This window comes from Ictidomys tridecemlineatus, chromosome 11 (assembly GCF_052094955.1).
Source record: "Ictidomys tridecemlineatus isolate mIctTri1 chromosome 11, mIctTri1.hap1, whole genome shotgun sequence".
NCBI lineage: Eukaryota > Metazoa > Chordata > Mammalia > Rodentia > Sciuridae > Ictidomys > Ictidomys tridecemlineatus.
In genome coordinates, this window is record NC_135487.1 from 28,362,391 (window position 1) to 28,433,369 (window position 70,979).

General features: G+C 47.0%; 2 protein-coding genes and 1 pseudogene across 4 annotated transcripts; 1 reads left to right on the plus strand and 2 right to left on the minus strand.

The window, feature by feature from the left end:
* Positions 1-252: 252 nt before the first annotated feature.
* Positions 253-14,296, plus strand: Ppie (peptidylprolyl isomerase E). Of its 3 annotated transcripts, none has more exons than XM_005317858.5 (10): positions 253-337; positions 1,447-1,545; positions 2,696-2,739; positions 3,452-3,478; positions 4,629-4,710; positions 5,529-5,629; positions 7,685-7,808; positions 10,595-10,780; positions 13,583-13,725; positions 13,890-14,296. In XM_005317858.5, exons 1-10 carry the CDS (start codon positions 307-309, stop codon positions 13,956-13,958), a joined length of 906 nt encoding a protein of 301 aa, XP_005317915.1. In that variant the 5' UTR covers positions 253-306; the 3' UTR covers positions 13,959-14,296. The 3 variants fall into 3 exon arrangements, with proteins under 3 accessions (XP_005317915.1, XP_077882121.1, XP_077882122.1); XM_078025995.1 differs by having other exon boundaries at positions 271-329; XM_078025996.1 differs by lacking the exon at positions 253-337 and adding an exon at positions 504-519.
* A 1,927-nt stretch (positions 14,297-16,223) lies between these two features.
* Positions 16,224-44,145, minus strand: Bmp8b (bone morphogenetic protein 8b). The gene is made up of 7 exons (XM_078025994.1): positions 43,288-44,145; positions 30,663-30,852; positions 30,114-30,262; positions 23,083-23,277; positions 22,554-22,633; positions 21,948-22,058; positions 16,224-19,525 (listed from the first exon to the last, which is right to left on the minus strand). Exons 1-7 carry the CDS (start codon positions 43,616-43,618, stop codon positions 19,376-19,378), a joined length of 1,206 nt encoding a protein of 401 aa, XP_077882120.1. The 5' UTR covers positions 43,619-44,145; the 3' UTR covers positions 16,224-19,375.
* Positions 27,453-29,124, minus strand: LOC120890730 (succinyl-CoA:3-ketoacid coenzyme A transferase 2, mitochondrial-like; annotated as a pseudogene).
* Positions 44,146-70,979: the final 26,834 nt, after the last annotated feature.

Genomic DNA, 70,979 nt, shown 5'->3' on the forward strand with positions numbered 1-70,979 from the left:
TTTCCAAAACGGGGTGGCGGGATGGCCCACGGACCATACTTATTTGTAGTCCTTTGCGGATAATATCCCGCCTGATTTTTTTCCGACAACAGCGTCGCACTTGGAGCACCAGTAACCGGTCAGCTCATCCACTACCGTGCGCCCAACCTAACGCGGGAGGGAACTAGGAGGCCGACGCCGCCGGACCAGCACTCGTGTGGGCGGGGTCTGCAAGAGCCTTGCAGCGAGGTAGGGCGGGCCGAGACGGGGCGGGGCCAGAGGGGACGGGCCTAGCGTCTATTTCCGGCGGAAAAGAGCTGGAGCAAGATGGCCACTACCAAACGCGTGCTGTACGTGGGTGAGCAGGCGCGGGCGCTAGGCGGAGCTTGGGCTAACCAGCCTCGAGTGGGTCCCGGAGTGGGGAGGGACACGTCTCCAGATGGGGAAAGCGGGAGTAGCTGTCGGGCCGGATCTGTGGCGGTATTGCTTTGCCTTGGGCCGTGAGCCCAAGATGTAACAATCACTCCGGCTTCCTTCCTGGTGTGCTAAACTCCTCCAAGGGTCCGGGATAGCAGTAGAGAAATACGGTCTTTCAAATCCTCGCGCGTGTCAATTTTGCATTCACTGCAGAGATGGCTCAACCTCAATCACAAAGGAGTTCCCAGACTAACCAGAAAAAAAAAAAGTGGGAATAACCTCAGTACCATAGATTAGCGCTGTGGTGGGGATGGGCAGTAATGACAGGGCCTCGGCTGCGTGAAGAAATGATCCATTCATCTGGGGGAGAGGAGGGCAGACTTTCCGCATGCGATGACTCCGGAGCTGATGAGCAGGAGTTAGCTGAGTAGCCAAAGCAGAGGCAAAGTTACTTATTACAAGGGAGGTGCAAAAATTGAAGCTCAAAGATGTTAAATAACCCGACCCTTGGAGGCAAGTGGGTTATTTTTCGGGACCCAGCGAATTGGAAAGCAGAGTTACTCAGCTAACTTCTGCTCATCAACTCCGGAGTTACTGCATCCGGAAAGTTTGCCCTCACCTCTCCAGAAACAAGCTGGAGAGGTGGACAGGTTATGGAGAACCTTGTATAAACTGCTAAGAAGTTTGCACTTTAATCTGAGGATGGTGGGAGACCTTTGAAGGACTTTAAGCAGAGAAGTGATGGGCTCAAATTTTCACTTTCCCAAGATCTTTCAAGTTGGCATGGAGGAGTTCATAGAAGATATAGAGGCAGGGAAATCAGTTATGAGGCTTTTGCAGGAATCCTGGAGTTAGATGAGGGTCTAAAGAAGGATGAAGAGAAGAATGTACTTTATTAGTGTGGGTGGGCAGTAGATGAGAGAGGGGTGTTTGTCTAACCAAACAACTGGATGGAAAGACTCCTGCTCTTGCCTAACATGCTAATTTGCCCCACAGTCTTCTGCAAGATATTGAGGACAGCAGCTCAAAAAGCCCTTGGTTTATTTGCAGGTGGACTGGCAGAGGAGGTGGACGACAAAGTTCTTCATGCTGCTTTTATTCCTTTTGGAGACATCACAGATATTCAGATTCCTCTGGATTATGAAACAGGTGAGTCCTTTTGGTTTCTTTTATGTTCAGAATCCTATTGGAAAAAGAACTTTAAAAAAATGTGAAGTCACATCACAACTCTAAATATGTGTTTTCAGGCCAGAAGTGTGGCTCCCCGGTAGAGTACTTGTGGGTTGTCAATATGTTGCAGTCTCCATCTGTTGGTTTTGAGATAATACAAATTTTTCAGTAGACCAATAGGAATGAACTACATTGATATCTGAGTGTTGTTTCAAATTACCTGCCAGGTACATCATCACACCTGCTCCCTTCCTGGCAGCTGTGCTATTAAATGAAACAGCAGGAAAACCTGGCCGTCAAACGGGACTCTAGCTTCTATATACCTGGATGGGTTTTCCTTTAATTGGTATACAGTTACTGTTCAGTTTTCTAATGTATCTTGGTTGTAATTATTTTTTTTCTTCTTGTGTTGAGAATCAAGCCCGGGCCCTTATTCAAGCTAGGAAAGTACCCTACCACAGAGCTACATCCCCACCCCGCCTCCTTTTTTTTTCCCTACCGTGTGCGGATCAAATGTAGGGTCTTATGCATGTTAGGCAAAGGCTCTCCTGCTGTGTTTATCTCTCAGCCTTGTTGTAATTTTTAGGCCTAGCTCTATCATTAATCTTGCATCTGATTGTTAGCAAGGACTTTACACTCTCTGAGCCTTCCTTTGCAAATACTATAAGGTTATATTGATTTTCTGAAGGCCCTCTGGTCTCTGAGTTCTATAATTAATACTGTTTTATTATAGATCAGCATTTGCCTGAGGATAAAGACTCAACATCCTTATCAGATTTTAGGATTCATGCTTTTGGAAGGAATAGTTTATTCTCAAATTTGTATATTTGGGTGCACAGTTAATAGTTTAACTGACCATTTTTCTAGTTGCCTTGCACACAAAGGTTGAAGTTTTTAAGTTTAGCTTTGGTAGAAGAATTGAATGCTCATTTTAACTTTTCCTCTAAAAATTTATTATTGCTTAAAATGTTGTTTAAGAGGAATTAAAGAATGAGATTTCTTCTTTCTAAATAATGATTGGGTAGAATTTCCAGTGTCTGGAGATGGCATATAACTGACTTCATTTTCATTATGACCATTCTGTTTCTTCCCTTTGTGCATGATACTTGTTTTTTCCCCCTTTTTGCAGAAAAGCATCGAGGATTTGCTTTTGTTGAATTTGAATTGGCAGAGGTAAGAACATTCTGTGTTACCTTTGTTTTGTCTTTGGTTTGTGTTATTGTAACTAATAACAAAGGAAGCTGTTCTCCGTAGGATTAGGTTTCTGGGCTTTACACTGATACTTCCAGGGGACTAGAAGTACTGTTTGAAAGAAAGCTTCTCTCACTTAACCCATTTTGTCACATTGTCCCAGATGTGGAACACCTGTAAAAGCTTAAATATAGTATATAATATAATTATATAATAATGTAATTGTATTATAATATTAATGGGCTTAATAATTTATAAGCCCTAGGTTAAAATTTCCAGAATATTTTAATGCACTGTTGAACTAGTCACATAATTAAAAATGTGGGACTTGGTGGGTTAATCAGAGTGTAGACTGTGAATACATCTCAGAGCTTCTGCCAGGCTGAGTCCCTCTTGCTCTGCAGATCTCTCCTACAGCTCTGTTCATTGAGCATTCTTGCCTGGCAGTGCTGGTGATTATTTCTTATGCTTTCAACTGTTTTTCATATTGTGGCTTCTCTAGCTCAAAAGGTGAATTCAGCTCAAAAGTCAGCCAAGAAGTGCTTTTTATTAGACACAGTTTAGATAAGAAGGGTAGACATGACTTTCCTGTGTGGTTTTTTTTTTTTTTTTTTTTTGATACTGACAATGTGTTTAGACTCACAGCAAGCATTTAGGTGCAAGCCTAAACTTATACTTTGTCTCTTCTTGGCAGGATGCTGCAGCAGCTATTGACAACATGGTAAGACTGAAAATTCTCATTCTAACTTAACGTTGCTTTTTTGGTGGTATAAAGAGTCCTTGTTCACATATTGGTTTTTTAAACCTCAAGGTTGTGTGGGGAGGTAAAAATGGTCATCAAGTGAAAATATTCACTGTGAATTGATCACTTGCAAAAATTAGTCCTTATTCAGATATCTTTCACCATTTACAATAATATAAGTTGATCTGTCTCTCACCAACTCCCTCATGCCTAGGATAATAATTGCAAATACAATGCAAATTGATTGCATAGTGAAACTGCATATTTTGTAAAAGAAGATTTCTTGAAGTGTCAGATCAGTTAACGACTGAGAAGAGAAATTCAATCAGAATAATGACAGGGTATGCTATTGATTTAAATGATTTGAGTATCCTGGAAAAGTTCTTGGAAATGATGATGCTTTTCGGTATTTGTGCCCTCCTTGAAATCTTTATACATAATTTTCATGTCAACTAGTAAGTGCAAAGGTATTATATACTGTTGATAGAATTTTGTTGGAAAAAAATACTTCATACTAGTCAGCTCCTGTTACATGTTTGTACCACAAGTCAGTGCATACTTAAGCCTGCATATTAACTGTTAGAAAGATATTTTTATTATTTCTACTTTCATCACACAGACCAGTCAAAAGATTTTTATTTTACTTTTTACCATAAAATTTTCACCACTACCTTAAGTAAATTTACATTAAGTGATCTGTTCCAGAGCCAGATATTTTGGGATAATGAAGTCCTTTATTTCCTGTTCTCTCTTACACATTCACTAAACATATTTCTTAACTGTCAGAGAGAGATGATCCTCACCATTTCAAAGCTGATGTTGGCTTTTGAAGGTGAATTCAGGTTCCAGGAAACTGCATTTATTCTTGTAATTTCAGAGTCCCTTGAACCCAGAATTACTTTTGGCAATACAGGCCTTTCTTTGCTGGTATTCAAAGAAAGGAGGTGTGTGACAGCTCAGGATGAAACTCCCTGCCATTTCCTCCTATGATGACTGCTTTGTTAGATGACACAGCTTACTACTAGAAAGGGACCAGAACCATGAGCATGTGTCAGAAATAAAATAGGAAGCTGTTTGGCTCTCCTTTAATGTGACAGAATTTAAATAGCTGGATTTTCAATCTTTTCAGAATGAATCTGAGCTCTTTGGACGGACAATTCGTGTCAATTTGGCAAAACCAATGAGAATTAAGGAGGGCTCTTCCAGACCAGGTGAGTGGGAACAACTCACAGGTTCCTTGTTATGATCTTCAGTTTGGCCTTAGTTCCTTTTTTATCCTATTTACTTGGAAATAGGTGCTAAATACTGCTTCTTGAAGATAGGAGTAAAAGATGGTTCATGTTGGCGAGAGACAGGTACCACCTTTCTGGGGAAACAGTTCAAGCTTCACAGCAAAGCCAAAGTAATTGCTTCTGGCCTCTTAACCTTCTCAGTTTTCTCTGTACTCCATTCCTGGGATGCTCCATCAAGGACTAGAACCAGCAAAGGCATATCTTTGCCTGTATCATAGCTTTTTTTTTTTTTTTTTTTTAATATATACTTTCAGATGTTGATGGACCCTTATTCTATTCATTTATTTATATGTGGTGCTCAGAATTGACCCCAGTGCCTCACGTATGTTAGATAAGCACTCTACCACTGAGCCACAATCCCAGCCCCAGCATAGATTTTTTTTTTTTTTTTTTTTTTTTTTTACTTAGTCCCACTAAGTGCTGGACCTCAGGGTATTCCTAGTGGTAAATTTCCTTGCCCTTAGGAGTTCTCAAGGAGACTCCTCTGATTAAGAGGGCCACTTAGAATATTCTACCTTCTGACCAAAGTAGCTACTTAACAATTGACTGATAGTTTGAATTTCTTTTTTTTTTTAATATTTATTTTTAGTTCTCGGCGGACACAACATCTTTGTTGGTATGTGGTGCTGAGAATCGAACCCGGGCCGCACGCATGCCAGGCGAGCGCGCTACCGCTTGAGCCACATCTCCAGCCCTAGTTTGAATTTCTTAATATTGGTTTGCTTCTTTCCTTTTAGTTTGGTCAGATGATGACTGGTTGAAGAAATTTTCTGGGAAGACTCTTGAAGAGAATAAAGAGGAAGAAGGGTCAGAGCCTCCCAAAGCAGAAGCCCAGGAGGTGAGAACAAAGACTATGGTTCTGGAGATAGGGCTGGTGCTTTCTACAGGAGACTCTTGTATTTTTAAGTTTTTATGGCAATTTTCAGATATATATGTACAAAAGCAGAGAGTAGATATATTGAACTCAGTACTTTGTCAAAGGCAGCGTTTATTTTTCAGTTGAATCTTGTCATCTGTTTCTAGTGCTGTGCTTCACTGTTTCTTCATGCAAGTCTGCTTCTGTGTAGGAAGCCTTAAAGTTGCCTAAAATGAATTTCCCCTTCTCAACCTTGTCTTCCTGTGTTCAGTCTTGGTTAATTTGCCTCATCCATCTACACATTGCCCAAACCAGAAATTTGGATGCAAAGCAGAATGCCGAAAGTGGTGTCCTCACAGTCAGTGAAATCCCACTAGGTTATCTAGACCCTCTTTTAATATAGAGCCAATACATCATCATAATTGGCCAATTCATTGAAATTTTCCTTGAAGCACTCATCTTAGTCTAGCCTCTTGTCTCATTTGGATAATTATAGTAACTGGCTGCAGACTTGCCCTGCTCCAGTCTTTCATAAGGAGAGCTGGAATGATTTTTCTGAAACACTGATCCAATCATTAACTCTGTTGCTCAGAACTTTTCACTTTTCCCCATCACCTATTTCATGGGACAAAGTGCAAAAGGGGCCTTCCAGGTTCTTGATCCTGCCTGTCTCTCCAATCTCATTTCCCACCTCTCCCAGTGTAGTCTCCTCCCTACCCCCACCATGGTCTTAATAAAGCCATTCTTTATATGTCCATGTATACCTTTACTTTTGCACAGGCTACTTCAGTGCCAATTGCCCTTACTTTTCTAGGCATTAATTTCTGTGAGACTAGGGGCCTTGTAGTATGCATCTTATTAATAAAAATATGAGGTGGAAGGCTGGGGTTGTGGCTCAGTGGTATAGTGCTTGCCTAGCACATGCGAGGTGCTGGGTTTGAGCCTCAGCACCACATGAAAATAAATAAATATAATAAAGGTATTGTGTCCAACTACAACTAAAAAAAATAAAAAAATATATGAGGTAGAGTAATATGATTAGTAGTGTGAATTTGACAGGAACGCTGATTTAGTTTTGCCTTTTAGCTCCCCACTAACCACTTTTGTGAACTGGGGCAAGTTATTCAGTAAATGCTGCAGCTGCTGTTGCTGCTGCTGGACCCTTGCTATTACAATGGCAAATAGCAATGGCAGTATCCTCAGCGCCCACATGATGCCATAGTATATGTTTGTCCAATTGAATCAAAGCAAGGTAATAACATTTTATCTTTCCCCTTGGAACAAGTGTGGTGGTTGTATTAAATGTCTGCTGATCTTCTGCTTACTCTTACCTACTTGGAGTACAAAACGAGCCTCTGAGCACTTAGGCTGAGGCCTCAGTGAGAGGGCCCCTTGCTTGCTTCCGTGTGGCCAACCTGTGACAATGTGGGTCAGGCATGGAGGAGATCTGGAGGTACATGAGTGGGTCTACTAACTGTATGTGCTTGAGCTGGAGGTGGAAAATGATGAGAGCTGTGTATTGTAAGACGAGCTGCAGGGCAGGGGGAGTAAGCTGGTGTGTCTGAGGGAAAGCAGAAGTGTGGATAGATCCCCAATTAGATGGTGAGGAAAGGTTCTGAGCAACAGAGTTACTGATTGGACCACTATTTCAGAAAGATCATTCTAGCTGTCCTTATGAAAGACTAGAGGAGGGCAAGCTCTGCTATTGCTGGATGTCCAGCTGAGTGCTATAGTCATGGCTACTGCCTTCCACAGCCCTGTCCCTCAATGGCATTCCCTGTCAGCACCTTCCACTGGCCTGCTCAAGGAGTTTGTGCCAAGTACGTGTGCAGAAAAATACTTGTTCTTCTATTTGGAGATTACTGAGTTCTTTTTTTTTTTTTTTAATATTTTTTAGTTGTTGATGGATCTTTATTTTATTTATTTGAATGTGTGTGGTGCTGAGAATTGAACCTAGTGCCTCGTGCATGCAAGGCAAGCGCGATACCACTGAGCCACAACCAGTGAGTTCTAACTAACAATTTCTTCTGCACCTAGGGCGAGCCCACTGCAAAAAAGGCCCGGTCAAATCCTCAAGTGTACATGGACATCAAGATTGGAAACAAACCAGCTGGCCGCATCCAGATGCTCTTGCGTTCTGATGTTGTGCCCATGACAGCAGGTGAGCGGGATCCTGCTGTGTTCAGGATGACAGGAAATTGGTGGCTGAGCACTGAGCTTTCCCAGGGTTCTCATTGCCTTAGTTCTTATGCCTTGATGTTTTTTCTGACCTGAATTGATTTGAGGCATGTCAGACCCTGGGAGCTTATAAGTGCTAGTTTACTATTTATGTGTTCATGGTAAAAATTTAAATAAATAAATAAATTGAATCCACCAACACACATATATTTCAATAATAATATATCCAGTCTTGTGCTTTAGTAACAACTAATGCTGTTTTTGAGTAACCTTTCTTATTTGTTAAATACTTTTCTTTATTCTTTTAAGTGTAAATTTTATTAGGTAGTTTAAAAAAAATCAGTTTCAGAAAGCTTGTTTCAAAATATAGCAGTTCTCTAGTGCTGTCTCTATGCCCTGCCCTGACACCAACAATGTTTGTTGCTACTCAGAAGTAGCCAATTTCAACTCTTGTGAATCTCTTTTGGTTTTTACTTCCATCTTGGTAGATAACAGTTTTCTATTTCTACTTTCTAATTTTTTTCATTTTAGACATTATCTTTTGATATTTCTGCTTCAGAAGTTAAGGAATTAGCTTTTAAAATTTTCTTCTGGCCATGCATGGTGGCACATGCCTATAATCCCAGCTACTTGGGAGGCTGTGGCAGGAAGATTATAAATTTAAGGCTAGCCTTGGCCACTTAAATCCCTTTCTTAAATTAAAATTTATAAAAGGGCTGGAGATGTAGTTCAGTGGTAGAGCTCTTTCCTAGCATGCAGAAAGCCCTGGATTCCATCCCCAGTACAATCAATTAATTAATATTATTTATATTAATATGTTATTTATTTTTATTTATATATATATATATATATATATATATATATCCCTTTCCATGCCCCTATAAAATCCCTTTTCATTTTTCCCTATAGCATTCCCACAATTTGAGTTAGATCATAGATTATTTAACAATATAAACATCATACGTTTTATACATATAGGACTTGTTTTGCCTGGAATTGGTAATTGCCTGTGTATTTATTCTTGACTCTCCCAAACTGGAGGCTCTCTAACCAGTTGTTTGCCATCTTGGTGAGGGAGAGAGAGACAGGGCTGAATGCTTCAGCCTTCACTATATAAGTTTTCACTGAAACTTCATTTGTCATGACCTCAGCAACCCTCCTAGGGCTTCTTAGTCCAGAGACCCTTTGCTTTATCTCACTAGAGAGCAGAACTTAAGCTGACTGCCAGGGCAGAGGAAGGATAGCCCCCAGGTACAGAGTTAAGGAGAGGGTCTTGGGGATAACTACTTTCTAAAACAGGATTCAACCAGACTTGCTATTTTTAGAATTACCATCACACTTGTGTCTGGGCTTTTGGAGTGTTAATTGAGTTGTTTTGGGGCTTTTATCAGCTTGAGAGTCAGCTTCATCTACGGACTGCTGTATCAGTTATGACTCATCTATTTGTTTCCCAGGTTTCAGAATTTTTTGTTCTTTTGTCTTTCCTTTTTAAAATTGACTTTTTAGCCATTTTAACTATTTTTAAATGTGCCATTAGCCTTATTCCCACCAGCAATGTGGGTGGCTTCCAATTTCTCCATATCTTCTCCAGCAATTGTGAAGCGGTATCTCATTGTAGTTTTGATTTCTATTTCCCTAATGACTAATGATATTGAGTATCGTTTCGTAAACTTATTGGCCATTTGTGTATCTTCTTTATCTGTTCAACCCTTTGGTCCATTTATTAACTGGATTGTTTGTCTTTTTGTTGTTGAATTATAGAAGTTATTCATCTGGATATTAAACTCTTACCAAATGATTACAAATATTTTCTCTCATTCTATGGGTTGCCTTTTACTTTGTTGGTGGTATTTTTTGATACACATAAATTTTTTATTTTGATGAAATCAAATTTATCTATTTTTCTTTTGTTACCTACATAGTTGGTGTCATGTAAGAAACTATTGCCACATCCAAAGTCATGAGTTTTCTAAGATCTTTTGGGTTTCCTGTTCAAAGATCACATTGCTCCTAGTCTGGGAGGTAGCAGAGCTAAATGCATGTATTCAATTCTCCTCCTCTAAGAGCATGCCCTGTAGTCCTTTAAGAGTCAGTATCACAAAGGTTTATAATGAGTGTCTCTTACTTTGTTTTTGTTTTTGTTGTACTGGGGGTTGAAACCAGGGCCATGTGTGTGCTTAGGTAAGCGAAGCAGAAGCACTCTACCACTGAGCTGCCAGCAGACAAAGTCTTGCTAAGGTACCCAATGTGACTTCAGACTTTTGATCCTCCTGTGTCAGTTTCCTGAGTAGCTGAGATTACAGGGCTGAACCACCTACTGAGACAGCTTCTTTTACTTTAAAGTGAAAATACAGTCAATCCTCCTTATCCACAGGCAACATATCTGTGGATTCAACCAACTACAGATCAGAATTATTTGGGGGGTGGGAAAAATTGCATCTTTGCTGAACATGTTCATACTTGATCATATTATTATTCTCTAGACAATAGAATATAACAACTATTTACATAGCGTTTACATTGTATTAAACATTATAAGTAATATAGAAATGATTTAAAGTATAAAGGAGATTATGCATAGGTTATAAGGGGTTTAAACATCCCCAGATTTTGATATCTGCAAAGGTTCCTGGAAGCAATCCCATGTGGATACCAACTTTACAACTGTGTAAACATTAAACAAATAAAATCCTATTTTTCAGAGGCTTTGTTTTATTGCTTTATTTTATTGTGTTTCCACCTCAGCACTTATTCTTTTCTCAACCTCAGAGAATTTCCGTTGCCTGTGTACCCATGAAAAGGGCTTTGGCTTCAAGGGAAGCAGCTTCCACCGCATCATCCCCCAGTTCATGTGCCAGGGTGGTGATTTCACAAACCACAACGGCACTGGGGGAAAGTCCATCTATGGGAAGAAGTTTGATGATGAGAACTTTATCCTCAAACACACAGGACCAGGTAGGAGCTGATTGGGGTATGGTGACATATGGAGGCTGGGCCAGCACAGAATGGTTGTGTGGGCTGGAAGAATAGGCTGTGGTTCTGGCCATGGGGCAGGGATTCTGAGATACTCAGCTTCTGGGCAGAAAGAAAACGTTCAGACCCACTGGGGTGTCTTTGCTTGCTTACATTCATGAGATGTTCATCCCGCTACCATGCCAACACTCAAATTAGCCTACCTTAGATTTTATAATCTGCTATTGTAAGCTCTTTTTTTTTTAATTGTTGTTCTAATTAGTTTTACGTGACAGTAGAATGCACTTTGACACATCATACATAAATGGAGTATAATTTCTCATTCTTTTGGTTGTACATGATGTAGAATCACACCAGTTGTGTAGTCATATATGTACAAAGGGTAATAATGTCTGGTTCATTCTACTATCCTTCCTACCCTTATGCCCCCTCCCCTGCCTTCACTCCCCTCTACCTAATCCAAACCATTGTAAGCGCTTTATGGCCCCAACCTCTATCTACCTTCCCAACCCCTTTCAGACTTTTCTAGTAAAATCTCAGTGGTTGGTCCCCCTGCAACTAGAGGAAACACAGAATTATACTGAATGATCCCACTTGAAATTTATGACTACAGTTCTAACCAGATCTCCCTAGTTGGTTTCTTGGTCCCCATCAGAGATGACGATTCCATGCCTGCCTTCACTCCTAAGGCTTCCATATCACCCTCCCACCTCATCTGCTGCAGTGAATGTTCTGACTACCCTTCTATTACAGGGGCCAGCCCTGCCACTTGTGGGCTGGAGCCCATCCCTCTGCCCTACTTCTTCAGTAGGGTAGTACTTGGCTTCTTCCAGTGTCCACCTCTACCGTGTATAATACATTTCCTCTGCTCTTCCAGCTCAGTCCATCAACTTAAGCATGTAATATCAATCTTTTTTTTTTTTTTTTTTTTTTTTTAAAAAGATCCTTGGACTCTTTCCCTGCCAGCCATTAACTCATGTCTCTGGTCTATGTTAGCAAAACTTCTGGAAAAAATAGACTCTTAAAAATGTAGACTCACAGGCTTCATTCTTTTCTAGCCTTTCTAGCCAGAATTCTAGCCCCATATTGCCTTTGAAACCACTCTTACTAAAGATGCTAACCACTTGTATCTTGCCAGTAGCCAGTTCTCAGCTCTCAATTGATTTCACCTCCTAGCAGCATATCATACCGTTAACCCTCTGCTCCTTGAATCTTCCTTCCTTCCTTCACTTTGCTGACAGAATTCCTCTCTTGGTTTCCTTTTTACCTAATTGATTTTTTCTGTCTTTGCCATCTCCTTTTTCTCCTGACCCCTAAATATTAAAGTGGTTCAGAGCTCACTCTTTGCTTTTCCATTGAAACTTGTCCCCCCAGGCCTCTTTTTTCTAACTGATAATTTATAGTACACCTCTTCACTGCTGGAATGAAATGTATAGATGATGTATGCTGCCTGTGTACAGAGTTATTTTAAAAATCAATACTATTTCTTAACAGGAAAGAATGTGAAAAGAAAGTGAGTTGTAATAAAAGAATATATATGTTTCTTGGTGGAAATGTGCAAATACAACTATGCCAGATGTGTGCACCTGTACCCAAGTGCAGCAGTTAGAAATGCAGACAGGTGTGTCTACTGGCAACTTAGATATCACAAACAGTATTACTGTTGGCGACGTGATTTTGTGAACTGATAGGAAAGTTGGCTAGATTCCAAATTGAAGAGTAATATTTTGTTGATTTACATAGTAGTTGCATTTCTGAAAGATTCCATGAAAAAACTAAAATGCCTTCAAAACTTTGGGCTTATATGTATAATTGAATTATACAAGTGCATGTAAGCATTTTTCACCTGATATTTGTCAGGACATTTGAAAGACCAAGAGGATATGGGACAATACTTAATTGTTTGGGATAGTTGCAGAATTCCAGGCCCCCACTTACTAAATGCCCATGATATTTCTGACAATCAAAAATATACTCAAATGTTCAAATAGCCCCTGGGGATAGGGCCAACCTCAATGAGAGCTACCACCCTGGGCAATTTCATCCAGTGCCAGAGCTTGCACAGAATACTCGTGAGTTGAGTTTGTCCACATTTGCATCTTGGGACTGATTGCTCCCTGACATCCAGGCTCCTGTCCAGCTGCCTGCCTGGATATCCCACAGGCCCTCAACCTCACAGGCCCAAAACAGCTTCTGCTCTTCTCCCCGACACTTTTCCTTGTCTTCATTGTCCTTGTTTCAGTAAATGATTCCACTATCCATTTGGCTGCCTGATCAGAAACTTAGGACTCATCTGGCTCCTCTCCTGTGTCACTCATAAACCCCAACCATCTGTCTTTAAGTCATCTGTGTGTGGATACACACGTTCTACGTGGCTGCTTTAAGCTGCCATTTTCCACACAAATAGCCCGTTACTGGGCTTCACTGTATCATAGTTGTCATACCACTGTGTCTTTTAAATGACCCTTTTCCACTGGCTATGAGCTTCTACCAGGGCTAGAAGTGTTTTGCTCATCAGTGTTCCCAGGACTTAACAGAGATTGCTTATAAGTAGACATTTAATAAGTAATTGTTAAAAACAAAACAAGAATGACAGACCAGTACGAAATGTTTGAAACAGCCCTTCTTATCCTATTTCACTAGTGAGTGAAAGACAAGAGGACTACATGCATGGGATCTGTGTGTCCCAGAGCCTGGGCCACGTGCAGAAAGCTGTCCAGTGTGCGTGGACAGTTTTAGGGGCTGAGGCAAGGTAGAGGAAGTTGACGTCCTTCTCTCCTCCAGGCCTACTCTCCATGGCCAACTCTGGCCCAAACACCAACGGCTCCCAGTTCTTTCTGACCTGTGACAAGACAGATTGGCTGGATGGCAAGCACGTAGTGTTCGGGGAGATTACTGAAGGTCTGGATGTCTTGCGGCAAATTGAGGTAGGTGGCCAGGAAGGGCCCCCAAACCCCCTGACCCTTGGGGTATAACCTGTGGAGGGCCAGGAAGGAGTAAGCTCAGGTACCAAGGGGTGGCACCCTAAGTCCCTCTTCAGTCTCCTCCCTCACCCCCTGACTAGTCCTCCTTTCCTGTTCTGTCCACAAAGGCCCAGGGCAGCAAAGATGGGAAGCCAAAGCAGAAGGTGATCATCGCCGACTGTGGGGAGTACATGTGAGGCAGTGCTCTCCCCTCCCTGCTGTGCTCTTGCCTGTGTGTCCAGGAAGGAGCTGCTGGCCTCGGGGGTGCCAGCACTGAGGGTGTCCTGCATGAAGCAGATGGTGTTTGTGACCCCAGCCATTCCTTGGAGCAGCTCCCTCATGGCCTGGTTGGGTGCCTCTCGACTGGTTCCCAGCATGGCTGTGGTCCTTGGAGCAAGCAGGTGCAGGTGTGACCCTCCCCACCATCCACAGCTGCGTGGCCACTGGCTTCTCAGGCTTGTGCTGCCCAGGGGCTGTCCTGGGCCCACCTGTGGCTGCTGGATGGTTTCTTTGCTAAAATAAACTGATTCTTATACTGCTGCCTCCAGTGAGTTCCTGGGAATTGTCAGAGATTGTGTCAGTAACTAAGCTGTCTTCCTGAGGCAAGTGGATAGGGCATAGTGCCTTCCCTACAGCTTATGTTTTTTTCCCTTGAGCCAATTCCCTTAGATGCCAGGTTGATGTATCTTCATGCCAGATGTCCCTGTCAGACCATGTCAGGACAATGGAAGTCAAAGGTAAGCAAAAGTTCCTGTCTTCTGCTATTTGTGCTTCTAAACTCATGCTGGCAGTCTGATAGCCAGCAAGTGTGCCACATAACCTCAGTGGCTTATTTATTTATCACTTGTCATTTTCATTTTATACATTTTTTAAATGGTATTTTTAGACTCACAGTGCCTTCTCTGTACTGGGTACTATGCTTCTTTGTTAGAAGATAGGAAATCAGCAAACTACATGGGCCTAATCCAGCCTACTGCCTATTTTTGTGAATAAAGTTTTGTTGAAACACGGCCACATCCATTTGTTTGTACATTGTCTGTGGCTGCTTTCTCAGTATAGCAGCAACAGAGTTGAGAAGTCAGTGACAGTATATGGTCCCTGTATTTGTCAGAACTTTCCAGAGAAACAGAACCAAGTGTGTGTGTGTGTGTGTGTGTGTGTGTGTGTGTGTGTGTGTAAAATGCGAGAAAGATTTATCTTAAGGAACTGGCTTAGGGAATTGTGGGTATTGGGAAAACTGAAATCTGTAGGGCAGGCCAGCAGGCTGGAAAACCAGAAAGAAACATGTTTCAATTCAAGTCCAAAGGCAGTCTGGAGACAGAATTCTTCTGGTGACCTCAGTCTTTTTCTTAAGGCTTTCAGCTGACTGGATGAGGCACACCTTCTTGTAAATGGTAATTAGTGTTGCTCACTCCACTGACTTAAATATTAATCCACCCCCAGATAACCTTCACAGCACCATCTAGGCTGCTGTTGACCAAAAACTGGGTGCTGTGGCCTAGCCAAGTTGACCCTGCTAAGTTCTTTCTACACAGAAGGCACCAGCATTAGGGCAGGCTTTCGAAGCTGGGGACCATAGCCTGATTTCAGGGCTTGCACAAGAACCCAGAGAGGCTGTGGTGCATGAAGAGCTTAGCAAAGCCCGCACAAAGGAGAACAGAGATCAGGACTGTGATCCCAGGATCAGGGATGTGGCTAATGGAGTTTCTTGTCAGACAGTAAGAGCCACCTCCAGACTTTGCTGCATCTGTCATAGTCATGGGAGCCTCACAGTAACCTCTGTGGAAGGAACTGGGAACAGATATTTTAGTGGTAGAAATGGAGCCTCAATTCAGGTGACAGGAAACTAAAAAGCCATGTTTTCAAGAACTATCACAAGGAAATTTTCCCTTCCTGATAAAGTGAGAAAAGCACATCACAAAGCAATTTATGTATACCACAGTATGATCCCAGTTTGGCAAAATTATCAATAATATGTAAGCCTAGATAACTATGTTTTAAGAAAAAGGCCTAGAAATACAGTGACCAAAATACTAATGGTGTATTTATCTTAGTCATAGAACTAGGGTCATTCAATTCATATTTTGGTTTTTGTTTTGTCACATTCTTCCAAAACTACATTATGGGTTTTTTTAATAATGAAAATTTTGTAAGTGGTAAATTGCTCACATAAAGACTCATGTTACTGGTTGAATCCCCAAAAGGATAATTCACCCATTCAAATTGCCATACATGGCACCAGGTGGATGCAGATGTCCCTCAGCCCTTTGTGGTTTCCTTGTGTCTCTGGGAACAAAAGAGCAAAGTTTCAAAACCAGGCCATGGCCAGCCTCACCAAATACTTACCAGCCCTTTAAAGGTGGAGAGTACAGATGCTGCCCTCCAAGGAATGTGTCATGTATAGACTCATTAGGAAAAAGCACAGGTCTAAAATAAATAGATCATCACTTGAAGAACATGTTTTGGTTTAATGGACAGGCACAGAAGTAGCTCCCAATGAGCAAATTTATTTGTAATAATAACAGGCACTGATTTTTAAGCATTTATATGCCACATGTTCCAAATGTTTGTACATATCTTTATCTTAGCCTTGGGAGGAAAGAACCAACATCCTGTTCTACAGAGGAGGAAGCAGAAACCAGATTCAAACCCATTTGGCTCCAAATATTCTGTACTCTCGCTTCTTTGCCTCTTTACCTATTTCTTGGGAAATTTTTAAAAACATGTTATTTTCTTACCTCAGAAGACAATGAACACTTAATCCACTGATGATGTGGCCATCAGGCCAGTATCGTGGGGCAAATCTGAAGACTGCTAGGCATTATTATTTTTGTGCCTTCCTTTCATGTCAACTGTCATTGTTTCTCATTGCTGTCAGTCGCTCTGAACTGACCATCCTATTGAACCTCCTAGTCTGCTGAAACTAGATAAACAGGCCCTGCCCTGAGCAAAGAGGGGAAATGATGGTATCCATACTGTCAGCCAGGCCACCCATTTCAGCTGCCATGCTTGCTCAGCAAATGGATGTCTCCTGGAACAAAATGTATAGGCTGTGTCCATTCACAGTTGTTTTGCTGCATTTCCATTTGATTTCACTTGATGACCATTCAGTGGCAAAATATGCTGGAAATCTGATGGCCAGGTAGGGTAGGCGATTCAGTTGTTCGGTATAAAAAAGGAGGATGGCAACTGCTGTCTATTCCTATTCTACACAGCTTGATTGATAGGTAAAGTATGCTCCATGCCTACAAACTTTTGGGTAAATTTGACAGATCTTCCTGGTATCTAGCTATGGCAGACCATTGATTGGGCACTAAAGATACCAGGATAAAATTTTTTTAAAGTTGATCATCAAAACAACTGATGGATTTAAAGTTTTTAACTGCCTAAAAGACAATACTTGATGTTGAGAAGAAAAAACTGTTGGAGAAGTACTAGAATGGCAAGTAGGTCCTATGTTATATGCCAGCTCTTGATTCATGACAGCCATCTGAATTCCCATCAGGATCAAGAGGCTGCACCTGGGCTTAGTGTGAGACAGGCTTGATAGATAGATTACCCGGGTGAAGGCCCTTTGGAGATCAAAAAGTCCAATTCCTTCACACTACAGAGAGAAACAGGCCCAGATAAAGCAGTATTCACAAGTCTAATCTCCTTATATCCAGGCTGGAACTGAGACTTCAACACTGATGGGGAACTCACTACCTTCCAGACGGTCTGACCTGCCTTTACAAGGGAGGGTGTCTTCTCTACACTCACACAAGAGTGCCCTCCTCAGTCCAGCTGGAGAGGCTACTGTTGTGTAGCACAGCCCCAGGCTTACCAGCCTCACCACTCTGCCAGACCTGCCCTTTCCAAGGCCAGTCCTCAGGGGTGAAGAGCGTGAAACTCCAGAAATGTGCATCCCTGGGTCCACCTCGGCTGGGTGTGTCTATGGATGGGGGCGGGACCAGGATATGCTTTTAATGACAGTTCAGACAGCTGGACTCTGTCTGTTCCAGCAGGTAAATTACAGGCTTGGCAAGTTCAAAATCAAATAAACATTCCAACTCCCAGTGGCTGCTCCAAGGAGAACAGTGACTTCCGGGAACAGTGGAGGCTGAGACAAACCTCCCTACCCAACACAGCCTAATTACCAGATGTGGCCATCAGGCCAGTATCGTGGGGCAAATCTTTATCTTGAGTTGACCCCACATGTCCATTTGTGACCAGTGGTTTGGGTAATTCAGATCCGTAAATGTACAATGCTGAGGGCAGCTCCCTGCTTTTAACTGTCCCCTTGGGACAGGAGCCTTTTCTTTGACTCACAGGCCCCAGAAACAGGACAGGGCTGCTGGATACCCAGGGTGATGCAGACTTTGGTGACCGGTCTGTTTTTAGTACTATTGGACACAAGCAAGTGCTGATAAGGCTCCCCAGTGCTGCACGTACATAGCACAAGCATGGCACAAGATGGCAACCAGGTCTCACTTCACTGCTAACTTTTTTGATAACACCTGGCACTGCTGTCCAGGCCATGCACACCGGCTACTTAGCTCTCTGGGTCCCCTACCCACGCCTGCCACATCTGCTGCCTCCATACGTGGGCAACATGTGCTGGGGCGCACCTCCAGCCTCTGCTTCCCCATGCTTTACACTTCCCAGGAGACCTGTGCTAATCCTTTGGAAATTCTTCCAGAATGAGAATAAAAAATATCAAGATTTATATTGACTATTGGTATATTGCCATGTGGAGGGGAAGGGAGATGATGATATCTATGCTGTGCACTGTCTTCATGGCCACCCAGGGCAACCACCATACTTGCTCAGCATAAAGAATTTTCAACAGACCTGAGTTCTTAGTGGGTTACCATGGTGGAAGAGAGATGGAGCAACTGGAAACCTCCCAAGATTTTCTTATTTCTCCAAAGCAAAATGTTCTTGTATTGATGTCTTCCCCCAAGAGAGGCAGACCCAAGGCAGGAAGATGGAAGAAGATACATGCCATTGTCTCTAACTCTGAATCGTGTTGTTCATTCAGCTTTATCTTGAGTTAACCCCACATGTCCATTTGTGACCAGTGGTTTGGGTAATTCAGATCCATAAATGTACAATGCTAAGGGCAGCTCCCTGCTTTTAACTATTTCCCAGAGATGCCAGTTTTGTATCTGGGAGGAGCAGGCAAGAGGCAGGACCAGACTCTGTATACACATTCCCAAACCCTATAATTGATAGTAAAGAGCACAAGGTGGCTGGTCTAGGGACACCACGTGCCTCTCAGGTCATCCCAATTTGTCCACAATATGGGCCAGTAATGGGCATGGGTAGGTCTGCAGATAAGACCCCAAAGAGCTAATCAGTTCATGCCTTTGAAAGAGGGGGCTACAGGAAACTGATGCTTAAAAACCCAGACCACCAGGGCTGGAGGTAGGACCATTATACCAACCTCAGGCAGGGAAAGGGGAGCAGAGGGGCCTGGAGAGGACCAAAACATGGCATGAAGGAGGGATGTGAGGTTTGAAGGCCTCCCTGCCAATCTTGCCTTAGGTTTGGCTGGGTTTGGGGGTCTTCTGCATTTGGAGAGAGGCCAGATCCAGATGAGGAGGGACAGCAGCAGCAGTACAAGTGGAGAGCCTCAGTGGCAGCCGCAGGCCTTGACCACCATGTTGCGGTGCTTGCGCAGGATGACATTGTTGCTGCTGTCATAGTAGAGCACAGAGGTGGCGCTCAGCTTGGTGGGTGCACAGCATGCCTTGGGGACTGCGTCTGGCTTCATCAAATGCACCTGGCCAGGGAGGAGACACGGGGTGGGATTATGAGCTTAGCAGCCTCCTCCTAGAACCCACCCAAGCCACCCTCTGCTGCCTGCACTGGCCTGTCCTACAGGTCTCAGCCCCCAGCCCCATTCGAAACCACTCTCCACCTGCAGGCAGGCAGTTTTCACCAGGCACATCTGCCCTGCTCACCGCCCTGGACACACAGCTGGACACCTGGCACTGCTGTCCAGGCCCTGCACACCTGTTCCTCAGCTCTCTGGGTCCCCTGCCCATCCCTGCCACATCTGCTACCTCCACAAGTGGGCAACATGTGCTGGGGCGCATCTGCAGCCTCTGCTTCCCCACACTTTACACTTCTACTCTATCCCCATGGGGAACGTCATTAGCTGTGCACAGGTCTGTCCCTACACAGCTGGAGTGTGTGGAGCGTTCATGGAACCAGTGGATGAGACCTAGAGCCTGGGTGTGCTCCCCACTCAACAACAGCGGCCAAGGCAAGGAATGGTCTCTGCCAAGGATGACCTGAGGCCACACGGTGGGCTACGTGATGAGCCTGAGTGAAGCAGGACTGGAACCAGGTGCCAGATCCCTCACCCCCACTAAAGCAGCCTTTGCCCTCCCCAAAAAGCTGAAGGAGCCAGCGGTTTCCAGGATGAGCTGCCAGTTATCCTGGATCCCTCACAGGACTCACACACAAGGGTCCTGGGAGACAGTACTGCCACCTTCGAGGGGAGCCAGAGAGTAAAGGAACCTGCTTCCCTCCTGTGTGTTTGGCTGCTCCAAGGCCTGGGGGGACCCCCTTCTCTTGGCCCTCAGTGAGGCTTGCTCACCTGCCATATCCCGGCCTCCCACAGACCCCCATGGCTCCTTCTCCTGCCCAGGCCCTGGGAGCCCCACCTTGTCCTGGCCATCTCTCCTAAACTGCTGCAGGGGTCTCAGCTGTTCTCACCACTTTCAGTCCCTCCACATGTGGCATCTCTATTCTGAATGTCCCCTTGGACCTCTGTGTACAACTGCAGGTGTGTGATTCACCTGCACATTCAACCTTGTGGGTGGAAGGGGCCTCAGCAGGGCCACTCATTTCCTCCGACCCTGACAACAACTCTGCCCATGTCCAGCCTCTCATCCTGGTCCTGGGAACTCTGAATGGAGCCTCATCCACCCAGTTGCTCAGCCCCACCTGCCTCCCGCCTCCCTCCCCCTGCTCCTAAGTGGGGAGGGCGCTCAGCCCCCACCATTCATGCTACTTGGGAACCCCCTCCCATGACCAAGCTGCCCTCACCTCCCATCAGAGGACAAGACAGCCCCTCATTCCTCTCCCCGCCCCTTCCACCTCCCACTCCCCTGGGCCACCCCAACACTGCCACCACAGAAAGACTTCTAGCCCGAGCCTGCCTCAGTGGCCCTGCCAGCCCAACTCCACCACCCTCGCCCTCCCTGCCCTCCAACCCCTGCTTCCTGCTGGCCCTGAACCCACCCAGCTCCATCTCAGGGCCCTCTTCCTCCAGCTCCTGACAGGGCTACTGCCCCAGTGCAGAGTGGCCCAGTCCAGGCTCCCTCCACCCAAAGCCCAGCGATCCCTGTCTCCCTAGAACACATCTCCTTTGTCGCTGGTTTGCATCTGTGCTCTCCACAGCCTCCCAGGGTGCTCACGTTTGCTGAGCCACTGTGGGCCTGCAGAGGCACAGGCTGAGGACATGTGGGCAGGGGACAAGTCCTGCAGAACCACTGCCCCATGCAATAGGAAGCTCAAGGAGGCACCATCAAGTTCATTACTCTCTAAGGTGTCACCTCTGAACAACCTCCTACTAGGAAAACAGTCCAGGGGATTCTGGGACCAGCATCTAGGCAAAAGTTGCAGTCACCAGAGTCAACACACACATCACACTGGCGATAAGCAACAGCAACTACGCTTATGGGAGAACCTTCTTCCATGACCAGAAGGTGCCCAGTCCCTGAGGCACCACAAGCCCAAGACCTGAGAAAACCCAAAAGGCCAGAAAAGAGCTGGTAGGGGCCCCAGGGGAGCCACGCCCACAAGTGCAGAGACACACCTGGCCAGGGGCCCCACCAGGCAGGGGGTGCCCACGCCCAGGTCACGCACACGTGTGCACCTGTGTCAGGGAAGCTAGACCCACCAGGGTTCACAGGACTCAGAGGAGTGGAGCCTGCACCAGGCTGGGCAGCCACACACAGGTCTGTCTGGGTGCCACACACGCACACGCAGGGCACAGAGTGTGTCTGGGTGCATGCTGACTAGCGTGCACATGCTCGGGTGCCCGTGAGTCTCCCTGTAGGCTGTGGCCATGTGAGAGCCTGGACCTGTGACGGAGTCCCTGCAGGTGAAGCTCCTGTCAGCAGCTGCTTGCACCACCCTCCTGGCTGATGAGCCCCCTGTCCCCCAACCTTGACCAGGACCATGGCACTGACCAGGGATTGCAGGATGGCATGGTTGGTGGCGTTCATGCAGGAGTCCAGCGGGAAGGAGCACTCTCCTTCACAGTAATAGGCCGAGTAGCCTCGGGGGGCGATGACCCAGTCCTGGGGGGAATGGGAGAAGGTGAGCCCATCCCCGTGCCCCCTGACCAGCCCCTCAGCCCAGCACCTACCACAGGACCACCCAGGGCTGCCCCTTACAGTCCCTAAGCCTCAGGACCCAGCCCCACCCTCGGGACCCCTGGCAGTCTCCACCTGAGGCTTGAATCCATCTGGCGACCCTCAGTACACAGGATTGGGCCTCAGGCTCTGTCTTGTCACATGCCACCCTCCCTCTGCTTTGTCCTCCCTGGCCTGCCCCCCACCAGCTGCAGTACATGCTACTCTGCCCACCCCAGCCTCAAAAAAGAAAAAAAAGAAAAGAAAGAAAAAGAAAAGAAAATTTCACTATAAAAGTGAAAACTTTAGGAAACAGCAAACCCAGAGGAAAGAATTATGTGAAGAGAAACCAAAGTCACATGTGATGTCCCTTCCTGCCTGAAGGGACACTTGGGGTCTGCAGGTGGGGCTGCCAGTGAGGAGAGCAGAGTCCGAAATTACCAGCCAGCCGAGGTCCTGGAAGCTGACATAGAGCTCGTGCCGACCGCACACCTGCCGCCCGTGGGAGCCGTGAGCGTCATCTGCAGGGACAGACAGTGCAAGGTCTTTTCTGGGGTTCCTGCTCTGGGCAGGTCCCCTGGGGTGCTCCCAAGGTGGGGGACACACTGGTGGGCACATTTAGCAAATAAAGGAGCCACAAGAAACTAAACCACTGGGCCTCGCGGAGCTCATCCCTGGATCCCCGCTGGTGCCATGACCCAGCTCATCAGCCTTCAAGGGCTCCCCATCACTACAGAGTGACCCGTGTCCAGCTGCACCTCCTTGTCTTTCAGCCTGGGACCCCCTCCAAGGAGCTTCCCAGCAGCACCCTCGACACTGCCGCTTCTCCTGCTTCCCTGGGCAGGCACCTCTCGCCCCAGCCCAACCTCCCACCACACTCGTTCCACAGTCAAGCCCAGGGCTCAGTCCACACCAGCCAAGGTCCTGCCCATGAAGGAGGCCTCAGACCCGGGCCCCGCCTGGCCCTCACCAAAGATCCCTGGGAGTTTGTTGGGGTACGGCAGCTCGTTGGTCTTCTTCGGCTGCCTCCTCTTCAGTGGCCTGACTGCCCGAGGGGCACGGATGGGACTCGGGCTGGCGCTGAAGAAGGTGACCATGAAAGGCTGTCTGGAGCGTGGTGCCCGTTGCCCCAGCAGGCCAGCCAGGCCAGGATCCACACTGTGCCCTGAGAGAGAGGAGAGAGGGTCACTCATGGGAAGGGGTCCACCATGGACCCAGTAGAGACTCTGCTCCTCAGCAGGAGCTGCAGGCTGAGAACCCAAGGGGACCCACTAAGCCTCAGTTTCCTCACCTGAAACCGGAGTCCTAAGTCCACCCCAGGTCCCTGGAGGGCAAGCCTGGGGAGGCAGGTTGGGGGGGCCTCAGAGACCCCAGCCTCCAGCTGACAGTGACATGGACAGTGAAGCATCTGCCAGGCTTGCAAGTCTTTCCCACTCGTTGCCTCACTCAACTTTATGGTGTCCCTGTGTTTCACACTTGACAGAAGACACACCAGGGTCACTAGGGATGACCGGAGTCCACTGTTGGTGACACTCAGAACCAGAGCACCCTCCTTAGTGGCAGGACCAGAGGCCGTGTGCTGTCTTGCACGCGCACACTCTGCGAAGCGAAGTATGATTCGTGACACCACCTGCTCGTGGCGGCCTCCACCTGGACACAGCAGGGCTCAGTCTGCCCAGCGCAGCCCAAGAGCAGGGCAGTCACTGCTCCCTGCTGTGCATGTGCCAGGCACTGGGCTCAGGAGGGCAGAGACCAAGTCCCAGAGAACAAAACCCAGAGCCAGGGCTCAGCCATGTCAACTTCATTGCAGGGCCCAAGTTCACGTTCACGGGGCCAGGCTGGTGGTTACAAGACCTGTGCCTCAGCCCTAGGACCAGTGGAGCCTCTAAGACGGGATTTCACCCCTCAGTGCTACCAGCTGAGGATGCCATGAAAAGCCCGTTCACCCTGGAGGTGCCAGCAGAACCACCCTGTGCTGGACGCCCTGCACGTGGCCTCTGCTCTTTTCTTTTTCCTTTTTTTCTTTCTTTCTTTTTTTTTTTCTTACTGTGAGCAGGGGTAATAACCACAGTAGAGAAACTCTTGAGAGAAAACCCCTCCCCAACTCCCACCGCTCACTGTCCTTTTCCCTGGCTGTTTTCATGAGGCACACTCCACACAGTTGTCAACACAGCAAAGAGGTCTATTTTCCAGCTTTCTAAGGTAAACCTTCTCCCAGTTGTTGACATACGTCTCCACTACAAACCTGTCAAATGATAAAGCCTCTTTGAGCGGATCCACCCTAATCTCCTTAGGTATTAGCTCATCCTGAGGTTCTTGTTCTGGCTTTCGGTATGAAGAGCATGATGGGGACCTCTTCCCTCTGCACCCTCATGAAGCTTCTCACACTGAGCCACAGAAATGCGATAGCTGCTCATTTTAAACAGCACCCATTCCCATTGCTCAGTTCACATGAGTCCATTTCACCTCCGGGTCTAAGCACCAACACACACATATCCATCCACACACACTCATTACGTGTGCATAGAAACACACACACACACACACGATACATTTATATGCACATTGTACAAACAGGCTTATTTATTCCACCTGGAGCCACTGGGTTCTCCATTCCACACCACAGGTCAAGGACACTGGCTGCCCCACCCAAGGTCAGTCCTTCAGCTGCTAGGCCTCAGACCAGGTGTCCACTGGCCACTCGAGGAAACTCAGAGACCAACCTTTGACCTATGACATCACCTGCCACAAACAAATGAACTGGGCCTGTGAGGCTCCTTCTCAGGAATGTGGATGAGATATGTTGAGGCAGGGGCTGTGACCTGCAAGTGCTGGGCACGCACTTGGCCCAGAGAGAAGCCCTGAGGGGCATGTGGGTTATGGTGGGGAAGCAGCTATGTGGAGGCAGAGCCACAGGTGCAGAAGAAAAGCCAAGGGAGGTCACCACAGGGACAGGTGGAGTGACAATGAGCAGGGAGGGTGGCGACAGTCACACATGGGCACTAGAGTAGTCCCCACAGACTGGTTGATAGTGGCCTCAGACCTAGGGCAGGATTCAGCCTCCTCAGGAACCCTGGGCCCTGGCTACCCCATGACCAGGAGGGCTGTCCATGCTCCAGGCTGTGTTCAAGGGTCTCAAGTGGTCTGTAGGCACAGATCAGAAGCCACATGAAAACAGTTACACAGCAGACCTGCACAGGCTCCTTAAGGGTGGTCTTAGTAGGGTTTGGGGACTTCTGGGGGCTCCCATAGCCAAGTGATCTGAATTGAGGGCCCTTGGATGCAGCCAACCCAAGGTTTGTACTTTACAGGAACAAAAACTAAGGCCCAGAGGGGCCAAAGCAGGCAGCGGCTCCCCCCTCTGCAGAGGCCTGGCTGGAGTAGGGACAGCAGGGCAAAGAGACTGACACTGGTCATCTCTCAGTGCTCTGCATCTGGCAGGTCTGGGGGAGGTCACCTCTTCCCAGGACAAAGTCTCCCTTACCCACCATCTCTGCTCTTCATCTGCCCCATCCTTGGGTAGGGCCCTGGCTCCCACTGGCTGCAGAGAAGGCCCAGGCAGGCCTGGCAGTGACCCCAGGATGCCCAGCGCTGGGCAAACCCCATCCCAGAAAGGCAGAGGTGGGGGCTTCAGGAGACTCTGGGGCCAAGGGCTGTGCTGTTGACCTGAGCATGTGAAGGTGCTGGTGGGTATGCCACTCCTTTATTCTTGCTGTGGGGTACACTGTGGCCTTCCCCCATGGACCTGTATGGAACACCATGAGTCCCCAACCTCACCTCGTGTCTAAGCCCGCCCATTAGGGCCAGATGGGCTGGCAGCTCACCTGGCCTATCCTGACCCCTGGCAGCGCTTAAGCCCTTGGGCATACCAAACTGTCCTAGGCCAAATTCTGCCCCATATCTCCTCCCTAAGGCTTCTTTCTGTTCTGATGCCAGCTTGCTCTTCCTGCAGCCTCTGCCCCACCACAGCCTGAGTGGAAGTGACCCTGGAGCCACATGAAGGAGAATTCAGGGGCCTGTTGAATCCCAGGAGTGTCCCAGGCCTGCTTCCATCCCTTAGGTCAGCTCTCTCCTCACTCTCCTGGCAGCTCTCCCATGAGCCTGCCTTCCCTGCACTGCAGCTGGAGACTTCTCCTGACCCCCAGGGCAGATCAGGTCCCCCAGAAGCACCAGGAGGGACCACACAGTGCACTCATGGATATGTCATCCACCCCCACCTGGCTGTGGTCCCTGCCACTTCCCTCACACCCCAGGCAATTCCCACCCCAATCACATGCAGGATCTGTCACTTCCTTGGAGTGAAGTTCAATGGGGTCCTCAGAAATGACACCAGCTGCAGCTGGAACTGCTGCTAGGAGCAAGGTCTCTGGGCTGTGAGGCCTCTGGAGCTGCACTCGCTAAGTGCACACTGCCACGCACGTGTGTGCGCTCTCTCTCTCTCTCTCTCTCTCTCTCTCTCTCTCTCACTCGCTAAGTGCACACTGCCTTCCAGACTAGGCCTTCACAGCACGCACGTGTGTGCTCTCTCTCTCTCTCTCTCGCTCTCTCTCTCTTTGTCACACACACAACACACACACATAAATCTATACATTTGTTTTCACTTTAGATTGTGAGACTATGCATTCAGGATGACATATCCAGAGCCCCTGTTGGGCTCTCAGGGACTATTTCACCCAAGGTCAGTTTGGGCCTCCAGGACAGAATCTGTGTGGATCGCATGGGACACTGCAATTTAACTGGCAAGAACCTGCCCAGGCCATGGGTGGGGTTTCTAGAACTCGCCCTGTGATAAACCGCAGCCTTTGGCAACACGGGGACTGTTTATTTATACAGGCTCCTTCCAGGTAGACTGCCAGCACCCACTGCCCCCATCTCAGTCTCTCCCACTCACAGGTCCCCTACCCTGGAGTCAGCCCTGCCTTCCTCCTATAAAGACATCCATGTCCTACCAGGAGGAGTGTGCATGGATGAGGGGGGACGCGAGAAACAAAACTAGGAACAGAATGCAGGACCTTGGAGGAAAAGTCGGAGGGGCTAAAGGAAAGGCTCTCATGAGGGCAACATCACTTCTGCTCACAAAGTCGCACTTAGGTTTGTGTGTTTTTCAAGTAAATAAAATGACACCTTACAACTGGGTGTGGTGCACACGCCTGTTATCCACACTACTGGGATGCTGAGGGAGGAGGGCTGCATGTTCCAAGGTTTTGTCTCAAAAAAATGAAAAAAAAATGAAAAGGGGGGCACTGGAATGAAATCCTGTGTGAAAGAGTACCGTGTGGCAGAGAGCTCTGCAGCACTCGCAGGACACACGAGTGAGCTTAGCTGTTTCCTTTTGTTTTTAATGAAAGTCACATCGCTCTTGAGAGAATAGTCTACCTGGCAGCAGAAGGCCTGAGAAGCCTCTGCAGGGAGCCAAGCGCTGTGCAGCGCCCTCAGGCGGCTACCTTCTCCCTCCCTAGTAAATTCCTGGAGGTGAGCTCTGGCCAGCACACATTTGGCTGGGGGTGTCAAGTAGCCACCTGCTCCATGGGCTTGAGGTTCGGAGACACAGCGAAGGTGCAGCTTGTGCTGATCTTGACCTCGTCCACTGTGGAGCCATTCCCAGAGCTCCATCAGTGTCAGCCTCCTGTTTCCAAGCACGTCAAACACAGCCTTCTCAGTGATGATGCGGTCCACGGAGCGCGGCAATGTGCACTTTCCCACGATTTGAGGGTCTTTGCCTTGGTGCAGTGCTCCATGGTGACCACTACTTTGATCTTGTCACCAGATACCAAATCCATGGCACTGCCCACTCCTTTCACCTTCTTTCCTGGTATCATCCAGTTGGCCAGGTCAAGGTATTTAGAAACCTGCATGTCCCCTGTGAATCATGGCAGAGGAGTCATCGCTGGGAACAAAGTGACAGTCTGCTTGCCTGCGCTGATGACAGGATCCAATCATCTTTCGATAAGAATGGGCCCAAGCCCAGGATTCCTTTGTCACTGTGCAGATAAACTGTCATGTCAGGGCTGATGAAGTTGCTGGCCAAGAGAGGGATTCAGATGCTCAGATTGGCATATCAGAGGTCCTTAGATTCAAGAGCCAAGCATTTGATCCTGAGCATCCTTAATTCTTCTCCCAGCAGGGCTTTCCCATCTTCTTCCCTCCTCAGGACTAAAAGCTCTTTTTTTTTTCCCCTCTTATTTCGGCCCCTTTATCACTCCATCATATATATGGTGGGAACGTGAATGGGAGAAAAGTCCCCACGTCCACGATTTCTTCCACTTCCACAACCGTGACATCTGCAGCCTTGCACTTGGGCACGTTGAAGGTCCTGGCGCTTTCCTTGAAGATCACGTTGCCCACACTGTCCACCCCTTCACCAAGGCCAAGTCCTCCCTGAGGAGTGCTCCAGGAGGTAGTGCTGGCCCCGGAACTCTCTCACCTCTCGCGGCTGGTTCGGGATGGCCAGGCTGCCGTGGGGTAGTACCTGATGCTGGCCACCTTCCTGCACTAGCTTGTGGTAGTCCGTGGGCGTGGAGGCGCTCGGCCAGGATGCCCTGTGGCGTCAGCCCCAGGTCCAGCTCGCCCTCCAGGTACCGCTATTCCCACAGCCTGTTTTTGCCCAGGTGGGAGCAGACCACGCTGCGGATCTGCTTGGTGGCTAGGAAGAGGCCCAGGCAGAAATCGTCCACACCCACGTTGCTGCTCACCACTTCAGGTCCTTCCCGCCGGTCCTCAGCAGCGCGGCCATTAGGTTCTCGGGGTTCCTGCAGAGTCCGAACACCCCAGCCCCCAGCATCATCGCCTAATTGCGGATGTCCTTCACCGTCTCCACCGCGTCCACGTAGAACTAGGCGCCGGACCGAGGGCTGGTGGCGAAGCGGCGGGCGCAACCCTGGGACAGCGATGGCTCTGAGAGACTGGCAGAGACGTGGAGCCGCAGCCCCGCCACCGTCAGTGGGGCTCTGAGGTCAGAACAGGTCGGCTGCACCAGGAGAGTGTTCCTCTGGCCGCAGGGAGGGCGCTGCATCCCGCGCCTGTGGCGCGCTCCACTATCCCTACTTCCCCGCCTGCTCCCCACCGAAACCCAAACCCTGCCAAGCTTCCCGAGACTCAGGAGCTAGGGCACTGCAGGGTGACCTGACTGGGATGGTGTTTGAAGGTGATAGCCACCCGTCACAGCTCTCAGTGGTGCCAGGCGCGCACAATGGTTTATTTCCGCTGACACCCTGCTGTGAGTGCACCCACACTTGTGGCGAGTTAAGCTCCCCCTCCTTGAGCGGGGAATCTCAGAGCGTCCTTTTCAAAAAACTTTTGTCAGAACCTGTTATCACCCATTGCTGCTAAACTACCCCTAGAAACCCCAAACGCCTTGCCCAGCTGTTTACCCGGCTCACAGTGACCCTTGCCCACCCTCGGTCTCCTTCATAGATCTCCTTCCTGCCCTCTGTTCCTCCATGTGGCCCTCTCACTGAACCTCAGACAGACCAATCTTGTGCTCCCTTGGCCTTTCCATCCACTGCCTGGTATAAAGGCATGCTCCCCAAATTCCTGTATGTGAAGGAGAGAGGGAACCTCGTTTTGTGGATAAGGAAACTGAGTCTTGGGAAGGTAAGTAACCTGCTGATGTCACTGACTCACGCAGCTGGGATTCCAACCACAGTCCCTCACTCAGCCTGAGGATGAAGCCACCTCCCCCTACTGTCCTTGGAGCACAGGAACTGCCCGTGTGGAGGGCCTCTTGCAGGGGGAACTGCCCCTTCCTGGGGAAGGACACTTGGACTCTCAGCACCCCAGATGTTCCTCAGAAGAGGGGGAGGAAAAGCAGCTCTGGCTGAGGGCATCCTTGTGTCCAGGACCTCACTCTCTCTACCCACTGGAGTCTTTACAGTGGGCACAGCAGAGAAAGGCCAGGCGCCCAAGAACCAGTGAGGCCACTTTGGACGTTCTAGAGGCCTCAGCTGGCACAGCCTCCTGGAGTCCCAGGGGAGCTCACCCAGCCCAAACCCTGAGCCTCACCATCCTCAGTTTCCACATAGAGACGGAGTCCCAGGTCCTTGTTACGGTTCAGCAACCAGCGGTCACTGGCTGCTGTGACATCCAGCACCAGCCAGCCCTCGTCCCCAGCTTGAAGCGTCTGAAGATCCAAAAAGAACAAGTCAGACTCCCTGTGGACACGAAAGAACAATTAACTGATGGCTGAGGGCCGGTCCAGCTGCCTCTGTGGGTCTCGTGCCACCTGGGGACCACTACTGGAATATCTGTCCTGCCCTGGCTCTGAGCTCTGTCTGTGCCTTGTTTCACTAATAATCAACTCAAAACATGGTACTGTGCAGGTGGGGAAACTGAGACTCAGTGGCTCAGTGACCCGTCCAGGGGCCCACAGTCAGGATGGCAGGGCAGGAACTGTCTGGCCCAGCATCTTTCCCATCTCTGAGGCTCTTCTCCCAGGAAGCTCCCCTTTCTTTCTCTGGGAAATGCCCCTTCCCCCCAGGTGGGGCAGGACACACTGCCAGAGCCTTGACTAGGAGCCCATGAGATGGGAGGTGCCTGGGCCGAGGGAGGCACCTGTTGGAGTGCTCCTGGACCACCTCGAACATGCTGATGTGGAGCGTCGTGTTGAGGGGGTGGGTGCTGGGCAGCTTATAAATCCGGAACTCTGCAGCTGTGACAGCCTCCCCTGCTGGGATCTGGGTCAGATCAAAGCGGAACTCCTTCCAGTGGGGCTCCTGGTGGCCCAGGGTGCGGTCACGTTCCACTGGAAAACAAAGTGGGAGCCAGGTGGTCACTAATAGCTGGGTTGGCATGGACTCTGAAGTAGGGTAAGGCCAGTTTTCTCCTCCACAGACAGGCTTGTTCCAGGCTTTTCTGGGGGAGGTGTAGACAGGGCTTCATGAGGTCATGTAGAAAGGACTTCCACAAGTGCTCTACAAGCCAAAAGCCAGAACCCCACTTGTACCTGTCTCCTACAAGGCCCTTTCCTGACCCTGGAACCCACAGATGAGAGAGCAGAAGGCCCTCTTCTGGAAGCTCCTAGGTTAAAAGGGAGATGGACATGAAATCCAAAGCAGGAAAAGGTCACGGGGGAGTGGAGAGCTCAGATATTCATGATGGCTGAGCTGGACCGTGAGGCTTGAGTGCAAATTTGCCTCAGTGTCCAGGGAGAGGGCCCTGTAGAGGACAGGCCAGTAGAGCAAGGCCCAGGGTAAAATGACCTGAGGGCAGGGAGGGACACCACTGCCAGAAACTACCAAGGATGAAACTACCAAGTGCCTTTTGTGGGGCTAAGAAGGAAGAAGAGGGACAGAGAAAGGAACAAGGAGCACCAAGGTAGGATGACTCCTGGGGAGTCCTAATCAAGTTCTGGGAAGTGGGATCTAAGCAGCCTCCATAAGGAGGTGATGAGTGGGAAGCCATCTCAGTGGGTGGTGAGGTGGCAGGGTGTGCTCTAGGCAGAGAGGAGTGGTGTGTACTGGTGAGGGGGACTGGGGACCTCCCACAGATTCACACTCTGGAAGCAGCAGTGGGTCTAGCTGGGCCCACCTGTGGGAGGGGTGGAGCCTTGGGCTACTCATGTCAGTAGGTGGCAGCGTGGTCCAAGAGGCAGACTGGAGGACCGTGTGCAGGCAAGGGTGAAGGGTGAAAGACAGGCAGGAGGTGAGAGCCGAGGTGGGGCCAGTGGTGGGACTGGCGCAGCTGTCTGGGCAAAGGCCACGGCTGTGGAACAAATCCACATTTGCCCAGAGACTCTGAACTGCCCAGGATGGTATATTTAGGGCAGTCTCACTTTAGCTCCCTGTCACTTTCAAACACCAAAAATCTGTGTTTCCGGAAAGCAGGGTGGGAGTTGCCCAGTGCCTTCTCTAAAACCCAACACTGAGATTTTAATTATATGTATCTGAGTCTTTTTAAAAACTCTCTCTGGCTACTGGGCTCAGTGACCACAGGTCAGGTTTTAAAAAGCACCAGGCTAGGCTGCCAGGCGGATGTGGAGAGCACTTCCTCTCCTTGTGGTCCCCACATATCGCCCCTGGTCCAGAGATATGCCCACAGCTGTCCTGGGCGGGGCCAGGTGACAGGCATGTTTGCGTAGGTAGGAGCAGTTGGGAAGTTTCACCCCCAGGGAGGAGAAGAAATGGACCATGCTGTGTCCCATAGCACATCAGGGTGTCTTTTGAAGTTTTACTTCTCCCTCAGAATAGGACTTCAAAAAAATTTTTTTTCTAAATAGATGTAATTGTTTGCTCATTGATTCACATATGACAGTGCTCGGGGTACTAGAACTACTTCAGTGAACAAGACAGATATCTCATGTAGTTACAATCTAATGGGAGAGATGGAATATAATCAAAAACAAGTAAAATAAGGGATACTGTTTCTTTGGTATGTGGTATGAAGGAAGCAGAGGGTGAATTGGGTATGATGGTTCATGCCTGTAATCCCAGCAACTCAGGAGACTGAGACAGGAGGATCACAAGTTCAATTTAGCAAGCTCCTAAGGATCACAGCTTCAGCAATTTAGCAAGGTCCTAAGCAACTTAGTGAGACCCTGTCTCAAAAGAAAAAGGGGATGGGGATGTGGCTTAGTGATTAAGCACCCCTGGGTTCAATTTCTGGTATCAAAAAAAAAAAGGCAAAGGGACTGGGTGCTTTTCATAGGGTTTTCAAGATGGACTTTGAGAAAGAAGTAAGATCAGGCACGAGCATTCTCATATGATGCTGAAAGCATTCATTCATATGAATTTACCCTTTGATGAAAGAATCCCAAAGACAGATTAGCAAAACGATGAAAAGCCATATGCAAAAGCCAATTCACTGGGTACAGGAAATGTCAAAGCTATGTCTGGTTCCACAGTCACCTCTCAATGTTTATTGAGAGAATTACAAAAGTGGCCTAAATTTTTTGAACAGTGAACCAGCTTCTGTTTGGAGAAGCAGTAAATGGATTTAGTTTCTGAACCACCTTAATGTGGCTACCAGAATAATAAACAATCATGAATCACCAACATGTGCCAACGGAACCCTCAGCCTCCTCCTCCAGCCTCTGCTCAAACCACCTCCGGATCCCACGCTTCTGGGAAAGGCCCACTGAGGGCAGCAGGCAGCCTCCCTGGCCACAGCACTGTCCACATTCTGCCTGTCCACTCCAGGGCCCTGTGCCCACCACTCATAGGATGGACCGCCCGATGCCAAACCTGGTGTCCATCAGCCTGACACCAATAAAGCATTGGTTATGTTTGTTTCTTGGACAAAATTAGACTCACCCAGGTGACCTGTCTTGTTTCTCACCAAGAGTCAGATCAAAAGACACCCTCCTCCTCCAGCTCAGTGAGGCTGTCAGGAGGACAATTTTCTGACCAGCCCATCAGCCTCCCCTCCAATCCTTCCCAGCCTTGGAGGCCCACAGGGGGAGTCTAGGCTCAGCTGTGTACCCCAGGCCCTCCCTGAGCTGGCCCCACTATCTGCCTGTCTGTCTGTCATGGCCTCTGGTGCCCCCTACCTGCAGGCACCTTCCCCCAGAGGTTCCTTGGAGGCCTCCCTCCCTTGAGTTGCTCCCTTCCACCATGTCTAAAGGCTACTTTCCCCTCACTGAGGAGCCTGCTCTGACCACCCACAGACCCCATAATTGATCTGCCCTCTTTCCCCTGGCTCAGCTGCCTGGCAGAAGGATGGGCTCACTGAGGGCAAGGGCTGAACATGGACATGGGAGCCTCCCAGCAGCCTGCTCATTGAGGCCCCTGAGTTCCAAGGACCCAGAAAGGGGGGTACCTGTCTGTTCTTCCCTAGGACTTCTTGTCCCCAGGACAGTGGCTCAGTGTCCAGCACTCACAGCCCCTTAGGCTGGGGCACAGATGCCAGTCTGGGGGTGGCTACCAGGTTTCAGCATGTCCCTGTCTGAGGGCCCCAGAGGCGGACAGGCTAGGCCTGTCTGGCTAGTCCTGCTGGTAACAAAGGCTGCGGGAGCCCCACTTCAGATCTAAGAAAAGACCCTGGTTTCCACAGCCCCTTGAGGCCCATGGAAGAGCTGTGGGATTGATGACCTGTTGATCTTGCCTCCTGAAGGGGTTTCTCCCTCCAGAAACCTCAGCTCTGGGGAGAGGAGGCCCAGGTTCTTTCTGGGGTATTTTCAGCCAGGTCTCATTACTGACTTCTTCAAGAGCTGTTTCCATAAATGACTCTGTACACATAATTACTGATCCAGTCCTCAGATGGCTTCAGACCCCAAATTAAAAGGGAACACCCGCACAGGCCACCACATCAAGCCTGCCAAGGTCAAAAATAGTTCCCAAGAGATGGGAGCAAGAAGGACGCATGGTTCCTCCAGTTGAAACCCAGGAAAGACCTGGACTGTGGGAATTTTCCAGAAAGACATGGTCACAGTGACACATCCCCTCTTGCCTGTGAAGGAGAGGCTTCCATGAGGAGGTGGGCTGGGTGTTCCTCCCACCCTGTGACTCACCCCTGGGGGAACCCTCACCAGTGGGTAGGAGGCAGGCATATTCTTTGGTCAGAGCTGGGAAGGCCTGCAGGGCAACCCTGGAGAGAAGGGGAAACTGAGGCCCAGAAGGGGCCGAGATTTTGTGGAGGTCCCAGGAGAGGTTCGGGTCCCATAATGTGAACTTTCAGACTTGGAGCCAATGTGAAGTGAATGGCCCTGGAGTTGACAGGTGGCAATACTGGGATGGGGGAGGTCTTACATGTCAACTAGGTCCCTAGAATGCCTACTGAAGGCACCATCCTGCAGGCAGGGCCCAGTGGAACTTGGGGTCCCAGGGGAGGGCTCAGAGAGATGCTGCACCCATTGTTGGCACCACAAAGGCAGGGAGGGCTGGCCCCACTTGTGCCCCATCCTGGCCCAGACTCCTTCCCTGGCTCTGGGTGCTCCCCCCTTCCTGCTGCACCCCTGTTTCCTTCAGCTTTGCCAGTCTGCCTGAGCACCTGCCATGCAAGAGCTGGGGCACATGGTGGGGTGGGGGTGCCATGGAGAGTTAGATTTGGCCACTGTCTTCAGGTTGTTCCAAGTTTCCCAAGGATGAGGAGAAAATACTAGATGTGCAGATGGGCAGAGAGAGAGACTAGGACCCTAAGCGATGCATACATAATGAAGGATGAGCTCTCCATTCACCTAAGTTACTTTGGGGAAAAGGGATCAGAGAATACTTTTCTAGAAACATATTTAAGAGTGGTAGAAGAATTTTGACAGGCATAATTGGAGAAGTATCATCTATACAAAGGCATAGAAGTGGGAAATAAGTGTGGATTTTCCTTTTTTAAGCATTGAATTATGTGTCAGGCACCATGCTAGGTATTTAGAGATGCCATTTCTGTTCATGCTTACCCAAGTGTATTATCTGTGGCTGTACAAAAAAATTACTAAAAATGTAGCAGTTCAAAATAATAACTTCATTTCCTAGGGTCAAGAATCTAGGGCTGGGGATGTGGCTCAAGCGGTAGCGCGCTCACCTGGCATGCGCAGGGCGCTGGATTCAATCCTCAGCACCACATACAAATAAAATAAAGATGTTATGTCCACCAAAAACTGAAAAATAAATATTAAAAAAATTCTCTCTCTCTCTCTCTCTCTCTCTCTCTCTCTCTCTCTCTTAAAAAATATTTTAAAAAAAGAATCTAGGCATTTATCTAGGTAGGTCTAGGTGAGGGTCTCTCATGGGGTTGCAGTCTCTGAAGACTTGACTGCACTGACAAATCCACTTCTGAATTCACTCATGTGGCTCTTGGTAGTAAGTTTTGAGTTCCTTATCATGTGTGTATCTCCACAGAGCTGCTCACCAGATGACCTCCCCTAGAACCTGAGAGAGATGGAAGCCACAGTCTTTTCATAACCTAATCTTGGCAGTAACATATCATCTCTGTTGGTCACATAGAGCAATGGTGGCACAATGTTGGAGGAGACTAAACAACCGTATGCATACCAGGAGGGAGGACTCATGAAAAACCACGATGGAGACTAGCTACCACAACAATGCCATGAGAGGAATTGTTCACCCCATTTTATAGGTAAGAACACTGAAGATCAGGAAAGTTAAATATTTTATACAAAGCCACAGCTAGAAGCATCCAAGATATCATTTGAACCTAGGTGTATCTGGACTTCTATGTATTCTATGTATTTTTCTTTTCATTAGGGCTTTGCCACATTGGTCAAGGGAAACAGTGGTTCTGTTAGACTAAAATACTGAACTTGGAATGCCAGAATGGGGGAACTTGAATTCTATTCAAGAAAGGCACACAGTTTCAAGAAGGATCCTGAATAGAAAAAGCCATGATTGGATTCTCACTGGAGGGACTGCAGTTCCCAGAGCATGCCAAGACCTTCTTCACCTCTATGCCTCCCCTCTTTCTGAACACCTTATCCTCTCACCTCCTTTTAACTAAATTCTGCCTGTCTTTCAAGATCCACCACAAATATTACCTGCTCCCAAGCTTTCTCTGTACCACAGCCAGGAATCCATGCTTTCTCCTCCTTCTTTGGCCTCTTTTGCATTGTTGAACCCATATTTGTCCAATAGGTGAATGGCTATTTCTTCCATTCTGTGATAATTTATATTGAGTTGTCTCTGGGCCTGTCTTTCCCAGTAAAATGAGCAGACCAGGGACCTGGGCTGTGCTTTGTATTAGGTCCCAAGATAACCAAGAAGGAGAATGGCACACAGTATGCTCCTAGCAGTACTTACTAAGGAATGACCAGATTGCTCTTAAAACCCTGGACCATTCAGTCTTCTCTATACCCAGGTCTGTAGTCTTTAGCTTCTCTAGCACCCTTCCTGCATACAGAGACCTGGTCTGCTCAGGGGACAGAGCCAGAAGTTAAAGGAAATGACTGCATTTTACACTTGGTCTCATCACTAACCAAATAGCCTTAGTCTAGACATGTACTACCAAAGTTGACATTTATTGAGCATTTATTTACCAGGCACTCTTTTCAGCATTTTACAGATGAACTCATTTAATACTCCTAAGCGTTCTGTGAGATTGATCTCCTATTTCATAAATAGGAAACCTGAGGTTCAAAGCATGAAATAACAACAACATTTTTTTTTATTATTTTTTTGGCAAAAGGAATTGAACCCAGGGTTGCTTAATCACTGAAGTACATCCCCAGCCCATTTTTAATTTTTTTTTTTAATTTTGAGGTAGGGCTTAAGTTGCTGACTGGCCTCAAACTTGTAATCCTCCTGCCTCAGCCTCCCAAGTTGCTGGGATTACAGGCATATGCTACCACTCCTGGCTAGACAAAATTCTTTTTGACAGGATGTTAGGTTGGATTTCCTGGGATACAGATTGAGTTGGGAAGTTACTGGGGAGTGCTCTCTGTAGGGAACAGAGGAGCAGGTTTGGACAGAGTCAAATAATGATGCAATCACAACAAAGGCCTCAGCCGGTTTCGACTGCACAGGGAGTTCTGGGGCCAGAGACCCTTCAAAGTTGCCCCTTCTTGATGCAAGCATCAGATATATATATATATATATACAGTCCCACAGACAAGTCATTGGATGTGGGGTGCCTAATTTGGGGCCAATCAATGTCTAGAGTACTCAGCTGTGAGCTGTCAGCAGTCCATGCTACAGGCAGCTGGGACAATGAATGACACAATGCTGAAGAGCCGATCAGCTCGCCACAGTGTCCACTACAAATAGAAGTAATGCAATGGGGATCTGACCCAGGCCACCTGATCCTGAAGCAACGCGTTTTACCACTCTACTATGGGCTTCTAAGGAACTGATTGGAGGTGGGAGGCTAAAGAAACACAGCAGGCTCCTCCCTCTTAGTACTGGCTGCCAGTTATTGAGCAGTGCCAGGCACCTGCTAAGTTTTTGTGTACCCTAGCCTAGTCACTGCACTACAATAGAGGTATTATTATCCTGACTTTAAAGGTGAGGAAACTGAGATACCAAGACTTTAACCTGCTCAGCATCTTGCAGCTCTCAAGTGGAAGACCCAGAATGAAAACCTGGTGTGTGGCACTCTGGAGTAATTTGCTACTCTGTTGTTCTGCTCCTGAAGAACTGGGCACCAGGCCAGAGGCCAGGGTCTTTAAGACAGCATCCTCCTCTGTCTACTGGGGGCAATATCAGTCATTTATTTTCAGAGATGAGAAGTGCTGAAGAGATGGCATGAGAGGTCACTAAATTCCACAAGGCTATACCATCCTGAAGGCCAAACAGGGTTAAGGGGAACAGGGACCCACCTTCAACTCAGAGAAAGAAATAATTTGGGGCTGGGGATGTGGCTCAAGCGGTAGCGCGCTCGCCTGGCATGCGTGCGGCCCGGGTTCGATCCTCAGCACCACATACCAACAAAGATGTTGTGTCCGCCGAGAACTAAATAAAATAAATATTAAAAATTCTCTCTCTCTCTCTCTCTCTCTCTCTCTCTCTCTCTCTACTCTCTCACTTTCTCTTTGAAAAAAAAAAAAGAAATAATTTGGGGCATACAATCCCTCTAACAGTCACCTTTTATGAGGATAAGAGATTTATTAGTAAGTGAAAGATAAAGTAGCAAAACAGTTGGTATTTGTGTCCCACATAATAAAAAGTATGAATGAAAATATTAGTATCTGTGTTGGAAAACTATCAGGGCTGTCTGGGAGCAGGAGTTACAACAAAGGATTAAAACACTGGATTTCTGAGGTACAGGGGAGATTAATGAGGGCTTCCACATCATATGCTTCTGAATATGTGGCCTGAACTGTCTATGAGGAAATTCTGTACTTAATTTACATGATCTGAGTTATCTAGAAGAAATATGCATTCATAAACCCAAAAACAGCCAGACACGGTGGCATATAGCTGCAATCCCAGCAACTTGGGAGGTTGAAGCAGGAGGATCACAAGTTCCAGGTCAGCCCCAGCAACTTAGGCAAGGCTCAGCAACTGAAGGAGACCATGTCTTAAAATTTTAAAAATCTAAAAACAAATAAATAAATAAGGGCTGGGGAACTTAACTCAGTGACAAAGTGACCCTGGTTTAATCCCCAGTACCAAAACAATCAAACAAAAAAAAAGAAACAAACAAACAAAAGGGAAAAAATAACAAAGAGATTTTTAAACAAGAGTCTCAGTTCACATCACATGTTCACATTCAACACAGTCCATTTGAGCAGCACTCACTGCATCTAATGATGGGCCAGGCCTAAGGCTGTGCAGAGACAGCTGCTGTGTAGGGGCTGAACACAGGATGTGGAAGCAGAGAGATGACCTGTATGTGGCCTTCAGAAAATCACCTAATCTCCTCTTTTTAAAACCAAGATGTGACAGCAATTGTAAAATACAAATGATGGAACAGATATAGAGTTTCTGGACATGTGCACATCACTGGGTAGCATCTCACACAAGCCCTGACAGCCCCAGGAAATCTGTAGCTCCATTTTACAGAGGAAGAAACAGAGGCTTGGACAGGTGGACAGGAAAGCCCAGATCACATTGACAGTAGGTTTTGGAGACAGGATGAAATTCTGTGTGACTTCTAGGTCAGAATATCTCCATCCAGTGCTGTCTGCCCTATCATTGCTCAGCCCCTCTTTTTTTCAGATGGGAAATGGGAAGGGTCAGTCTAGCACACCTGAGAATTATCTACATGGTGCATGCAATTATTGTCTCTCCTACTAGAAGGTCAGCATCATTGTTTGGATTCTGTTCACTGTTATACCCCTAGCAATTAGAACGGGGCCTGACATTTCATAGGTACTAATAACTCTATGTCAAATGAATGGGAAAATGAAAGAATTCCCTAATAAAGGATGAAAGGAAGAGACCTGAAACCCATGAGGAGAAGCATCATCCTTCAAGGTCACAGGACCAAAAGAGTAGAGCAGGACACACCCAGGTCCCTAATTTTTCACTTAGTCCTGGTTCTGCCAAATCCAACAGCCTCAGTTCATCACCCCCGCCCTGTCCCTGGCTGCTAGGACCACAGGAATAAGTTAGTCTGGTTCAGGAAAGGGTCAGGGCAAAAGCACAGATGGCACCATCGAACCTGCCTAGACTGCTGCCTGTTAGTGCTGTTTGTTCCTCAGTTTCACAGGCACCTGCCTCTCCACTGACACCGGGTGGGGAAGGATTCAAGAAGAATGTGCAGAGTTGGTCCTTTCTCTCTCCTTCCCTCCCTCCTCCTTCAGGAGAGGCCAGGCAGACCTGAGGGGCACAGGAGTAGGACGGAGCTGTGAGAAGGTTCCTCTGACACAGAGCCCAGGATCAGGGATGGGAGGCATCTCATTAATCCAACATCACCCCTGCAGACTGGATGAGATGCAAAGGTACAGATAATGGATGCAGACATGCAGGAAGTAAGGGGAGGCCAGGTGGTGGTACAAGAACCTCAGGGCTGTGCCTTGCCTGAGCATAGGGAGACCAGGGACAGAATCCCTCTGCTCCACACAGTAATGGTCCCATTTCTTCATCCTGATCCAGAGGAGCTAAGGGTCTACAGGTTGAGCTGGACAGACAAGTGGGGCCAGGGCCGCCAGCTCTGACCACAGCCCTGACACCCAATGCAGGTCCTGGAAATCATGTTGGGCTTCCCAAGGCACTTGCTCCCCAAGGGGCCTGAGCTTTGGCAGGAGGCCCTCATAAGACCTCAGCTCTGTGTCCCACAGACTGCCATCAACAGTCAGGGACCTGGAGGGACAGGCCTCACTTCCTGGGGACTGATGAAGCTGACAGGAGAGGTGAAACAAGGTGGGAGCTGGATCAGCACTACAGCAACTCTGCTATTAGACCCCACAGTGGTTCTGGGGCCCAATCTTTGGGGTTGGGCCTGGGCCTCTAACACGGAAGAGATCCTGGTTCGTGTCTAATCCCCACCTACATCCTTGGTAATTACCAGTTAAAACTACTCTGGCTGAGAGAGTTCTAGAGTGCAGTGAGTGCATCAGAATAAAGAAGGCCCTTCTGAGGGTGCCGCCCACAGCCAGGGCTGCACAAAGACCTGCTTGTTAATCCCACAGCCTCAGAGGCCCAGATCCCAATGAGACATGCAGAGAAGATGGAGGAAGAAGATGGGATTTGGAATCCACAGCCATGGACAGCATCCTGAACTCTCTGTGTGGCCCTGGGCTGGCTATTTAACCTCTCTGAATCCAGAAAATGGGGCTGGCAGAATAGTCTCACATGTTGTTGTCTGGACTAAATGAGGAATTGAAGGCTGTGAAAGTTCAAATGGTCATTTTTCTTCTAATCACAGATATAAACATCTTTTGGTTGCCTTTCAGAATCCATTTCTGGTTTCCTTGTGTTCGAGACACATGGAGATGATCCTGTCACATCCACACAAAGGCTAGGTCACGGCTGGAAGGGACCAAGGTCAGCAATGGTTAGGCCCAAGTTTACCCTCCAAGGGGAGCTGGGCCAATGCTGATTCTGCCCCTATGTCAACCAATCACATAACTACCCTGAGGACAGACTGCTAGGATCTGAGACTCAAAGCGGGCAAGAGACTTTCCCAAGGTCAGTCACAGAGGGGTGGGCCCCACTTCATTTACAGCAACTGCTCCCATCAGAGCTGTGAGTGTCTTGATCCAGGGGATGCTGGGGAAAGCAGGACATGGGCTGGACAGTGACTCATTCTGATGGGCGGCTCCCCTAGGGATGTTCTTAGGCAATTCCATCCACAGCTCTTCTTGGTTCTGAGCCCCGGGTCAGCCTGTCCTGAAGATGGAACTCCAGTCCCAGTTCCACATATGGCCTCCTCTGTCCCACCTCCCCACCCTCTAAGCAGGAAGGTGGCATCTGTTCCATAGGCCAGAATCCTATGCCTGGCCCTGGGCTCCCAGTGCTGGTTTACAGCTATCTCCTGCTGTTTGCTCCCCACTTCAGCCTACCACCAGCTCTGAATGTGGGGAGCAGAGGCTGGGCTATTTCTTCTTTCTGCCTTTATGTAGGAAACAAATGGCTGAGGACCCCACAAATCCTGCTGCTGCCAGGTTCCCTGTGTTCCTCTCCCTAAGCCCCTCAGAAAGTTCTCTCCACTCTAAAAACCTAATGTAACTACAGAAGTCACCTCCCTGAGCACTGGATAGAGAACCTGACAATCTAGGCCTGTCTTGGCTGGGCCACACAGAAGCCATTTATCCTAGGGGTACCTTTGCCTCTTTGGGCCCCTCTGTCCTCACCTGGGTGGTGGGGATGGAGACCATGGCTGTTCACAGGACTGCTGGGAGGAGTGACGCTCTGTGTGGAGGGGGCTGGCAGCCATGGCAAGGGTCCTGTCCCTTGATATCACCCCATCACATGGTCCCCAGACCCAGCCTGCTGCCTGTTACAGCCCAAGCCCCTGCCTGTCACTATCTACAGAAGGGAGGCAAAGTGGATGGAGGATATGACCAATAGTAAATATTCATGACTCTGCATTCAAGAGTAGTAGTGAAAGTGTCTTTGAGATCTTTGGGAGAACTCAGACTCAGTTTAGAGAAATTTCTACAGACAGAAAGAGCCAAGCTTTTTCTGGGAGAGAGAAGAGGATCTAAGCTGTCCCTTGGGTCATTCACAGGCCTGGACACTCACTCCCTGCCAGGCCACAGCCCAGGTGCAGGAAGCTGTCTGTCCACTCCTTCCCCAGCCCCTCCCTGACAGCACACTCCACCCACAGGCTCAGTGCTGCACAGGGAAGAATCTGCTATGTGAGGACTCAGGCTTGTGGGTCAGCTCTGGTCACTTTGATGATGACCACAGGCTTTCACGCTGAACTTTGTCCCTCTCCTCAGTACTGCCCTTATCATACTGATAGCATCACAGGCTCTGTTTACTCACCAGTCTTCTCAGGACCCAACTGTCTTCCTGGTGCCACCCAGGTGGTCCCAACATCACCAGATTCCTAAACCTGGGTGTGGTTGGAGACAGGGTGAATGCATCCCCCTGAAAGTCCACATCCTGCCTGCTCCTGTCCACCTCACAGCTCAGACAACCCCAAGACATCCCTTAGATTTTTCATTCCCTGACCACTGTAGTCCCTACTCCCCTGCAGGACCTGTCTACTGCTCCCTGACTTTTCGTCCCAGCCCTGGGCCGGCAGGCACTGCTCAATGATGCGCATACACCCCTGCAAACCCATTCACTCTCCCAGGGGCCTGCCTGGGGGCGCTGTCACCTTCCAGACAGCCCGATACCCACTCCCTTCCTGGAGGGCATAAGGTCACCCCGAATTCCCGACGCCATCCTTCGCTGACTGCACTCACCCATATTGACGAAGCTCATGACCAGATCGGCGCGGCCCAGGTGCCGCTCCGGGGATCCACCGTCCTCGTCGTCGTCGCCAGCCATGGAGTGGTAGAGGTCCAGCATGAAGAGCGGCGCCGACGCGGGCAGCCGGGCAGCAGCGGGTGGCGCGCGGGGCCGGGGCCGCCCAGGAAGCCCCAGCACCGCCAGGATCTCACGCTGCATGTCTCGGCGCTCACGAGCGCCCAGCCGACGCTGAGGACAGCTGTGTGGAGGGCGCGGGCCGGGGCTGCCTCCCAGAGCGCACAGCGCCAGACCCAGGAGCCAGAGCGGTCCCCGATGCGTGGCCATGGCAGGCGAGTTAGGGACGCTCAGTCGGAGCGCATCCGCTCAGCAGACCGACGGGCTAACGCCCCGACGGCTAGCAGGGAGCTAAAATCTGCCAGCCGCAAGGCGCGGCCAGAGTCGCCTGAGGCCAAATTCCCCAAATCCCCTCCGCGCGGCACCTGTCCGGGCTCCGGAATGTGGGGACGCGGCCACCAAAGTTAAGGGGCAGAGGCTACAGTAGAGGCTGGGGACTGCCTACTAATCCGTCCGTCGCCGCCGGGCCAGCCAGTCCCGCTGATGCCGAGGTCCGCGCCGCAGGCAGGGGCGGCGGACAAACTCGGTGGCGAATCCGGAGGCGTGGACCTGTGAGTAGTCTCCTCGAGTCTTGGCGGTCTGCACCCGCTGGTTGGGCAGCCACCGCCCTTGAGCCCCGCCCCATAACCAGTTCTGACCAATGGAGGGGAGGGGGCGGGGCCAAGGCGTGGAACCGACGCCAGACCTGGGCCCTGGGCTGTGGCTGGAGTAGACCACGATGGCATCCCCGAGGTGCAGCCCTGGAATTGGGGTTGGAACTGGGTATGGATGGTGGATGGGCTGTGCGAGGGATCCTTAGATTGAGCTTTAGTGTCATCGGGGTTGTCCTGGGCACCCTACCCAGCCTCTGGCGCGCAGCTTGGAAAACCCAGGGTCTCAGCGCTGTGCCTGGAAAGCAGGAACCTGTCGCCCGCGGGGCGTATCCTTCAGTGTTCAGCTGGGGCTGAGTCCTGGTCTGGCCAGCAGTGTGACCCGCAGGCCCACTTAGTACGCTGAGAAATGCCACTAGGACCAACTCGTGCCCTCAGGGGCCTCTGGAGAGCCCGGTCAGGTGCCAACCATTCCGCGGGAATGGGGCACGTTCCCCTGCCAGCAACAGCCGGGCGCAGGGTCCCAGCCACCGCAGTTCTTCGCCGCCTCCGGGCGCCTTCCGGGAGGTCCACTTGCTTGCACTGCTGTGGACGTCTCCTGCTCCTACACCTGCTCAGCCACTTTTCCCGTCCTTCCCCCTGGCTAGCAATAGTGATGCTGTGCGCCCTGCGAACTTAGCTGCGAGCTGCAGTTGAGCACCAGTTTCCGTCTCCAGCCCCGTCTTTGGGACACTCCTAAGCCACTGCGAGCCACTTTTGTGCACCTTTTCAATTGTCACGGCCCCCAGGGGCTTTCCTTCCGGAAACACCCGAATTGACCCAGTGGCTTTCTGCACACTTGACGTTCCCAAAGGCTCCCTCACCGCATTGATTGAGGATGATTGAGGGGAGGAAGTGGCACCCAGACTGAGATAGGAGGGCTGAACGGAACTGGCCCCCGAAGAACAGGAAAGTTCGGGGAGGAAAGTGCTGCAACAGAGAAATAGCTGTGTTAAGACCTGGAGTTGGAGTGAGCATCATAATGGCAGCTCACAGCCGGAGCAGTGTTGCAGCCTGTAATCCCAGCGACTCTGGAAGCTGATGCTGGAGGATCAAATTCCGGGCCAGCCTCAACAATTTAGCGATACCCTGTCTCAAAAATTAATTAATTAATTAATTAATTAAAACTAAAAACTAAAAAGGACCAGGGATGTAATTCGGTAATAAGTGTCCCTGAATTTAATCCCTAGTACACAAAATAACGACGATGGTGAATATGATGATAAGGATGACAGTGGCTGGTGACAGCACTTGGAACATGCCAGGCATGTGTGTCCCGAACCAATTATACAATTTTCACATGTTATGGGGAACAACCTCTTTATAACAGACAAGGAAATGCAGAGGTTAAGGAACTTTTCCCAGGGCACACGACAGGGGAGCTGGGTTGGAGCAGGTAGGCATCTGTGAGTTAGTTGTTCAGTGGAACCTTGAGAGTTCAAGAGTTGAGAGCAAATTGCTAAGCCAGAAGGGCTACCAAGGAATGAACCACAAAGGGCCTCGCAGGGGGCTACATGAGAGCCTTGGGCACCTAGCAGTTACAGTGTCTTCCAAGTAGATTCAGGATTAAATGTCCACCCAGGCATGGTGGTGCTCACCTGCAATCCCAGCCACTTGGGAGACTGAGACAGGAGGATTGAAAGTTTGAGAGCAGCCTCAACAACTTCTAAAGACCTTATCTCAAATAAAAAAAGATCTGGGGGTATAGCTCAGTGGTAGAGCACCTCTGGGTACAATCCCCAGTAACATACAAACACACACACACACACACACACACACACACACACACACAAACAAACAAACAAAAAGACACAGATTAAATCTCCAAATAAAGGTATGCTGCCCTCTCAAACCACATTTTGATGTGATCACTTCAAAATATCAAACACAAGGAGATTCTTAATTTAATAATTTGCTGATGCCTTAAATACATGCCTAGCCCTTTACCCAATCCACAGCTATAAGACCCATAAAGAAACTGAACTTTAACCTATGGATAATGCAGATAGCTGTGGAAACTGCCTGATGTGAGGCCAGAGCTAGGATGCAGAGAGGAATGCGGATTGCTGGGAGGGAGACTGGAGTCAGGGTCTGAAGTTGGAGGCAGGTACAGTAATGGGGGAGAGAAGGGATTGGCAGTGAGCCTTTAATGATGATGGGATGGAGAGGCAGAGGAAAGAGTTGTTTAGGAGGCTGAATCCACAGAGTTTAGGGACATAGGGAGAGGGCAGGGATTGTCCAGGTCAGGGGCTGAGTCTCCTGCCCACAGCCCCTTCACTGTCCTCTTTGCACCTTGTGCATCCCCCTACACTCCCCTGAATCCACACCACAGCATTCAGAGCCTTCAGTCTAACTGGTAATTCCCGGATTAAGTTTTGTGCAATGCTGGGCTCCCGGTTAGACTGCAAGCAGCCCAATATTGAGCTGATTCTTAGGGCAGAAACTATGTGTCTCAATTTAGGATGAGTGGAGATAGCTGTGCACTCTCAACAACAACTTTACATTTCTATAAACCTAAACAACAGGTTTAGGTTTTAGCCACACAAAATAACTTGGCCCACAGTTTAATTCAATAACACCTAAGGCAGGCTGCCCTGCGCTGGGCTGTGAACCAGAGAGGTAGCAGACAAGACTCTGCTCTTGATCCATTTCTACTCTGACAAGAGTGACCACTGGTGAATTTTGTCATTTTCCAAGGCAGAATGAAACATGTGCTCCCAGAGGAGCAAAGTGCCTGGAAGGGCAGAATAGGAGGAGTTGGAAAGTGGGGGCTCCTCAATGTGAGTGGAACCCCAGAACAGCAGACCTGGTAGGGAGCTGAGGTGAGGAGAGTTTCCTAGAGAAAGTAGTGTCAAAACAAGGGCTTTCCTCAGCCTCCTGGTGGCTATGACCTGGTGGCTATGACTTAAACTCTCTCAGGCCGTTTCCCATCCACAAAAGGGCACTTGAGAACAGAGGATTGCGAAGGGTGTTAAATGAGAATATATACAGTGCTTGGCACAATCACTGTCTTAAAGCTAGTACTTAATAAACATTAGCTATTGTTATTATTAAAATATTATCACACCATTCAAAGCACTAAAAAAACCTTTTCCTGATTACAAAGATAATTTATAGTAGAAATTTTGGGAATGGGTACTAGGAATTGAAACCAGGGCCTCACTTATGCATAACATGAATTATTGTGGAAACTTTTGAAAATGTAAACAAGGGCTGGGGATGTGGCTCAAGCAGTAGCGCGCTCGCCTGGCATGCGTGCGGCCCGGGTTCGATCCTCCAGCACCACATACAAAAACAAAGATGTTGTGTCCGCCAATAACTAATAAATAAATAAATATTTAAAAAAAAAAAAAAGAAAGAAAATGTAAACAAAAAATGACCATCTCAAAAGGTTTTTAAAAAGTCACCAAAGTGCATGTCCCAGAGATAACCACTTAATACCAAATTTTTTTTATCTTATACACTTCTGAATATGTGTGTTATTGTTACAAATTTTTAGTATATTTAATATGTATAAATATATTTGGTATATATTTGAGTGTGAGAGTGTGTGTGTGTGTGTGTGTGTGTGTGTCCACACGCGTGCACATGCACAGTACTGGGGATCCAACCCAGGACCTTGTACATGCTAGGCAATGCTCTATCACTGAGCTACATCCCTATTGTTGCTTTTTTATTTTTTCTTTTTGTTACTAAAGATTGAACCCAGGGTTGCTTTACCACTGAGCTACATGCCCAGCTCTTTTTTATTTTATATTTTGAGATCAAGTCTCGCTAAGTTGCTGAGGGTGGCTTTGAAGGTGTGCCCCATTGCATCCAGCTCTAAAATAAACAAATAAAAATATAATCACACTTAATTTTTTCAATTCATGATATACTGCAACATTTCACCATAGCATTAATTTTTTCACACATTTATTTTTACTGACTTCATGGTATTTTTTCACCATATAGCTATCACAGTTCTTTAAATCAAGTCTGTGTTATTAGATAATACATTCATATTTTTATATTATGTGTAATGCTGATTTTTTTTCAGAACAAATTTCTAGAGATGGACTATTTGAATCAACAAGCATATGAGCTTTTTAAAATTTTTGATACATTCTGTCTATTATGCCCAAATAGTATGAAGATGTCCATTATTTTCATTCTTGACAACACTAGGTATTGTTGCTAATTATATAAACAAATAAATCTCTGAAAATGTCATAGGGAAAAGCATCTCTCTGCTGTTGTAATTTGCCCATGGGAACTTACTAATGGCTCTCTGCCTTTTGAAGCACTCCCCTCTCTTGGCTTTGAGGACACCTGTTCTCCTGCTTCTACTTCTCCCTACCCCCCAGGTCTGTCCACAGTCCCTCTTGGACTTTCCACCTGGTAACAAGCTTGTCCCTCTGAGAACTAAGTACCATCACCCAATCATGCCCGACTTCAAGTACATTTGCAGAACAGACCTGTCTCCTGCTGCCAGAAGATATATCCAAAGACTGAGCAGATACAGCCAAAGCCAGAACCCAGGGAGCCCAGGGAGGCACCGACCTTCTGATGGCAGTTCAGTCATGAGTCTACCTTCTAACACCTCTTGAGTCCTTGGAGCCTTTCCATGCCCCCGCCCCCCCACACTGGTGTGGTTCAGGAAGCATCCCCTCCACCCTGGTGACTGCAACAGCTTCCAACCAGTCTCCTTGTTGCCACGCTCATGACCCACCTGCCCTCACTCATCCCCCAGAATGCATTTCTAGATAAAAATCTGTGTAGATTGCTTACAGTAGAATTTCCCACACTGAAGTTTCTGAGAGGTTCCTCTGAGAGGGGTTTGGTAAACACTGTCCTCTTCATGTCCCCCTTGGGAGAGCCCTGATGTGGCTAGCACTTGGCCAGCTCTGAGAGTCCTGCAGTAAAAGAAGCATGTTTACCTTTACCTCAGCATCTTTCAAAAGCAACTGACCATGATTTTTTCATTTTCTAAGGACTGGGAACCAAGCAAGCATTATGTGACCAAGTGCCCATAAATACATGGTGACCTGGCCTCCACCACCGGTCCCAGCTGCCAGCCACTCTCCACAATCTTATCTGGCCACCAGCCTTGCACACCTTTCCACGGTCACATGGGACTAACTGTGGTTCCCTTTTTATCCCACTGTTGACACTCCTGTACACCTGAACCTGTGGCTTCCTGGACTGTGAATGGCCAGGGGCCCTCTGTCTGTCCAGTGTCACCTCTCTGATGCAGCTGAAGCAACACCTCCTTGTCCTGACACCCTCTCTACCTGTGTGAGCAGACCCATCTCCCCTGCCTCGCTCACCCAACTTACTGTATCAACTGAAGGGCATTTCTTTATTCACCTGTGCTCCTGCACTGGGCTGTGAGCTTCTTGAGGCAGGGACTGTCATTTTAATTTACCTCTGTGTCCCAACCTCATGTTTAGGGGTTTAACAAGTATCTGTGAAACCCAATAGTCTCTATTCCTCTAAAAATGGGATAGACCCAACCTTTTCAAGGGTTAGATCTCACAACCTTCATAAGGCTTTCCATTAAGAAGTGTTCCTTCCTTCTTCAGGGATGAAGAACAGAAGCACAAAGCCACCCCAGAAGGGTTCGATCTCTAGCTCTGTGAATGGCCCTCTGGCCACAATGCAGACCTGTGAGTTTTCATTACTGAAACCGTGAGGTTAAATTAGTCCTGCCAGGCCAGTATAGTTAGAATATGAAAAGAAATGGCAACTTAAAAGAGCAGAGAGAACAGTTCTCCATAAGAAAGGTCTACAGGAATGGAGATTATCCAGGGTTATCACCAGCAGAGTTAAGGTTGAATTCTGTGATGTCCTTGATCTTAGCACAGATCATAGCTGAATTCCTATGCCATGACTCTGCCAGATCCAGAAGCTGCCATGGGGTAGGTATCCAGTAACAGATGACCACTGAGTGCTCCACTTCCCAGCTTCCCAGTCTTCCCAGCTGGGTGCATGCAGGATGCTGGGAAAATCCAGTTCATCATGTTCCCAGGCTGTACTTACACATCATAAAGAAACAAATAAACATAATGACATAGTATGGCCCTGGGTTCAATTCCCAACACCAAAAAAAAAAAAAAAAAAAAAAAAAACCCACCATAATCCTATCTTCATGTGGAGTCTCCAGCCAATGGGTCAGGGCACCTCCTATTAATAAATTAAATATTCCAATTAAAAATATTGTCAGATGTATTGATGAAAAAAAATAGCAAAACAGAAAAAATGTTATCTCTAATATCTATAAAGACAAGTTGAAAGTAAGTGCATGAAAAAAAATATTTATCATGTAAGTATAAGAGCATGAAGGTTATCGAAGTTCTCTCTTCAAATCAGGTAAAATAGACACCAGCATAATGAACATTAGCAGAGGAGATGATAAGAATGTCACCTCATAAAAATTGGTGGGCACAGTGGCTCCAGCAGCTTGGGAGGCGGAGGCAGGAGAATTGCAAGTTCAAGGCAAGCCTCAGCAACTTAGCAAGGTCCCATACAAGTTAGTGAAACCCTGTCTCAAAATAAAAAAATTTAAAAAGACAGGTGATGTGATCCAGTGGTAAAGCACTCATGAGTTCAATTCCTGGTATAAAAAAATAAATGAATGAATGAATGAATAAATAGATAAATAAATAAGTAAATATAACCTCATCAAAATCCATTCCATAGTACTAAAATAAGAGGACATTATGTACCTCAGCAGGGCAAGCTCAGGTTCCAACTTCACTAAATATTGGTGTTGTCTGATTCAAAAGTGTTTAGAAAGTTCTCATTTATTTGGGAGTCAGTGGAAATGGGCATCTTTGAAAGTTCCCACCTAAAATTAAATTCATCCTCTGACCCAAATGAGAGAATGGGGAAGGGCTGGAGTGGAGGAAACCTCTCAGAATGAAGTTTACATGTTGCCAAATCTGAACCAGACCAATTTTGATGGATCCTCTGTGACTCGTGCAGATCCCAGCAATAGTTTGCATAAACACACAGAGCAAGGAGCCTCCTCTCTGTCAAGTAGACATGGAGGCTGTCAGGTTTTCTCCCCTAGATGGTGAACACAAAGCAGAAGGCACTCTTACCTATGGAACCACAGTGTTACCTCCTCAGAACCCATTCCACAGTACTGAAACAGGAGGACATTATATACCTCAGCTAAGTCAAAGTCCCAAGCACCAGTAGCCAGTACTTGGCCAGCCATGGCTCCATCTTATATACAATTGACCAAGGGCTGCAAAGCATCTGCAAACTGGTCCCAAAACAGCAGGGCGTCCTTGAACTTGTGCTGCCCGAGGAAACCACACAAACTCCACTGTTTTCAGGGATCCATTTTAATGAATGGCCCCTCGAAAGAAACATATTGTTTGTTGTTTATATATAGAGAGAGGTAATTCCATGTTGGAATAGTTAGAAATACAGATAAAAGTGACCAAGAAGACCCTAAAAGCACACAAAAAAAAAACAAGATTAAAAAAAAATGTAGCTCAATTGGACTTTTAGACTTCATCAAAAGTAAGAACTTTTAGGTATCACACATGTCATCAACAGAGTAAAAGTGATCCACAAACTGGAAGAAAACTTGTCACAAATCATGTATCTAATAAATGATTAACACTCAAGATGTTTAAAAACTACAACTCAGCAACAATAAAGCAAACATCCCAATTTAAAAGTGGGCCAAAGACATGAATAAACATTTCCCCCAAAGAATATATCTAGATGGACAATGAGCACAAGATGATCAATAGCACTGATCATTAGGGAAATGCAAACCAAAACTGCCATCATTAGCCATCCCTAGAATGGCTATTATTTTAAAAAGAAAAAAAAAACAGAAAATAACATGTATTAGTAAGAATATGGAGAAATTGGAACCCTTGTACACTGCTGGAACAACTGTCAGGTGGTGTAGCCAAAAGGTAGAAATGACCCAAACATCCATTGACAGGATAAACAAAATGTGGCATATACACACAACGGAATATTATTCCGCCTTGGAAATGAATGAGATCTGACACATGCTACAATATGTATAAGCCTTGAAGATACCATACCAAGTAAAAGAAGCCAGACACAAAAAGACAAATGTTACATGAATCCACTCATATGAGTTACCTAGAGGAGTCTAATTCATAGGGGAAGAAACTAGTACAATGACTGCCAGGGACTGAGAAGAGAGAAGAGGGGAATTACTGTTTCGTGGGTATGGAGTTTCAGTTTGGGGAAATGAGAGAGTTCTAGAAATGGTGATGATTGTAAAACAACATGAATATATTTAATGTCACTGAACTATAACCTGAAAATGACTATATTGGTAATTTTACATTATAGTACCGTTAAAAAACATTGACCAAGAATAATGCTTAGACATTTGTACTCAAGTCATACTCTAGAATGGACCAAGCAAAGTGCAGGACAGGTATAGAGGCCTCTAGCATCTTATAATCATTCCAATGGCTATGCACATGGACTCACCCCTAAATTATGTGTTAAACCTTTTGACAGATTGTGCAGAAAAGGACCATGGTTAAGGGCAAGTAATCCTCAAGTCAACAGCACCGGCTGTAGTCCAACAGAGAGAAGTTCTTTTCAAAGCTCCACATCAGCCACATGTCAAGTCACCTCTGTCAACCTCTGACTCCTCATGTGTACAGGGGGTCATAATTGTATCTTCCCAGAGAGCTGCAGTAATGGGGTTTCAGCTGCCACTCCTTCACCTCTAGACCCATGGCATGCCATCCTGCGCCCATCTCAGGGCAAGACTCAGAGTGCATCCTGCACAAAGGCTCGATTGATGAATGAGGAAGAGAATGGTCTAGAGTAATAGGCAGGCTCTCCAGAGACAGGGGTGGGCCAGCACCATGGCCCCAGGGGTCCTGTGAATCTCCAGCTCCACCACTCTATGGGGCTCAGCCTCTCCTCCGTCCTGGGAAACAGTATGGAAGGCACCTGCCTCACAGGGTGACTGGGCAGCTGGCTGTTAATAATAACAGCCCATCTACAATAGAGCTCTCCCTCCTCCAGAACTTTTGTTTGGTGCTTTGCATAACTCCACACCAGAGTCCAGGAGAGAGGCACTCTCCCCATCCTGCAGGTGACTTAGTCATAATGAGCCTTGCCCAGGAGATGGCAGCTGATGCTATGTGCAGGACAATGTGGATCACGTGGAACCTCGGTGTCTGTGGGGTTCACAGGCTTAGCTCAGAATCCACACGGGCTGCACCCCGCCACCCTGCCTAAATTCCTGGCCTCTTTCTCTGCCCTCTGGTGGACACCAGCAGCCTAGCACCTGGAGGGAGATGACAACTAAGCATTGACTCCAAGGGACTTGGGGACTCTGTGGGACCTCTGCCATGGTTCCTAACCCTCTGAGCCCTAATTTCCATCTGTTAAATGGCAACTAAAAATATCTACCTCTTTAGGCTGTTGTGAGGGTGCAAAGCACTCCCTGTGCTTGAACAAGTGTGGGTACAACTTCATCAGTCTACAGAAGGCAGAGCCTACAATTGGGATGACAAATCCTGTCATCAGAGAAGAATGTAATGACAACAAGTTTAGAAGACATGTTTGTTATTGGAAACCAAAGTTGTTTACTTAAGCTGTAAATGGGCTCATGGTCCCTGGGATAATTAACCCACTTGTGGATAAATAAACTCACTAGGCTTATGTATTTTCTTTTCAAATAACCAAGATTAAAGTATTTTTCCTTCTTCAGTTGTTCCCTTTCTTGGTTTCTGACTTTACTATTTCCTTCCTTCCCATTTTGGATGGTTTTTTATGCTTTTTTTCCCACTATCTTAAATTGAATGCTTATCTTATTTATTTTTTGTGGTACTGGGGATGGAGCCCCCAGCCTCACCTATGCTAAGCAAGCACTCTACCACTCAGCTACATTCCCAGCCCTTCCCTTATTTATTTTTAACAATTTTATTGAGGTATAATTTATATGCCCTACAATTCATGTGTTTAACTATAAAATGCAATGATAACATTAATATCATCACAATATTTTAGAATAACTCAATAACACCCAAAAGAACATCATAACCATCCGCAGTTTATCACCATTCCCACTCCCAGCCCCAGGCAATGACTAGTCTACTTTTCTGTATATATTTGCCTTTTCTGGACATTTCAAAAAAAATGAAATCATACGTAGTGTTTTGAGTCTAGCTTATTTTACTTGACATATATTTTTGAGATTCATCTATGTGGTAGCATGCAGCAATATTTTGTTCTCTTTTGACATAGAATACAAAAATCTTGATTTCCCAGCCATGTTTTCCATCTTTAATGAGAAGCAGATTTTTGCAGGATATGCATCTTAAGATGTGTCCTTACATCACCTGCACTCTTCAAATTTGCAAAGCGACTTTCTCACAGCCTCTACATACACAGAAAGCAGTCCTAGGACTCTAGACTATGTGATATCTCCTTTATACTTAAGCATAATCCCCAATAAAGCCTTGTTTTGATGGTATTACTTGCTTCTTCATGATTTCTGCTCTGAAACAGCAAAAGAACCCAAGGCTGAGCTGGCAAGATCAGGAACACTTCTATTGCCAAGTAGTATTCCACTGTATGGCTGAATAGACCACATTTTGCTTCTCTGTTCTCCAACTGACTTGTGAATATTTGTGTTATTTCCCCCTTTTAGACTATTTTCAATTCTTGCTATTGAGTCTTTGTGTATATGTATGTTTTCATTTTCTTGGGGGCTTTTTTAAAAATTGTTTCCTGATAAATGTATTTAAAGTTAGAAATTCACCTCTAAGTGCTGCTTTAGCTGTATCCCACAAACTTTGATATGTGGTTTGTCAGTATTTTACAGGGCTGAATATTTCTCAAATTTATGACTTCTTTTTTCCTCCAAATGTTATTTTTTCCACCAAACATTACCTACCAATATGATAGTTTTCAAACATGTAAGCCACTGTTTTGCTATTATAATTTGTAACTTTTCTAAATCATGGTTGGGAAACAGAGCATAGTGCTAATTCTTTAGAATTTGTTCAGAATTCTTTAGAATTCTTTTATGACCTTAAACTATGTCCTCTATTTTTGTAAATACTCCATTCGTGTTCCTTGGGAACTCTTTGAAATAAATGGTTTCTCAAGAAGATTCTAATGTAAACACAATATGAAATCCTGTTCTTCCCCACATTCCTCACACAAATGCTGCCAAGGATCTTCTGGCAAGTTTCAGTCTGCACCTAAAGGCCCATGAACATTGCCCATAACTCTGATGTCCCTCATTCCCTTCATCTCCTCTTCACTAGTGACCTCCTTTTCCTCTTCAGTGAACCCCATGTGGTTCTTACCATCATCCTGTGTCTTATCAAAGCCCAAGACGGCTGTAGACCACAAACTCATATCCTCCCAGCTTCTTGCTCCACCAGTGAAAACACTCCTCTCCCTGCACCTCCTCAAGACTGCCAATCCACTAAACCATCAAATTTCTATTTCTGCCTTAATTTTTCTCTTTTTAAAATTACTCTTAATTGACACATAGTAGCAGATTATGCTTAGTGAAGCTAGCCAATCCCTAAAAAACAAATACCAAATGTCTTCTTTGATATAATGAGAGCAACTAAGAACAGAGCAGGGAGGAAGAGCAGGAAGAAAAGATTAACATTAAACAGAGACATGAGGTGGGAGGGAAAGGGAGAAAAAAGGGAAATTACATGGAAATGGAGGGAGACCCTCGTTGTTATACAAAATTACATATAAGAGGTTGTGAGGGGAATGGGATAATAAACAAGGAGGGAAATGAATTACAGTAGATGGGGTAGAGAGAGAAGATGGGAGGGGAGCGGAGGGGGGATAGTAGAGGATAGGAAAGGTAGCAGAATACAACAGTCACTAATATGGCAGTATGTAAAAATGTGGATGTGTAACCGATGTGATTCTGCAATCTGTATTTGGGGTAAAAATGGGAGTTCATAACCCACTTGATTCTAATGTATGAAATATGATATGTCAAGAGCTTTGTAATGTTGTGAACAACCAATAAAAAAATAAAAATAATAAAAATAAATTGACACATAGCAATTGTACAGATGTATGGGATATACTGTGACATTTCAATATATGTACACAATTGTTGTAATGATTAGATGAGGATAACTTGAAAATCAATTACCTTAGGCATTTATCATTTCTTTGTGATGAGAACATTAAAAATCCTCTCTACTACTAGCCACTTTGAAATATTTAATTATTGTTGTCATCATAATTATCCTACTGTGCCAGAGAACATCAAAGGTTATACTTCCTGGGCTGGGCTTGTAGCTCAGTGGTAGAGCACTTGCCTCGTGTGTGTGAGGCTCTGGGTTCAATCCTCAGCACCACATAAAAAATAAATATATATTTTTTAAAGTTATGCTTCCTATCCAACTGCACCCTGGCTATCTTACTCCATTCCTCCCACCCCAACACTTTTCCTGGGATTTTGTAACCCCTATTCTATTCTCTGCCTCTATGAAATCAACATTTTAGCTTCCACGTATAATGGAGAAATTGTAATATCCGTCTGTCTGTGCCTGACTTACTTCACTTAATGTTCTTCTATTTCTGTGAAGAATGTCAGTAGTATTTTGATAGGAATTGCCTTGAATTTGTGGATTGCTTTGGGTAGTATGGACGTTTTTTTCTTTTCTTCTTTTTTCTTTCTTTTTTCCTTTCTTTCATTCTTTCTTTTTGCATTTTCTTCAATTTCTTTCATCAGTGCTTGGTAATTGTAGAGATCATTCACTTCCCTAGTTAAATTTAGTCCTAGATATTCTATTTATTTATTTTTCTAATTATCATGAACTAGATTGTTTCTTTGGTTTCTTTCTCAGCAATTTCATCATTGATAACATAGTCATAGATTGATAACATAGTTTAGGCATAAAAGCTCCTCAGCTGGTGTGCAACCCTTTGCCTGTATAAACTGCATCAGGGAGAGTGGACCAGGTATAAAAAAAAAAGTTACTGATTTTTTTTTTAGAACTTAACTTTTTTAATATTTATTTTTTTTAGTTGTAGTTTGACACAATTCCTTTTTTAAAAAATTTACTTATTTATATGTGTTGCTGAGAATCGAATCCAGGCCTCACACGCGGGAGGCAAGAGCTCTACCACTGAGACACAACCCCAGCCAAAAGTTACTGAATATTGTTTGTTGGTTTTATGCTCTACAATCTTACCAAATTCACTTATCAGTTTGTGGTTTGTTTGTATGGCACAGTCTCTAGGTTCTTCTATATTTAAAATCAGGGCTGGCCTTGGACTTGCAAACCTCCTGCCTCAGCTTCCCAAGTAGCTGGGATTACAGGCTTGCACCATTATACTCAGCTTATAATTTATATATATTTTTAAGCATATCAAGATTTTATTATTAGTCAACATTAATTCCATGTTACCCACATATTTACCATTTCTTTTTTTTCCCCAGTCCCTTCTGCAATCTTGAACTTCTATCTGGGATTATTTCCTTCTGTCTGAAAAATACCCCATCTTATTAACTGCAATATAGTGCGGTTGGAAATTACTATCTTTTTAATTTTTTGTCTGCTGAAAAAGCCTTATGCCATCTTCATTTGGGAAGGATATTTTTGCTGAGCATAGCATTTTAGACAGGCAGTGACTTGGGGCTTTCATTGTCTCCTCGCATTGTTTCTGTTGAGAAGTTGGCTGTCAGTCTAATTAATCTTCCTTTGAAGGTAAGTTGTTCTTTTCTCTGATTGCTTTTAAGATTTTGTTTCTGGTTTTCAGTTATTCTGTCCTGATTGTGCATAGCTGTACTTGTGAATTAGACCTCCTTACAGAATTTCTGTCTCTGCTGGGCGAGGCAGTGGGCCCTGAGCATCCCTGCATATCCTTGCCGAGTGTGCTAAACTTCAAGACTGGTTTGTTGGGTGCTATAAAAGTCCCTGATACTGAGCAGGTCCTGTAGCTAGTCACATAGGCAAATAAGTAGATCTAGGCACCAAGAGCATGACTTCTATGCAGCTGCTCATCCCCCAGGAGAGAGGTCTGGCTTGTTCACTGCTTTCTAAAAAGATGCTGGTTCTTAGCTCCTCAGCTGGTGTGCAACCCTTTGCCTGTATAAACTGCATGGAGGAGAGTGGACCATGGAATATCTTTCCATGGGGGATGAGGGTTGCTTTCTGGCCCACCTATAGTCCTCTGCAATTATTGACAATTACACCGCCCCTTGGATCATGTTTCCCCTATTAGGTCCCTGGATGAAGACAGCAGTCCTACCTGGAAAATACACTAACTCCTAGTTTCATGTATCAGTAAAGCCCTCTTCTTATCAACAGAGACCTTGCTCTAGAGACAACAGTCAGAAACCTATTCTATACTTGCTACCTCAGCCAATGAGATGGTACCAACTCCTGCATGGCTCTGATGGACAAGACTCTGGCTTTATTTTACATTCTGAATAAACAGTGAGGAACTTATATGGTTACCACCACATGTTATATTTAGATTGATAACATAGTTCAGGCATAAAAGTTCATCATATGCCATAAGAAAAGAAGCTACGGGCTGGGGTTGTAGCTCAGTGGTAAAGTGCTTGCCTAGCATATGTGAGGCACTGGGTTTGATTCTCAGCACCACATACAAATAAAATAAAGGTAAAAAAGAAAAGAAAAGAAGCTACAAAGTGATCTGAAACAACCCTACTATTCCCCTCTGGAACAGAATTCAGTGGACTGAGTCAAGTATCCTGGGTACATACATAAGATCAATACTGCAGGTTGACCTCATACTGCTGCTTGGGATTCTATTCATAATCCATCCCTAACCAAGTATTGCATGAGAAAAAAATGGAGGGGTATGTTCCCAGACCCAGTCAGTGTGTCTACTCTGAGTGTCTGATAGGGTGGCAAATTCACATGAATTTTTGAATTCACTTAAAAATCTGTAGGGCTGAGGTGTGCATCATGGGGAAAGGCCATCCACCCAGGGGCATTGAGAGTTGCATGTGCTCCACCTGACACTTGGTGGTTTCTGCAACTTGTCAGTGAGTGACTGAGTAGGTCATGGAGACCACAGGTGACTGAATGCATCTAGTCACTCTTCAGAGCAGGTGACTGGTTTGTTGGGTGCTATAAAAAGTTCTGGGCCCTTGGCTCACTTTTAGCTGTAGCACAACTGCTTCTGTGCACTGGCTTCATCTAGGCCCACTGCCACACCCCTGTGAGGCTGGAGGCTGTGCTGATGCTCCTGCTGTTTGTTGCATGGTGAGTAATAACCGGTTTTGCTCTGACCCATTGAGCTTGTTGTTACTTTCAACATTTATGGATCATGACAGGGTTGTTATTTGCCTTTTTTTTTTTTTTTTGGAATTGGGGGTTGAACCCATGGGTTCTTATCCACTGAGTCACATGCCCAGCCCTTTTTCCACTTTTTATTTCATTTCAAGATAGCATCTTGTTAAGTGGCTTAAGGCCTTGCTAAATTGCTGAGACTGGCCTAGAACTTGCAATCCTCCTGCCTCAGTCTTCCAAATCACTGGGATTAAAGGTGTGTGCTAGTATACCCAGATTATTTACCAGTTTTTTTTTTTTTTATGAGGATAGAATTTTTCCTTGATAGTCCTTACTCTCTATTTTGTACTTTCCATCTCTTTGTCTCTCTGGGATTACAGGTACACACCACCCTGACCAGCTTATTTTTCTTCTAGTGGTTAACCTAGAAATTATGTAAGGTTAATTTTGATTGGTACAATCTTTCTGGCACAAGAGCTTTATAATCCTATTATTCCCCTTTTATGCCATTTTTATTGTGCCATTATAATTTGTGTGTGTGTGTGTGTGTGTGTGTGTGTGTGTTACTGAGAACTGAACCCAGTACTTGATAATTGCCATTCTAACTGGAGTGAGATTAAATCTCAGTGTAGTTTTATTTTGCGTTTATCTGATTGCTAATATGTTTTCAATTTCAGGGATTGTGATGGTGTGAAGCTGAGGTGCATTGTTTGTGAAGATCTATCTCCTTCTCATTCATCCTAGAGTTTAGGACAGTTGCCAGGGGACCTTCCTTGATAGCCCCTGATTCCAAACCCTGTCCACTAACCCCACAAATTTGTGAAGGTATTGCTCAGCTTCTCAGCTGCCCTTTCACGAATTGCCCTCAGGGTCAAGTAGCTCCAACTATAAGGCTCACCTCCCTGAGCCTGTCCTTCCTGAGCAACGATCTTGACCCACTTGGTAATTCTTCACGGACTCGTTGGCACTCTGCCACCTTTATGTTAGATACCTATCACCGGGTAACAAATCACTACCAGATTTATCAGCTTAAATAATGCACATTTATGATCTTGCTTGGAGTCTGAGAGAGTCTAGGAATGGCTGAGCTGGGTGTTCATAATCCATCCCTAACCGAGTTTTGCATGAGAAAAAAAAATGAGTAGGTATGTTCAGGGTCTCGTGAGGACCAACCAAGACGTCAGACAGGGCTGCAGTCATCTGAAGGCTCCACTGGGGCTGAAGGGATGGCTTCCAGGTTGTCACACTCACGCCTGGGAAGCTTCTCTTGTAGATCTCCTCTCCTCTGGGGCTGCTTGAGTGTCCTCATGACAGGGCAGCTGGCTTCTCACTCTAGGAGAAGGAGCCAGGAGGAAACCACACGTCTCTAATGACCCAGTCGCTCAGTCATTTTCACTTTATTGTGTTTGTTAGAAGAAAGTCACAAAGTCCAGTTCATACCCAAAGGAAAGGGACTCTTTACTTCTGCCTTCAGAACAGAAGGTTGTAACTCCACATGGCACTGATGACAGAACGGGACCCTGCGTCCCACCTGTAGGCACCTTCCATCTAGTAGCTACTCTGGGCCAAGCCCTTTGGGGTATGACTGCTGCATTCTCATAGCATTCCACTTGGCAGAGAAGGAAACAGGCCTAGGCAGGGCTCTGGGCTCAGGCCTAGCTGGGGAAGACCAGTGAAGTTGCCTTTGATGAGCTTGCCGGTGGGCCAGGCCCCAGGGCTAGAGTGGAGGGAGGCTGAGATCTGGGTGTAGTCAGAATTCAGGGAACAGAAAGGCATAGGTGACTGAGGCTGCAGAGGTGGGCAGGCCCTTGAGGACCAGGCTGAGGGCTTGGACTGGTCTAGCGAAGTGGGCAAGGTAGGTGACTTATGGGAGGGACAGAGGGGTTGAAGAGAAGGTGCTGAAACTTGAAAAGGGAAATGGTGAAGCCCGACCTGGGCAGGGGAGATGTGAGTTGAGTGAGAACCAGCAGGGCTGAGTGACTGCTGGGAGGGAGGCTTATCAATGCTAATGAGTAACCCTTACGGGACAAGTTATTTACATTTATTATTGTACTTAATCCTCAAAGCACTGAATATTATTATCATCTCCATTTAACTGGGGAATGGGACATTTGGCAGAGGTCACAGGGAGTCCCCAAGTCCTGGGAGTCTCACTCAGTGTTCAGTTTTAATCCCCTTTGGGTGCTAGGCTGCTGGTGTCCACCAGGGGGCAGAAAGAGGCCAGGAATTCAAGCAGGCCCCATGTTTTCCTGAACTTCTCTTAGCCTTTCTTTGTGGTGATTTTAATGATCAAGAGGGCCCACCCTCTAGCTCTCACTTTGCCCCTAGGGTAAACTGAGGCCGGGGGAAGGACAATAACTGCCCCACATGGTAAAATCAACCAAGGGCAGAGGTGGGGCCAGAGCCCAGGCCCCGAACCTACCAGCAGCTTTGGACTCAGCTTCCCCCTCAGCACTGGGGGAAGTGCGCAGGGGGCAGCGGGTGTGGATTCTGAGCTCAGCCTGTGAACCCCACAGACACTGAGGCTCCACGTGATCCACATTGTCCTGCACTTAGCATCAGCTGCCATCTCCTGGGCGAGGCTCATTATGACTAAGTCACCTGCAGGATGGGGAGAGTGCCTCTCTCCTGGACTCTGGTGTGGAGTTATGCAAACACCAAAGAGAAGTTCTGGAGGAGGGAGAGCTCTATTGTAGATGGGCTGTTATTATTAACAGCCAGCTGCTCAGTCACCCTGTGAGGCAGGTGCCTTCCATACTGTTTCCCAGGACGGAGGAGAGGCTCTGAGCCCACAGAGTGGTGGAGCTGGAGATTCACAGAACCCCTGGGGCCATGGTGCAGGCCCACCCCTGTCTCAGGAGGGCCTCCCTGTTACTCTAGACCATTCTCTTCCTCATTGATCAAATGAGCCTTTGTGCAAGATGCACTCTGAGCCTGGGCTTGTGGTGGGCATGGAGCGCCACTCCTGGGTCACAAGGTGAGTGAGGGGAAGTGGAACAAGCAGAAACAGGCTGGCATAGGCCTAGGGCCTACAGAATCTCTGGATCTGGGCACTGAGCAGAGAGCCCAGGGTACCGAAGGCCAAGCCTGGTAGGGCTTGTGCCACCCCTGCCTGTCCAGTCCCTGCCTTCCACACAGAGTGACACACTGGAGGCCACAGCATCCCCTGGAGGGCATCCAATCCTTAGGAAAGCCTTGAGGCACTTCCCAGGGATGGGACTCAACCAGGGTCAAGTGCAGGGCTTGAGGGCTCTGCTGGGAAGAAGGTTCCCACCAATATAGTGCAGGGAGCTCCTTCTAGGGCATCCCTCCCAGGTCTTTGCCCTGCTGTCTAAGATTAGTTTGGGCCAGTGAAGAGGGGACAAGTCAGGACTGACCTTTTGTCTGGCTCTGGTAATATCCAGGTCCAATAGTGGGGTTTGAACTAGGGATCATGGGTCCAAAGTCATGTTTTAGGATTACCCTCATAGGCACTGCCCCTGAATAACAGTGCAGGGTGGGTTTGCAAACACAGATGAGGTGCAAGTGGGGTTGACATCCAGCTCCACACCCTGCCCTCCTGGGCATAACTGGGGGCCTGGAGTGGGGCTGTGGGACACAGCTGCTCCTTCAGAGTCACTATGGGTACCATATAGGCCAGCAGTAGCCCCAGTGGCACCAGTCCCTAAAGCATAGGGTAGGGGTAAGCCTGGATGCTGGCCTGGAGCCCCCGGGGCAGCCTTCTTTGAATTTAAGAGTTGCAGTGAGTTGGTGTCTTGACCAGATCTGTACCTTGGGGTCTCGCTCAGATGGAGGGAAGGGGTTGGAGAGAGGCTCCCCCTCAGGAGGCTGGACCATTCCTCTGTGGAGCTTCTGGTGTTCTGTTCTAGATACGCCCACCAAGAGCACCCCAACACCCCAGAAGCTCATCCCACTTTTTATTCTCCCAGGTCCCCAGTCCAGCTTTACTGTCCCGAATGCCACCATTAATTAAGTCTGAATTCCTCTGCAGGGCCTTTGCTTATTCACCACAGACCCTCATCTGTCGTCTGCACCTCAGACACACCATTGCTACAAGGTAGATGCTCTGCCAGGGGGGACTCCCAGCCCCAGAGCTGTGAAGCCACAGCCCCTGAAGCCCTAGGGGAGAGTGGCAATGGCGGAAGCTCAGAGAGCTCCACAGAGTTCCCAGGTGACAATCAGCCTAGAATCCATGCAGCGTAGGATGATGGCAGGCCTCCCTCTGAGATGCCCACTCAGAACAGCCAGGAAGGTGTTCCAGTCTGGGCACGACCTCAAGGACTCTCCCCAGCCTTCTGAGGCCATGTAAGGACCTGACCTGGCCAGGCCTGGAGGTCACAGTCCTCAGCTGAGGAGATGCAGGGACAAGAAGAGGCGGCCAGCATGGCGGGAGGACTCCTTTGTACCATTTTCTCAACTGTGGTGCTGGGCTGCCTGCCAGGTGCCAGGGTGCGGCTCTGTCCTCCCGCCCCAAAAGTAGCTTTGCCGCCAAGCCCTGTACCTGGCTCAGCAGCTCCTTCCCGCGCTTCCTCTGCCAGGCCCGGCAAAGTGAGAGGCAGGACCTGTGGGGCAGGCAGAGTAGGCCAGGCTCCCAGCCTACCCAGCCCATGACTCTGGCCGGCCCGGAGCCTAGACAGAAGGGATGCACTCGGGATTCCTCCTGGTATTTAGCATCTAAAACTGCATTCTTCCAGGACAATAGATTAAAAATTACAAATTCTTAACTCAAAAAAATGTGATAAAAATCAAGCAGCAATATTGGATGTGGATTCTGTCTAGATTTGAGTTCCAGCTCTACCACTTACGAGCAGTAGGACGTGCACAAGTCATTTAACCTCTGTGTTGTTTCTTTGAAAAAAAAGTGATGATTTTCATTTTTATTTTATTTTATTGGTACTGGGGATTGGACCAAGGGGCACTTTGCCACCAAGCCACATTTCCAGTCCTTTTTATTGTTATTTTTTAAGACAGTGGTTCACTGCATTGCTTAGGGCCTCACTAAATTGCTGAGGCTGACTTTGAACTTAAGGTCCTCCTGCCTCAGCCTCCTGAGCCGCTAGGATTATAGGCGTGCACCACCACACTTGGCTAGGGATGATATTTGTACCTATCTCAGGACTATCATGCGGATTTAAGGAGCTCTCAGAACAAAGTCATAGGACATGTTGAGAGCTGTGGTTCATTGAGACAGTAATAGTGACATCAACGAGAAGAATGCTAACCAAGACTCGAGGTTACACAGAACAGAAACTCACTCAGCCAAGCCCAAAAGAGAATTGAATAACAAGTCTTCAGAGATGTCACATGGAACCCAAGCATAGTGAAAAAATAGGCCTCAAAGAGGAACGAGAATCGGGATCTTAAAAGCCATTGAGCTGTGCTCGCCTGTAATCCCAACAGCTCGGGAGGCTGAGGCAGGAGAATCACAAGTTCAAAGCCAGCCTCAGCAACTTAGCAAGACCTCATCTCAAAATAATAACAAATAAAAAGGGGCTGGGGATGTGGCTCAGTGGTTAAGCACCCCTGGGTTTAATCACTGGTACCCAAAATAAATAAATAAATAACTTTTTTTTTTAAAGAGAGAGTGAGAGAGGAGAGAGAGAGAAATTTTTAATATTTATTTTTTAGTTCTCGGTGGACACAACATCTTTTGTTGGTATGTGGTGCTGAGGATCGAACCGGGGTCGCACGCATGCCAGGCGAGCGCGCTACCGCTTGAGCCACATCCCCAGCCCAATAAATAAATAACTTTAAAAAGCCATTGAGCAGCCAGGAAGCTTCTCTCCCTCTCTGGGACTTGCCATCACCTATGCTCCCTCTCTATGCACTTCTGCTTTATTCTCTCAGCAGATTGACTTTCGTCACTTCTAGGAAACCTTGTTGAAACATGGCCGACTTTCCATGCTAGGATAGGTGACTAGCAGAGTGGATTGTGCTATGATCTGTGTCCACCAAGGTTTGTACGCTGAGAGCTTGGTCCAGAGAGGCAGTATCGGGGTGATGGTGGTACCTTGAGCCAAGTAATTAGGTCATTGGAACCACTGGCCTTGTAAGTAATTAGCGTAGCTCTCATGGGACCCTGGTTAGTTTTTCTGGGAGGAGTGTTATAAAAGAATAACTCTGGCTGGGGGTGATGGCGCACACCTGTAATCCCAGCAGCTAGAGAGGCTGAGGCAGGAGGATGGAGAGTTCAAAGCGAGCTTCAGCAAAAGTAAGGTGCTTAGCAATTCAGTGAGACCCTGTCTCTAAATAAAATACAAAATAGGGCTGGGAATGTGGCTCAGTGGTTGAGTGCCCCTGAGTTCCATCCCTGGTACCTCTCCCCCCAACCACCCCCCAAAAAAGAATGATTCTGGCCTTTCCTGGCTCTCTGGCTTTCTGTCTCACCATGTGATCTGGCTTTCACCGGAGCAAAACAGAAGCCAGTGCCATGCTCTTGGACTTCCAGAACTGGGAGCTAAATTAACCTCTTTTCTTTAGAATGTTCCCAGCCTCAAGTATTTGTTACAGCCATGTAAAACAGACTAATACAGACTGGTATCTCTGAATCTTAGCAGCGAAATCACAGAAGGAAGAACCTATTGATTAATTTGGGCATTGCACCAAGAGCCCATCAACTATGACTGGGACGCCAGAGGAACAGTATGGGTCAGGCAAGCTCTCTAAGGGCATCTATCCCAATGGTGCTCTAGCTTTTTGGGAAAGGGTTGGTACTGGGGATTGAACCCAGGGGTGCTCTACCACTGAGGGATATCCTAGTTCTTTTTTTTTTTTTTGAGACAGGGCCCTGCTAAGTTTCAGAGGCTGGCCTCAAACTTGCCATCCTCCTGCCTCAACCTCCCAAGTCACTGGAATTACAGGCATGTGCCACTGCACCCATCTCCAATGGTGCTCTGAAGCAGGAGTCAAGAGACTTTCACACTAACTAGTCCTAGTGTTGCCATGAGAAATTCCCTTTCTGCTTCTGTTCATGCACTGATTTCTACAGTTCTTTATTGCAGCACTTAAGCGGTGGTATTATAATTATTTATGTGGTACCTATTCATCACCAAACTGTGATTTTTTCATCCATCCTTTTGATGTAGTCATTATATCTAGAGCACCAGGCTTGCATTAGAAGTGGAGATGACCAACTCCAGGCTTGTTGCCCTCCCAGAGGCTCAGTCTGGCTTGGCAGATGGTCATGTGAAATGGATCAATCTCACCACCTGGTTCCTCCCAAGTGCAGGTGCTGGGGACTTTCCCAGATTGACAATGTCAAGATCCCACCCTCCTGTGATGAGGATCCCAAGATTCCTCAACTATTAGAAAAGGTGAGGGCCCACAGGAAATGGCTTCAATGGTGCAGAAACTGGTGGGTTTCACTTCTGCTGGGAGATTGGGGGGCCAGGACAGGCAGCTGATAAAAGGGTAGAACCAGCAGGTGAGAAGCATGGCAGTAACTGACTCCTCAGCAGAGGTGACGACAGTGCTACTCGGAGGACCTCGCTGGCGACAGCAGGGCCTAACATGCCCTGCTTCTGGGCAGCCTCTCGCTGCTGACTTTGCTCCTCTCCACATCTCTGTTTCCATCTCAAACTACTGATCTCTTCCAAAACCAAATCTTGTCCCTGTTCCCAGCCTGAGTCACCGGGGACTAGTCTCCCTGTGAGCCAATTCGCCATGGCCTTTCTAGTATGCTAAGTCACAAACCTGACACTCTGCTTTCTCAGGGACACCTCTTTGGGTCCTCCAAATCCCTTCTCTCCATAAAGCTGTATTTATACTTGGATTTCAAGCTGAAAAACTAAACATAACTTTTTTGTTGTTGTTTTTGTATTCTTGCTATAAAAACGTCAGTTTTAAAATTTTCTTTTTTTTTTTTTTCCAAAACAATCTTTATTTTTCTCTTTTGCAGTGCTGGAACCCAGGGTGTTCAGCACACTTCTCAATTGCTCTACCCCTGAGCCATGTTCCCAGCCCTTTTTCACATTTTACTTTGAGACAGGATCTATAAGTTCCTAAGGCTGACCTTGACCTTGCAATCTTCCTTCTGAGTTGCTGGGATTATAAATGTGTGCCACAATGCTGGCTAGAACAATGGTTCTTTTTTTTTTTTTTTTTTTTAGAGAGAGAGAGAATTTTAATATTTATTTATTAGTTTTCCGCGGACACAACATCTTTGTATGTGGTGCTGAGGATCGAACCCTGGCCGCACGCATGACAGGTGAGCACGCTACTGCTTGAGCCACATCCTCAGCCCTAAAATTTTCTTTTATCCTTTGTGTGTGTGTTTGTGTATGTGCGCACACACATGCTGGGGTAGGCAAGTGCTCTGCCACTGAGCTATGTCCCCAGCCTCATGAACACACTAGTCAGTCTGGCTGACTAGGGAGTAGATGACATACAAGGAAGTGTTGAAAATAAAAGGCACAAATATTAGTTTTTCAAGCGGTTTTCTTCCTACCCATAATCAAATGATTAAAATACAAAGTGCTAGGGCTTCTAGTTGGGTTGGACACAGAATTCTCAGAGTTCAAGAGCTACAGAGAGGAAAACCACCAACTTAGAGGCAGGGACAACAGGAGACCTTGCAGAGGAGATGATATATAAGCTGGGTATGGAAAGGATAGGCAAAACTTTCCAGAGAAACAGGGATGTAGGGAGAGCATCAAAGCAGTATCCATGACTGAAAGAACATGGATCAAAATAGGAAGTTAGATTATGTACCAAAAACGGTGTTAATAAGTACTTTTAAAATATTAATTTAATCATAAAAAACACTTTGACGACCACATTTTTAACACAATGAAAATGAGGTATAGAGGCCAGGCATGATGGTGCACACTTACAACCCCAGAGACTCAGGAGATTGAGGAAGGAGAACAGCAAGTTTGAGGCCCGCCTGGGCAATTGAGATCCTATCTCAAAATAAAATAAAGGGCTGGGGATGTAGCTTAGTGACAGAGTGCCCCTGGGTTCAATGCCCCTGGGTTCATTCTAAATACATACATACAGGGCTGGGGCTGTAGCTCAGGGGCAGAGCATTTGCCTAGCATGTGTGAGGTATTGGGTTTAATCCTTAGCACCACATAAAAATAAAACAAATGAAATAAAGACATGTTGTCCATTTAGAACTAAAAAAATTTTTTAAAAAATATATACATACATACATACAGACATAAATCCCATGCAGCCCTGTCTTGAGGCCCTGAGAGTAGCTTTGTATGGCTGGTGGGAGATTCTGGTGAAGAAGAGAGCAGGAGAAACACCTCAGAGGTGTGTATGACATCTAGAGAGGACAGGCAGGCTCCTGATAGCAGAAGAGAATTAGGAAAAACTCTTAATAGATAGAAGATGCAATTAAGAAGATTAAGGATGGGAGAGGCAGGGTCAGAGGCAGAAACCAATCATCAGGAGGCTGTTGAAACAGCCTAGACGAGAAGTGACCGGGCCTGAAGCATAATGGCAGTTGGAACAGATGGGTTCCAGGAAGGTTATGTGGGTAGGATGTTATGAAAGATGTCCTCAAAGATGTCCACATTGTAATCCCTAGAACCTGTGCATGCCACTTTACATGATAAAAGGAACTTTGCAAATGTGACTAAGAATCCTGAGATGAGGAGATTATTTAGGTTTTCTGAGTGGGCTCAGTGTAATCCCAAGGTTCCTTAATAGAGAGGCAAGAAACCAGACCGAGTAGGAGAAGGAAGGGGACAACAGAAGCGAAGACTGTAGAGAAGTGAAGAGATGTTACTTCAAGCAGGGAGCACAGGCAGCCTCCAGCCGTTGGAAGGGACAAGCTGTAGATTTTGCTCTGGACCTTCAGATGGAACCAGTCCTCCTGTCACCTTGATTTGAGCCCCATAAAATTCATTTCAGGTTTCTAGCCATCACAACTGTAAAATAATAAATAAATTCATGTTGTCCTAAGCCACAAAATAGTTGTTACATCAGCAATAGGTAACTAATACAGGGCTGGGGTTGTGGCTCAGCGGTAGAGCGCTGCCTAGCACGTGCAAGGCCTTGGTTTCGATCCTCAGCTTCACATAAAAATAAATAAATAAAATATTGGGTTCAACTACAACTAAAAAATAAATATTAAAAGAGAGAGAAACTAATACAGGGGACTGGGGCTGAGGCTCAGTGGCAGAGCGCTTGCCTAGCACATGTGAGGCACTGGGTTCAATCCTCAGCACCACATGAAAATAAGTAAATAAAAGGCATTGTGTTCATCTACAACCAAAATTTAAAAAAAAAAAAACTAATATAGATGGTTAAAATTTTATGACCATGTAGTTATAAAAGAAGGAAAGGAAGGGGTCACAAAAAGAATGAAGGATGATGGCCAGGATTTTGGCTTGGGTGATGGGGCCAGAGTGAGACCATTATCATCAGGACTGGGAATAGTGAGGAAGGAGAAGTTTGGGTAAAGTAGGAGGATGGTGTGTTCATTCTTGGACTTACCAGGTTTGATATGTCCATGGAACATCCAAGAGAAGAGTTGGGAACCCAGGATGGAGCCCAGATGCCACAGGAGTACACAGGCTCCAGTCTGAAAACTGTTGAGATGCCTTTATGGCCAGGGACACAGGTGGCCTTTGTGGGGCCCAAAGTCTCTCCTAAATGCAGTAGTAGAGCACTTAAGCCCCAGTACCAGCCCCCTCCTCACACATTTCCTTCTTTAGCCGTGGGTAGAAAACCAATTCCATATAGTAGAAGTCAAACTGACCCTTCCAAGGAGGAACCTCGTGTTTCACCAGCAGCCTCACGCCTGCCAGGGCCAACAGGGCAGCCCATACAGCTCTCTCAATTGCTCCTGAAGAGCCACCCTGGCCTACTGGTCCCTGTAAAGACACCTGTTAGTGTACAAGCCAATTTAACTCAATCCATACTGTGGACATCACCAGGGTGTTTCTGACACAACAGATGCCTCAGCAGCATCTCTCATGGGTCAAACTGAACATCCAAACACAGAATACAAAGTGCATGGGGTAAAAGCTACACACCATTTTTTTTAAAAAAGAAGGGTGGCAGGGTGACGGGTAGGGGGAAGCCTGCTCATCATGCAGAATAGGTGGAAGCTAAGGCCTGAGAGGAGATGAGATCATTCAGGAAGGGCCTGTGGCCTACAAGGAGAGGTGACCAGAGAAACTGATTTTGACAGGGTAGGCAAAGAAAGGGAAGAGGCACCCCTGACTTTCTCATCATTATATTTCAAGGGCTGACACACAGTAGAAACTCATGGGATATTTGATGAGTGAATTAACATGTCATCTGTAAAATATTAAAAAGGAATGAGAATGTGGGAAATGTGTCAATTGCACATGTCAAAAACAAAAATAAAAAAAAACAGATACATGTTTATTATCCAAATAATTCAGCATATGTGTGAAACTGGATTCTACTCAGGGCTCAAAATGTAAACATTGTGAGTGTAAGGCTGTCCCAGGAAAATGATGGTCAGACCAGTAAATGAAATAAATGCAAATTTAATTATCTTTAAGATACCCTTATTCTGGGCTGTGGATATATCTCAGTTGGTAGAGTGCTTGCCTAGCATGCACAAGACCCTGGGTTCAATCCCCAGCACCACAAAAAAAAAAAAAAAAAAAAAAAGAGAGAGAGAGAGATACCCTTATAGACCCATAAAACTAGAAACAAAAAAAATAACCAGCCCAAGTAGGCCAGGCTGTG

What these genes read in the sequence shown, in the direction of transcription:
- Ppie (XM_005317858.5), top strand. Translation starts at nt 307, where the DNA reads ATGGCCACTACCAAACGCGTGCTGTACGTGG. An exon ending in CAAACGCGTGCTGTACGTGG is followed by an intron (nt 338 to 1,446) that starts GTGAGCAGGCGC and finishes GTTTATTTGCAG; the next exon opens with GTGGACTGGCAGAGGAGGTG. An exon ending in CCTCAAACACACAGGACCAG is followed by an intron (nt 10,781 to 13,582) that starts GTAGGAGCTGAT and finishes TCTCTCCTCCAG; the next exon opens with GCCTACTCTCCATGGCCAAC.
- Bmp8b (XM_078025994.1), bottom strand. Translation starts at nt 43,618, where the DNA reads ATGGCCACGCATCGGGGACCGCTCTGGCTCCTGGGTCTGGCGCTGTGC. An exon ending in CATGAGCTTCGTCAATATGG is followed by an intron (nt 30,853 to 43,287) that starts GTGAGTGCAGTC and finishes TTTGTTTTCCAG; the next exon opens with TGGAACGTGACCGCACCCTG. An exon ending in CTATGTGGAAACTGAGGATG is followed by an intron (nt 23,278 to 30,113) that starts GTGAGGCTCAGG and finishes CCTCTCTCTCAG; the next exon opens with GGCACAGTGTGGATCCTGGC.